General features: G+C 39.8%; 1 protein-coding gene across 1 annotated transcript; it reads right to left on the bottom strand.

Moving 5' to 3' along the window:
- Nucleotides 1-21,712: 21,712 nt before the first annotated feature.
- On the bottom strand, nucleotides 21,713-47,627 carry AADAC (arylacetamide deacetylase). Its single transcript, XM_060767705.2, has 5 exons — nucleotides 47,280-47,627; nucleotides 30,256-30,478; nucleotides 26,771-26,840; nucleotides 24,345-24,516; nucleotides 21,713-22,657 (listed from the first exon to the last, which is right to left on the bottom strand). The coding sequence occupies exons 1-5, from the start codon at nucleotides 47,415-47,417 to the stop codon at nucleotides 22,049-22,051; spliced, it is 1,212 nt and encodes a 403-aa protein (XP_060623688.2). The 5' UTR covers nucleotides 47,418-47,627; the 3' UTR covers nucleotides 21,713-22,048.
- Nucleotides 47,628-72,089: the final 24,462 nt, after the last annotated feature.

Below are 72,089 nucleotides of genomic sequence, written 5' to 3'. Positions count from 1 at the left end.
TCAACAAAAGCAGCAAGGATTGTTGGAGAAATACATACACACAGATTGTGCAAGCAATGTTTATTGGCTTAAAGATATACAAAGTGGAGATACAGACAGCCTCAACAGGTAATATGAAACTAGTGCACAAACCTGAAAGTTTTATTCTTATGTATTTTGCTGAGAAGGATGACTAATTATCACTTCACTGGTGGTGATGATATACTACTGTACTGTAGCCAGGCTGTGAAAAGGGGTTTTTTTATTCACCATACTGGCTGAGAAAGTTTTGGGGCTATGGTCCAAAAGAATAACTTTTTAAGCTGGATAACACTATCTGAAGCAATTTGATTACTCATCTTAAGGTGAATACCTTAAGACAATCAATTCTACAAAGGTATCAAGTACCCTAAGCTAATTTATTATAGTTAAGACAAGGCACCCATTTCTCTCATTAATATTCAGATAGATTCACTGACTCTCTTTTAGACATTCTGGTTCATAATAAAAATGTCTGATCCACTAACGTACAGATAAAAATATATTGTGGTAAAGATCATTTTTAGAATACTAAGTGCTCTTGAAATAAAATGTTATTTTTTAGTAGGAACAGTATGAATAGAACGTATTTACTTCCTTTAAAATCTTGGCTGTTACATGTACTAAGTGATGTGCTAGACCAAGGTCAGCAGCTACTGAGATGTTCCTAATATTCATTGTTTGATAAATAGAGATCATCCCCATTAAATATTAATTGCTATTTCTTCTCACCCCTTCCATCTACAATAAAATAACCTTGGCATACAGTGATTTCAATGCTTCAAGATGACTTTGTCGATTTTATTTTGTCTCCTGAACGAAGCACAGCCAGGTAGTCCAAGCCATATTAAAGTCATGCCATCTTTATATCTATTCCTATCACCAAAATCTGATTCAGAATATGTCCCAGTTTTCAAGAGCACATGTTTAAGATATGTAGAAGACTGACTAGAAATTAGTCTCCTACTAATTCTGTTGACAAAAGCAGAGCTATCATCAAACAATGGAATTAAATGCACCAAATACAAGCATCCACAAGAGACTGAAGACAGTGTATGGAGATGACACTGCTGATTACAATATTGTTAGTCAATGAGTATGAAGATTAGCTGGTGGAAAAGGGATGCCAATATTCATGATGTTCTCAGAAGCAGCAGAGCACACACCACCCAAATACTGCTAATGTGGAGCATGTGAATGACATGGTTAAGACTTATAGACATGAGAAATGCACACAAGGGAACCTGAAAATCTGTTGCTACACCCTCCCTAGAGCCCTGATCTGGAACTGCCGGCCTACCATCTATTCGGCAAACTGAAGGACTCCCTGTGTGGGGCAAAATTTGAAGATGATGATTCTCTTGTGGCAGCTGCTAAGCAGTATCTTAAATTAGCTGAACCAGGGTTTTACTATACAAGCACACAGGCCCTAGCTCCAAGGTGGCATAAGGCTGTTGAAAGTGATGGTGATTATGTGGAAAAGTGACATTTTGTTCTTAAAACATGTCTCAATGTAGTATATATATATATATATATATATATATATATATATATATATATATATATAGCAAAGATGTAGAATAAAATTTGGATTTTAAAAATGTGTGCATTTATTTTGGAATGATCCTCATATATTCAAAGATTCAGTTTGAGTTGGCTTTTGATAAAGATTAATATGACTTTTTGATAAAGTCAGACTTCTTTTCAATTACTCATAGCTTTTAACCATATGAAAAGATCAGACTGCAAAATCTCTTGTGTGTTCATGGGACGGAAAAGGTTGGTACTCTTTCAATATTTCAATTTCAACTTCTTTATTTTGGGGCTGGCTTCGCATCAGTATTTTCCTTTTTTTTATTCTTCTTCCTCCAGCTTGAATAGTGCCCTGCAGAAGTTATTACACTGAGTTCTCTTAGGGATCCTGTGGATAAACAAGAATCTTCCAAGCCTACTTCCAATTTTGTCTTTCCTAATTAGGGAAGATCTGATTCCCAATGGTCCAGGATAAAACTGGACATGGATTAATTTTCAAGAAATCATTTTAAAAGTTGGTGAACCCTACAGAAAAGCAATCAGCCCCTTGAAATGTTGCTCATTTACAGAGTCTGAATTCCTTTCTCTATTGGATTTTCTCAATGTTACTTAAACTGATGTATGTCCCTTTTGTTCTCATCAGATAGGTGCAACAGTTAGTTTATAACACTCTAATTGGGCAGATCCCTTCCTTCAATTCAAATGTGTAAGCAGAGATGCACAACTGGATGGATTAAAGAACAAACATGGGTCATGAGATTGCTGGATTATATCATGCAATCCATGATATAATCCACCAAAACAAAAACACTAGAATAAACCAACCTTCTCATTCAGAAACTAGTTGCAGGCGTTCACCAGATTTCAGATATTTCTCATTTTAAGGAGATTTTTACTATGGGCTATAGGCAGATTTACCCCAAGTTCCTAGTGAACACGTTATACAGTTTTGGAAATGGATGTGCCTTCTTCCTGTTATTGTAAGACAGAGTAAGTACCTGGCTTTACTTACTTTACTTACTTACTTACTTAGGTGATCCCTCGTCCGAGTAAGATTGTCCTCCAAGGTCGGTGTACTGGAGGTGGGTATGTAGGTGACTGTGAAGCCCTATTCTTGACCTGCATGTTTTCCCACAGTGAGGGCATCAGTTTCCAGGTGGAAGGCGGTCCCGGTCAGGGTTAGATTGATGTGCCTTCCTCTTGGCATGTTTCTCTCTTTCACCCTCCATTCATACCTCTTCAACTTCTATAGCACTGCTGGTCACAGCTGACCTCCAGCTAGAGCACTCAAGGGCCAGGGCTTCCCAGTTCTCTCTGTCTATGCCAGAGTTTTTAAGGTTGGCTTTGAGCCCATCTTTAAATCTCTATTCCTGTCCTCCAACATTCCATTTTCCGTTCTTGAGTTTGGAGTAGAGCAACTGCTTTGGGAGACTGTGGTCGGGCAATCGGGCAACGTGGTTGGTCCAGCTGAATTGATGGCGGAAGACCATCACTTCAATGCTAGTGGTCTTTGCTTCTTCTAGCACGCTGACATTTGTCCACCTGTCTTCCAAAGAGATTTGCAGGATTTTTCAGAGGCAACGCCGATGGAATCGTACCTGGAGTTGCATGTGATGTCTGCAGATAGTCCACATTTCACAGGCATATACCAGAGTTGGGAGGACAATAGCTTTATAAACAAGCACGTTGGTATCTGTGCTTCATTTGGAAAAGTGCTGCACTCACAGAGCTCAGGTGGTGTTGTATATCAGTGTCAATGTTGACTTTTGTGGAGAAGTGGCTGCCAAGGTAGTGGAAATGGTCAACATTTTCTAATGTTACACCATTAAGCTGTATTTCTGGCATTGGAGAGGAATTGGCTGGTGACAGCTCAAAGAGCACTTTGGTTTTCTTGATGTTCAGTGACAGGCCGAGCTTCTTGTATGCTTCTGTGAAGGTGTTTACCTGGATATTAAATCAGTTTTCTGTACCCCTTTCTTGGAGAAAAAAGTTTTCTTTGTTTATCTTCAGCTTTACAAGCAGCCCAGGAGCTAACAGAACAGCTTTATCTCATCATAGGATTTGGTTTTTCTGGCTCCCTACAGCACCACCCCCACTGTGCCCATGGGTATTTAATTCCTGCAGCTTCAATACTGCCACCTATGCCAGTGTAGTAGTCATACCATCCAACAGTATCTTGACCATTGCCTGTTTCCCCTGTAGTTATTTTTAGATTTATGTTGGTTCTTTCTCTTGACAAAATCAGAAACTTCTTCCAGAGTTGCTATGTTACTGGAAATGACAACCGGAATGGATTACGACTACGAGATTGGTTATGATTCAACGATAAGACGGAGCGGATTTTTTAGTGTAATTAGATGTTGTGTATTAGTGATGTGTTAGTTTTGTTGTCTTGGTTTCATTGTAAATTGTCTTTTATGTGCTGTACACCGCCACGAGTCGCCCTAGGGCTGAGAGCGGCGGTTAATAAATGCAATAAATAAATAAATAAATAAATAAATAATATATATATATTGAGGAAGTTTAATGCACATTGGGAAGTTTAATGCACAATGTATAGGAACAATGTGATTTCACATATTATTTTATTGAGTTCTGCATTGTGCTTATTTTACCATCAATTGAATACAACTATGGTGCATCATCCAAAAAGTTCCTCCACGTGATTAGTTAAACTTATACCTGCATACATTGCTAAGAAAATGTCAGCCAATATATGTTAAAGCATATAAAATTAAAGCATATAAAATTACAAGACGTCTACCATAGGTTTACAATCTTTCAGCTAAAAGGTCCACACACATATATAGCCCACATGTACACATGTTTACCCATGCACATGCATACAGGAGATTGGCGGATGGTGAATTAAAGCTTGTTTTGGCTGAGACTTCTGGTTTTTTGCCATGACAATGAGAGAAAGAATTTTATTTTTTTAAAATAGAAAACTGAATACAGGGAAGAGTGTGTGAGATCCAGCTTTGGTGACTGCACAAGAATTAGCTCATAGCTACAGGATGGGAACTCTGACTTTCTCTATTCAAAATGTAGATAAATATCTTTGTTGAACCTTTCAACATTGTTTGCTTAGTTAATTCAGGAAACAGTTATGGTTTTGGCAATGGTGAAAATACATTTGAAAGTGGTTTAGTATTCTGAGTTTTTAAATACTATTTATAAAAAAATAATATAGAGAAAAACAAAGAAAACCTGCAACATATACAATAAAAATAAAAGTACAGAAACAAAGGGAAGATTAAGTTCTTGTGGGTTTTTTCGGGCTATATGGCCATGTTCTAGAGGCATTTCTCCTGACGTTTTGCCTGCATCTATGGCAAGCATCCTCAGAGGTGAGGTCTGTTGGAACTGGGGAAAAGGGTTTATATAACTGTGGAATGACCAGGGTGAGACAAAGGACTTTTGTCAGTTGGGCTAGTTGTGGATATTTCAACTGACCACCTTGATTAGGATACAATGGGCTGATACATATATGTTAGGGCTGGGCGGTTTCATTTCATTAATTCGTAATTCGTTAAAAATTCATTATTTTTTTTGTTAACGAAGCGATAACGAACCATTCTGGAGCAACTTAAAAACGAAACGAATTTTTCAATTCGTTTCGTAAATGCTTCATATTTCGTTATGTATTCGTTTCGTTATTAGTTTGAGGTCGTTTCGTTATTATTTCCACATGTCTGGGGCAAGTTTTATAGTTGTTTTTTGTTTAATTAGTGAAAAAAAATATCACACCAACAGTCAACAACAGAGGGAGAGGGAAGCTTCAGAAGTTTTTTTAGCGTATTGCGCGATCGCGGACGCCATTAACGAATCGATTCGTTATTGTTTCGTTATTGTTTTGTAATTTTTTTTACCATTTACAAAATTTTGCAAATATCGAACTTTTTTTAAGGAAAATTTTGGAATTCTTTTAAATATTGAAACGCAAAAAACCCCAAAAAACGAATCGATTTTAGAAACAAATTTTTCCGTTGTTACCCAGGCCTAATATATGTCAATAAAAAGCAGTAAAATATCCAAATAAATATCCATACCAAGCTTGGATCTATATGCATATATTCAAGTTTGCAACTCTGTAAACTTCAGAATTGCCATCATCTTACAACAATTTGACACTTTTAAAACTGCACAGATAAAAGAAATGAGATTTTTGAAGAGTACCTTAAGAGTCAAAGTAATGTCTCTCTGCCAACAATGTAATGTTCCTAAAGACTGACATACAGAGTTACAGTATTATAGAAATGGATTGGTAGAAACTACTGCACATGTCCTGAAGATAAATGGGCAATATATTGTAAGGCAGATGCTGTGCATCTGCGACAAAACTCTGAGCATTACAGATGATGTGTAATATTAAAACCTTGCTCTGTCAGCAATGGTGAGGCAACAGTAAACTATAGAAATAAGAAAAATGAGGCAAATACAATATTTCAAATATGATGTGGATGTTCGTGCTAATAAATGACATGTACAGTCAACCAAAGTTATTTTCACGTGTGATTTCAACAGTGAACTTTTACTCTGAAAGTGCCCCCATGTGGTCAAATTCAACATTTACCACCTTCTCAAAAGCCCAAAGCTTTAAAAATGTTGGAAAATAAGCCAGTCTTATATGAAACTATGAACAAGACTATTTATAATACATCTTAAATCTCACCCGATGGTCTAGTGGGATAGATCAAAAAAATATTCATTGCACAATAAACAAGTAATGACAAAACACCATTTTGTGTGATTATCATGCTAATAAGAGGGTGAAGGAAGTAAAAAAAAACTGATATTAGGTTGCAATCTCATGCAGATCTACTTGAGAGTAGGTCACATAGTGCAGTAAGTGCCCTTCAATTTAGACAAACCATGAATAGGATGGATCAATAGGTACATCGAGCAAACTTGACAAGACCAGTTTACAATGGAGGCAATCCTGCACACAGTTAAGCTGCTTAAATTCCCTTGACCTCAATGGGATTTGAAGAGCCAAAACATATTAGCATGTAAATACAGCTTCCTTCAGCAGAACAGACCAGTAATCTTTATCCATAAAAGGAGGAGAACCTTTCCAGATGAAATACAGTGCTTATTTTTCAAAGTCTCTGCCTCTGCTATAAATACGTCTTTGAGAACTGTCTGTGAAAATACCAGCCAGCATCTTACCTAAGCAGCAGTAAACTATTCACTTTCTTGGATTGTATTCTTGGTATACTGATGTCAGTGGAAAGAAATTGCTTTTATCATAGTATTTTCCTTAAGCTTGCATGCCCCCTGGCAATGCCTTAGACCCTGTCTCTGAAGGGTGCTGTGTTCAGTAAGGCAGATTTTGCTGTGAAATACACAAAGAGTACACAACAAAAATTCATTCAATTGAATTTTTATAGCAATAGGACCACTGTGGAATCCGAAAGAGTGCCTTTCATTTTGGACTTCTCACTGTGTAAAAGAGAGTATTAAAAAAAGAGAGAGAAAATGAGTGCAAAAAAGGAGAAAGAAAAGAAATACATTATCTATAGTTTAAATGGTTATCATTTTCTATTTGATCACAAGGGCCTCTATAATTATTGGTGATCATCTAAACTATTTTGACCAAATTTATTTTCCATTTTTCATCTGTGATATTTTCTTGCAAGTGCCTGAAAAAAATGTTAGGCTCAATTATTCTGAAGAGATGCCACATGAAAGATGAAGTGAGATGTGTCTTGCTACTCCAGAGGGGAGGATACGAACTAATTTTAAAGGGTTTTCTGAACTAAACGTAGGAGGAATTTGCAAAGATAAGAGCTTGTTCAATATACATGGATAATCCAGAAAGTAAGGTTAAAAGGTTTTTTTAAATATATATATATATATAAAGAATGAATATATTCTAATAAAACTTACATGGATTGTAGCATAGGTATTACATTATTTTTCCACATAATCACCATTCAGTTCAATATATTTTGTCATCCATGGGACAAGTTTTGATGCCTGTGTCATAGAAGTTTCCCGCCTCTTTCAGCCAGTTCATCATTTCAATTTTAACCTCATCATCATTGGAAAAGTGTTTTTCACCAAGATGTTCCTTCAATTTAGTGAACAGGTGATAGCCCCTGGGTGCAAAATCGGGGCTGTGAGAGGGGTGGCTGAAAACATCTCAACCAAAACAAGTCACCAACTCTTGTGTTGCATGAACGATGTGTGGATGCACATTGACATGAAGGAAACAGGCTTTCGCCATCAGCATTCCATGACGTTTGTTTTGGATTCCGTACCATTTTGTCAAATGATGACTTGACATTACGTCCTCTCTAAAAACAGAAATGATTTTGCAATGAATCATAGTGGTGTTCATGTCCTTAGCATTTAGGTAGCGTATTATAGCACAAACTTTGTACTTGGAGGGAAATGGAATGAGGACACTCGTCTCTAACTTTCACCACAATGCCAGTCGATGAGCTACTGACAACTGGCAATGCTCATTTGCTTCCACTGGCTTCCCACTACACAGCATTGGTACCAACTTCCCCTGAGAAAATTCCCCATGAGAGCTATGTGTCATGTAACATTACTTTCCGGATAACCCTCGTACTTCTTTGGAAGGTGGTAGTCTCTGTTCAATGCTTTTAAGCAGAAGTTTGGATGGCCACCTCTTAGGACCTCATCTCATGGATATTGAGAAGTGTGGGGGTCTGTATATCTAGAGAAAGTAATCATCCCTTTCAATCACCAATCATCCCATTTCAAGTTCTGTCTTCCCATCACAAGTGTTTTCTTCTTCATTTTGTCCCCTGCAGTTACTTGGGTCCTGAATCATCACACAGAAAGTCTTTTTTTAAGCAGTGGGGGAGCGGGGGAGGGAAATCTTCTCTTTAAGAAATACAGAGAATTTACTTGCCCCCATCACACAGGATTGCCTCCTCACATCTCTAGCTCAACCATCTGCTTAGAGGAGACACAAGGAATCATTCTTAAAACACCATTTCAATGGACTGTTTTCTTTCCCAAGCCCCATTCTTAAGACACTTCTATGGGCTGCTTTCCTTCCCAAGATCCATTTTAAAGACATCCCCCCCCCCCCTCAAAAAAAGACTACCCATTGGAATGCCTCTCAAAACACCACTGCATGATGATGAAACAGGTTGGGCAAATCAAACACTTTTCATTTCACATGTTTTCCAGCTGGAACTATGGATATGATGCATGCTAGACACTCAGAACATGATTGCTCACCTGTGTTCAGCGCGCCCTCCTTGTAGGACATTTCAGATGCATTTCAACAATGGGGGGGGGGGGGGTTGTTGCTACAAATGACAGCCAGAAGTGCTTAAACACCGTGCCTCTTCAGTCTTGAAAAGAAGCTGAAGTGTCCTACAACATGTCCATGTGATGAGGTCCTATGTGCTACATTAGTGGTAGTTTCCTGCACTGGCAGAAATTTGGACTAAATGACAATTGCAGTACTTTCCAACTTTTATGATTTCATGACTCTATGATCTGAAGGGAAGATTGCAAAACAGATAAACCATCCTTTTCCATCATCCCAGCCAATAAACTCTATGTGAAGCTACAATCGGAAAGGTATCTTTTAAGTTCCACTGCTTTGCCTCTTCTACTTGATTGCTGGTATGCAGAATGCTAAAGGATGGTATTGCAATTGCAAGGGATCCTGGTAACTTGCCAAGGCTCCCCCAAATCCATACTATGTATGTGCACCTACATAAGGAGTAACATGAAATGAAATTTGAAACGGGCGAGTCACAATTTCTATTGAGGTATGTCATTCCAAACTGGAAAGCTCATATTCCTAACTCTTTCAGGATGAACATCTTGTTTATCTTGCTAGTGTGGCAAGTTTCTTTCCTATTACAATAGTGTGGGCTAGGTGTTGATATCATTTCTCTCATATGTTCAGTGATGGATTTAATACTAGATTACAAATGATGAAATGAACATGGCAGTTTAGTTGAGCAACTTCCTTTCCATTCATTTTTACAGTTTCTGAAATTACCCATAAACATAGAGAGAAAACATGCAAATGTGAGTAGATCAATAGGTACCGCTCCGGCGGGAAGGTAACGGCGCTCCATGCAGTCATGCCGGCCACATGACCTTGGAGGTGTCTACGGACAACACTGGCTCTTCGGCTTAGAAATTGAGATGAGCACCACACCCCAGAGTCAGACATGACTGGACTTAATGTCAGGGGACTACCTTTACCTTTTTATAGAGAGAAAACCCTATACTTCCTATTAACTTCCAGAAATAATTTTGCTAAAGAAGGAATAAAATGTTTGCACACTCTTCGCAAGGACTTGGGAATGGAGTATACATCAGATAATACACATACACTTTCTCCTTAAAGTAATAAATCTTGAAAACAGAAGCCTTGATCCTTAAAATTCATCATACTGGTGTCATGAAAGTGCCATGAAAATGGAAATGGAAGTGGGTTAAATTGTCATCAGTGTAGCATCCTTTAAGCTTTATCATAGGTAAACATATTTTTCTTTCTCTTGTAAAAAAGAAGCAATTAGTCAAGATTTAAGAATGCCCTGTTATGCTTGTTCTACTCCTTCAAGCTGTAAGAATATCCACAGAGGTACTGTGCTTGTTTACATTAGGACAATGTCCAGAAATATTCATTGCAATGCATGATAACTTGGCTACATGGGGGTAGAAGCAGGAGGAGAACATGCCTATGTACACAAACTAGAGTTTTATCAGGGTATTTCATAGTTTGGAAACGTTAGTTTTATGGATTATAACTTGCAGCCTGTTCTCGTCATTAAAGACCATTGCATATTCTGGCTACGAGTTTTAGTTCAAATAACTTTTTTTGAGTGATGGATTAGGGTCTCTTTGGAGACACATCATAGGAGCTTACTGATCATTTGTCATATTGTGTTCTCTGAACATTTTTATTTCACCTGCATGCTAAATGGTTAGTCTCAAGATTTGGTAAATGTGCTGTAATGGATTCCGCCTGGCAAAATTGAACATGATAATGTCTGGAATCCTCTATGTACTATGGTACAGTGTAACCACAGTAGTTATGTAATCATGGCATGAATCCAAACCCAACCTCTCAAGTCTTCATTTGTTGGTCAGCAGCTGTTTCCAGATTGTTTGGGAAGCAGGTGATTAATGTTCCCACCCTCTTGTGTGACTGCTCTCCATTGCAACAGGCAGAACAGGGGCCCTGCCACAATTCCTCTTTACAGCAGAGATTACTCATAGGAGGAGCATGAGAATATCAGTCAACCACTTCCTGACCAACAAAAGAGTAGATCCCCCTGATCATGATTCTGTTGAATAGTATGGGGGTTGGGGACTTTTGTGGTCCCTAGGGGTGCATCAACACTATAGAATGAATACAGTTTGGCACCACCTTGATTGCCATTGCTCAATGCTATGAAATCCTGAAATGTGTAATTTAGAGCCTCGTCATACGAGAGCAGTGATTCTCGACCTGTGGGTCCCCGGGTGTTTTGGCCTACAACTCCCATTAATCCCAGTGGGTTCACCTGCTGTTAGGATTTCTGGGAGTTGAAGGCCAAAATATCTGGAGATCCACAGGTTTAGAACCACTGTACTAGAGCATGAATCCACTTAAAATCCAGTTTCTGCCTCCTGAAGAATTTGTAGTTTGGGGAGGCCCAGGACCTGTCTGGCTGAGCAGTTTAAAGATCCCCTCCCTAAACTACAAGCACCAGAATTCTGCAGGGCAAAAACTGAATTTAAAGTGGACCCATGCTCTAGTGAAGTGGTTCTCAAAGTGTGCTCTGCTGAGCTCTTGAGATGCCACAAAGCATACTGAGGAGCTCTACAGTTCCCTCCTCCTTCGTCTACTCCCCCTCCATACTTTCCCTCCTCTTTCCTACTTCTCCCCCCCCCCCTCCAACTTCTGTCACCACCAAAAGCCTTTTCCCCTCTGCCCCCTTCCCACTAAAATCCTCACCACTCAGATCTTTGCCACCTTGCCTTGCTTGCTTCCAAAATCCTACTTCCCTCTCACCACTCAAGAGGTGCTGTGATTGTCAGCTCTTGGGCTGACAGTCCCTGGGCTTTCTATCATTATTTATTATTATTATTATTATTATTATTATGACAAACTTTGGGTGACCATCTGTTGGGAGTGCTTTTATTGTGCTCTCCAGAAGAGGGTTGAACTGGAAGGTCCCTCAGGTTTTTGCTTTTATTTATTATTATTATTATTATTATTATTATTATTATTATTATTATTATTACAAAGCCTGGATGACCATCTGTTGGGGGTTCTTTGATTGGGTCTTTCCTGAATTGCAGAAGGGAGTTGGATTGGATAGTCCCTGGGTCTTCCACTGAAATACTGTTAAGTTTATGTTAGTTAAAGTTGTTTTCATTTTAAATATTGCATTATTCTTTATTTCATTTTTTTTCCTTTTGACACTACAACCAGGATATGTGCAGTGTATATAGGAATTTGTTCATTTTTTAAAAAAAAAAAAATATTTCATGCATTCTACATCCATCTGCCACTGGCCTGGCCTGTCTATCAGATTTACCCATGCTTGATATCTATATCTCTATATATCATATAATATATAAGATAATACAATATATTTATTTATCATGTCATCCGCAACCAGAACATTGTATTACATTTCTAACAGAACAAAACAAACAAACAGATAAAAAAAACACAGATTTTGTAAACTTGGTAGTGGATTAAATGTCCTTTGACCAGTATCTGGTCACTTGGAGTGCCTCTGGTGTTGCTGCAAGAAGGTCCTCCATCGTGCATGTGGCAGGGCTCAGGTTGCATTGCAGCAGGTAGTCAGTGGTTTGCTCTTCTCCGCACTCGCATGCCGTGGATTCCACCCTGTAGCCCCATTTCTTAAGATTCGCTCTGCATCTCGTGGTGCCAGAGTGCAGTCTGTTCAGCGCCTTCCAAGTCGCCCAGTCTTCTGTGTGCCCAGATATAATACAATATAATACACGTTCACTTCAGTCATCTGGAGAGGCCCTGCTCGTGATCCCACCGGCGTCACAAGCGCGCTTGGTGGGGACGCGGGACAGGGCCTTTTCCGTGGTGGCCCCCCGACTCTGGAACACCCTCCCCAAAGACCTTAGACAGGTCCCTACATTGGCTGTCTTCAGAAAGAACCTGGCTTTTCCGATGCGCCTTCCCAGATTAGGAAATCTCCACTACCAAGTCCCATAAGCACTTTATCACAACCAATGATTGCTGCACATCGCACTTGCCCTGGAAGCCCTATATACACCTCCTGTCACATCAGCACTTTTAATCTTGTACCCATTGCTCTGGCCCAGCCCAGTTTTATTGTGTTTAGTGTATTGTGCCTGTTGTTTATTTTGCTTTATTCTGTTCTTAATTGTTTGATTTGCTTAGATTGTATTGTTGTGTTGTGTGTTGAGGCCTCGGCCTGTGTAAGCCGCATCGAATCCTTCGGGAGATGCTAGCAGGATATAAATAAAGTTTAATAATAATAATAATAATATATAATACAATATATAATACAATATATAAATATTTATTGCTGCTCTACGAGAAACCTTTGCTTCAAAGAGGGCTCAGCAGCTGAAAAGGTTTGAGAACCCCTTCTCTAAGGTGATAAGGTCCTTAATGAGGCATTAGGACTCTTGGGCAGTGAAGTTAAAGACCTTGAAAAACTACTGCCCCCCTGATTCTATGGCACTGAGCCATGGCAGTTAAAGTGGTGTCGAGCTGCATTAATTCTAAACTGTACATACACCCTATGTATCCCCTAAACAAAGGGATATGTAGGAATCATAAATACGAAGCAGTCATAAATGATTAATCATCAGTGGCACAATTGTAATCACCCACTAGGATTTCAGCCAAGGTGTTTATGGAATCCTAAACTCATCTTGCTTCTTTTCAACTTCTGCCTGTCCTCAGCTGCAATTTGACTTTCATTTTTCTTACAAAGAGATACATTGCCTTTTCCATTAGATCGGCTGAGGAATGCAGATGAGTCATCATCTGTCCTTCTCAATGCCCACAGAGACATCTTGCTAGAATATCAGAGCCAACAAAACTCTTTGATCAAGTCTTAGAGGCTGAGGAGATATTGCCTCAGGGCAGCCCTCACAAAAATCTGACAGGAAATCTTTAACAACATGTAATGCATAGAGAAATATAAAACTAGAAGTTGTATCACTGCAGAAGAGGGGAGAAAATTGGTCACCAACTTGGGGCTTATTCATTCCAGAAGGAAAGAAAATGATAAAGGAATATTTGAGAAAAATGTATACTGCCAGTCACAAAACAGGTTTTTTGAAGTGAATTGTTAAAGGTGAGATCTGAATCCAGGAAAGCCTTGCTTCACCATCTCTGCTTTTGGATTTGCTGAATCATACTTCCTTTTCATAACAGCCTCACTCACCACATGCTGTCTCTTATATCAATGGCTTTTTTTCATGTCAGGAGCGACTTGAGAAACTGCAAGTCACTTCTGGTGTGAGAGAATTGGCCATCTGTAAGGATTTTGCCCAGGGGACACCCGGATGTTTTGATGTTTTACCATCCTTGTGGGAGGCTTCTCTCATGTCCCCGCATGGGGAGCTGGAGCTGGCAGAGGGAGCTCATCTGTGCTCTCCCCAGATTTGAACCTCCAACCTGTCAGTCTTCATTCCTGCCAGCACAAGGGTTTAACCCATTGCGCCACTGTGGGCTCCTATCAATGGCTCATAAATTGGGATACATTACATGGGCTAACTTCACAGACTAGGTATAGGAAGAATATTCTTTCTGAGCATGATTCTCGTGAATCAGAAAGCCCTGATGAGGAAAAGCCTGGACAGTTTCATGCAAAATTTGCATGAGGGATGTTGTTTGCACAGAAAGCAACATTTTCTGTGCAGGAAATATTTATATACAGACTTTTCAAACACTGTCTTTCTGCAGGTGGAAATTGCTAAAGCTACTCATGGTTTCTGTCAAGAACTGAATTTAGTAGATAATTATTACATCACTATTATTCTGCATATGATATAAGCACTTTACTCACAAACTCTATCCTCTATTGTTGTTTACACCAGTCCACCCACCCATGACGTGACATGGAATTTTGCTATTGGTTGTTGGTTCTGATGTTTGTTTTATATATTGCTTCATGTTGTTTTTATCTTGTTATATTGCTTTTTATTATTATTTTATGGCATTTTAATGCATTATGTTTTAACTATAATGTTGGGCTTGGCCCCATGTAAGTCGCCCTGAATCCCTTCAGGGAGATGGAGGTGGAGTATAAAAATAAAGTTGTTGTTCTTGTTGTTGTTGCAGCTATATCTAGTTTGCCCTCTCTTCTTTTCCATTGGAAGTATTCATTGGAAAGGCATATGAAAGAGTAGGTAAAGGTTGTCCCCTGACATTAAGTCCAGTCATGTCTGACTTTGGGGTGTGGTGCTCATCTCCATTTCTAAGCCAAAGTGCCGGCGTTGTCAATAGAGACCTCCAAGGTCATGTGGCCAGCATGACCGCATGGAGCGCCGTTACCTTCCCGCCGGAGCGGTACCTATTGATCTACTCACATTTGCATGTTTTCGAACTGCTAGGTTGGCAGAATCTAGGGCTGACAGCGGAAGCTCACGCCGTTCCCTGGAATCGAACCTGTGACCTTTTGGTCAACAAGCTCAGTAGCTCAGTGCTTTAACCTACTGTGCCACCGGGGGCCCCATATGAAAGAGTAGGCATATATTAAAAAAACAGCTTTTCTATCAATTTTAACGGCGCTCCATGCAGTCATGCTGGCCACATGACCTTAGAGGTATATATGGGCAACGCTGGCTCTTTGGCTTAGAAATGGAGATGAGCACCAACCCCCAGAGTTGGGCATGACTGGACTTAATGTTAAGGGAAAACCTTTACCTTTACTTATCCATTTTAGTATGTAGGATCTTAAACATGGAGTAGAGAACTTGTGGACCTCCAGCTGTTGTTGATGCCCATCAACATTGGGATGTTGACTATGGCTAGGCCGACTAGTGTCTATGCTGAGAAGTGTCTTGAGGACCATAGTTGCCCTCCAAGGTTAATGGAGATTGTGTAAATATTTTGGCGTATGAATGCATGGTATTCCTAAGACCATCTTTCCATTAATGATGGTGTCTTGCTCTTAATGGATCAAAAGTTCAGCCACTGTTGATTGCCACATCCTGGAAAAAAATCACATAAAGGAACTTGTCATAATAAATTATGAAGGTTTTCATGACACTCATACAACATTTGAGTTCAACACTTTTTGTGTTTTTAAGACTTTCTGTCACATAAGCTCATGAATTATAATGTTGCCCTCTGGAGCAACATGCATAGCTCTTGTCTTTGTGAGAGTCTTAATGGTATTTGAAGAATGCTATCAGTTCCCACTCTGTCTTCTACTAGGTTAGAATCTCTTTAAACCTTATATATGAAGTCATACACTCCTAACATCAGCTTTGAAGTTTTTCAGAGCAGGACATTGTGCATTGGGGCCATTTAGAGTTTCTATTAAGATAGAAAAGCAGTGTATGTGTGTGAAAGGAGGAGGAGAGACAGCAGCAACTATGCTGAACACCCTTCTCATACTAATTTAATATAATTTAGCAAATTCTAGTTTTAGACAAATGTTAAAAATACAGTATGAACCCCCATACCATGTGACTGATTTTTTTCACTTACCTGCATCTGAGAAAATATATCATCTCTGGTAATTTTCTAGGTCCTCAAAATGATTCTATGGTATGCTTCTGTGAGAAGTTACCACAGCATCATGTTGAAAGAGCTAGCAATTTCCTAGAAAGGATACCTCTCTGGGGTTTTTCTAGGTCCTCCAGGTGATTGTGTGGAAGTCATTCATTTCAATAGAATTTGCTGTTATGAGGAACACATGCCTTATGGATATGGGGTTTGTACTGTACACCTATATTTGCACCCCTTCCCTGTTTAGTCTTTTCCAAACTGCATGAAAAAATGTATTAAAATTTTGTTTTGTAAACAATGTTTTTTATCATACAAATATTGCTGTGTGCTGCTTTAAAATATTTTAATCTAAGTGGTTTATACATATATTTACAAATAAATAAATATGTGAATACATGCAGCATCCACAACTGTTGACAACATTCTAGATGATATCTGACTATGCAGAATAAAGTGGAATCTTGAAAAGCACCATTCCATTAGGCTAAAACTCTAAAGATATTTTAGTACTGAACTGATATTTGCTGCCAATGGTGGACTAAACTGCATGGCTTTGGAGTTTTTTTGGAACAGGAAGAAAATTGATGAAATTACTCATTGTTTTCTTCAAAAATTACATCCCTAACCATTTTCCGTGGTTGATATTTTTCAGCTGGATTCACTGTTTGAAACTTCAACTGCAGAAGCCTCGTAACTTGTCTCTTGGTGAGCTTGTGTTGTTGTTGCATCTTCAAGTAATTTCAGTTATGGTAATTGCAGTCTCTCAAGTCACTCCTGACATGACAAGAAAAAAAGTTATGGTAATTCTTAAAACAACTTACTGTGTGGTTTTCTAATCAAGATATGTTCAGAGAGGGTTTGCTTTGAATTTTTCTGAAGCTCAGAGAATATGACTTGCTCAAGGTCACATGGCCAAATGGATATTCAAAACCTGAGTCATAATTCAACACTCAAATCACTGTATCATGGTGTGTTCTGATGATATATACATATGACATACAATAGCATCCAGGATTTGCACTTTTTAAAATCCAGTTCAGTAAAATCTAGTTTGAATTTGACCTTACAAGCTTGGACCACTTTGAATTAGGCATATTCTTGATTTCATTTCTGTCCTTATTTGCCTGTCCTTGCCTTGTAGTCAATAGCTAAACGATCTTCCTCATCTACAGAAGGTCATAAGAAAAGGATGATGGTTTCATGGCATCAGCATCCAGATGTTCTGCCATTTACTAACACTCTATTGTCCACTAGATGGCAGAAAGTCAACACTGAATTCTGCAACACCAATAGCTTTACAAATTGATGTGGTTTATATAACAACACAGTCTGACAGCTAAAGCTAGCAACACAGTGGTCCATTCACAATAGATTCATGTCATTGCATGGCTGAGACAGATTTATCTGATCAGTTGTGTTCAGGTAAACCAAACAGACTGAGCCACTGTACAAACAGGAGTTCTTTTCTGTTAGACAAAGGCTATGTCATTCTTTTTTTTCTTCTCTTTGTTCCTGGCCTGTTTAATCTGTATTCAGCTGACAGCATGGTGTTTCATTAGCAGTAGGCACAAGGCTTCTGATTGAAGAAGTATCCCTACAGAAGTACATCTTTGTGACCCTTATGTAAAGGTTAATCTCCAATGTACTGTTTCCATTTTTGAAAAAGTGGTTTCTGACACTATCTAGCTTAGCCATTGTGATGACAAGCAATGATTTTAAACATCCTGGCTCATCTGGAGCAAAGGTGTCCAAAGGAGGTTAGTTTTCCAATAGAAATCAATCTGTCCATGAGCCCCATTACTGAAATAGTATCCCAGAAAAGATTATGGTGCTTGTTAAGGTAGGAGGCAGTCGGAAAATAGAAAGACCACATTTCAGATGGATAGATTCTATCAAGGAAGCCGTGGTCCTGAGTCCGCAACACCTGGAAAGGGTGACTTGGAAGTCTCCCATCAATAAATCAAAGTTGATGAGATAGAAGTTCAGAATAACAGCAACTCTATGTGCACATGGCATTTCTTTATGAAAAGCTAATTAAACAGATTATTCTAGTGCTATGCTACATTTTCTTCCTTTCAGATGTCTCTAATGTCTGACTATAGTTCTTTTTTGCTCTGTCCTTATGTATTCACAGATTTTTTTAAAAGGTATCATCTTGCTAATGTGCTAGGACAGGCTAAGTTGAATCTTAATGTGGAATTATGTGCAATTGACCATGGAATGCCCTCAGACTTTGAACTCTGGATGACATTTTTTTAACCTGAATGTATTTTAATGTTTATTATGTTGTAATTTTAATACAAACCATTTTAGGTGAATTTTGTTTGTTTTGAGGCACTGTGTTGGTGCCATTTGTAAGCTACCTTGAATCCCACTGGGGTAGAGAAAGGCGGGATATATATAAGGTAAATAAATAAATAAGCTTCTCACTGTTTGTGGGAATGATTTTGCAATGCCAAAAAGTGCATCTTCATTTTCTGTATCTCTATTTGTTTTGGACTGCAGTGGTTTTGAAATGCTGTGTAACCTGACATATCGCAAAGCATCTGTTCATATTACAGATTCAGTATACAATGTCAGGATAAGGAAGAGCTTTCCAATGGGACAGAGATGTAGAACATGTGGCCCCTTAAAGTCATTGCTGGGCCACAAATGGCCACCACACCCTTTCCTTTGGGGAAAAAACTTTGATTGTTTTCATTTAAAATACCCATGCCATCTAGAGTTGTGGAGACATTATCACCATGTCACCCTAAGACTGTTCGAATTTATTTCTTGGTCTTAAGAAAGGCCTAACATAAACATACAACAATGCTGGGGTGGAGTCAAGAAACATAGTGAAATTGTCCCTACATGGCTGAGTAGAAAATTGAACCCTGGTCTCCAGAGTCATTCAAACCACTATGTCATGCTTGCTCTTCAAGTTACATATAGCCAGTGACAAAGTGAGAAGGGCTTGCTAATTTAATTGATGTCTGCAAGAAACCAGGATTAAATCTGCATATGGCTGACAGAGTGGAGACCCCTCCTTCACTATTCTTAATGTATCTTCTGGATTATGAACCCAAGTGGAACATTTCTGAATATACATATTTGGAATCATTATTTTGCACACAACATTGCTGACAAAGGTCGGTCTCAGGCTCTGTCACAAACCTTGACCTTTATGAATTCATTCCACAGGCATGCCTACTATCATTTTTATTACTTGTACTTAATGGGCAAAGCCCTCACCTTATGTTTCCAAATACTAGGGTTTTCAAAAAGCTCTTTGGGAAATAATGAAGAGTAGACACTCGGTGATTATCAAGGCTCCCTATGTCATGGGCAACAACAAAGACATTCCACTGAAATGGGAAAAATGGAGGACAGTAGACACACAGAAGCAATTGGACTAGTAAATGTAGACCCTCAGGAAATAAAACTGCTTACAGTGAAAGTGAGCTCACTGATTATCAAAAAGGTACTTACTAGACATTTCGATAGCATGGTGTTCGTGATATACATAAACATAATCCCATTGGGTTCTTGTGGGTTTTTTCGGGCTATAGAGCCATGTTCTAGAGGCATTTCTCCTGACGTTTCGCCTGCATCTATGGCAAGCATCCTCGGAGGTAGTGAGGTCTGTTGGAATTAGGACAATGGGTTTATATATCTGTGGAATGGCTGGGGTGGGGCAAGGAGCTCTTCCCTGCTGCAATTAGGTGTGAATGTTTCAGCTGATCACCTTCATTAGCATTTGAAGGCCTGCCTGAGCCTGGGAAAATCTCTTGCTGGGAGGTGTTAATCTGTGCCTGGTTTTTTCCTCTCTGTTGTTTTGCTGTTGTAATTTTAGAGTTTTTTAATACCGGTAGCCAGATTTTGTTCATTTTCATGGTCTCTTCCTTTCTGTTGAAATTGTCCACATGCTTGTGGATTTCAATGGCTTCTCTGTGTAGTCTGACATGGTGGTTGTTGGTGTGGTCCAGCATTTCTGTGTTCTCAAATAATATGCTGTGTCCAGGCTGGTTCATCAGGTGCTCTGCTATGGCTGACTTCTCTGGTTGAAGTAGTCTGCAGTGCCTTTCATGTTCCTTGATGCGTGTCTGGGCGCTGCGTTTGGTGGTCCCTATGTAGACTTGTCCACAGCTGCATAGTATACAGTAGACTCCTGCAGAGGTGAGAGGATCCCTCTTGTCCTTTGCTGAACATAGTATTTGTTGGATTTTCTTGGTGGGTTTGTAGATTGTTTGTATGTTGTGTTTCCTCATCAGCTTCCCTATGCAGTCAGTGGTTCCCTTGATGTATGGCAAGAACACTTTTCCTCTGGGTGGATCTTCATCTTTATTCTCGTGGTTTGTTCTTGGTCTTGCAGCTCTTCTGATGTCTGAGGTGGAGTATCAATTGGCCTGGAGAGCCCAGTTGAGGTGGTTCAGTTCATCTTGGAGGAGGTGGGGTTCACAGATTCTTTTTGCACGATCTGCCAAGGCTTTAATGGTGCTTCTTTTTTTACTTGGGTGATGGTTGGAGTTTTTATGTAGATATCTATCTGTGTGTGTGGGTTTTCTGTAGACAGTGTGACCCAATTGTTGATCTGGTTTGCGGATGACTAGGACATCTAGAAAAGGCAGTCTTCCTTCATTTTCTTTTTCCATGGTGAACTGGATGTTTGGGTGGATGCTGTTAAGATGGTCCAGGAACCTGTTGAGTTCTTCTTCTCCATGGCTCCAAATGGTGAAGGTGTCATCCACATATCTGAACCATATCGTGGGCTTTTTGGTTGCTGTCTCCAGGGCTTGTTTTTCAAAGTGTTCCATGTAGAAGTTAGCTATGACCGGGCTGAGAGGGCTCCCCATAGCTACTCCATCTTTCTGTTCGTAGAATAATCCCATTCTTTTGTCTTGTCATTGTGAATGTTTGTAAGCCCTTCCTACCTCTGCAACAACCAAAACACCACCACCCCCATATTCACTATGTTGCTGTGATAGCAACCCAAGCAGACATTCTATTGCTGGTGGAGAGCAGAAGGTAATGGAAGAACATGTCTATGTTCCTGTCACCAGAGGTAAACTAACATCGTCATTTGTGGAGGGTCATGGGGATTTGAGTGAAATATATCCTTGGGTTGTGTCTGGCATCTACTTTACTGATCCCCTTCACTCTCCCATAGAAATGGGGGTGGGAGAGGTAGTTATCACAGGAACTTGATGAATCCTGGGTCTAGTGACAAGAAAGTCATAGAAAATTTTTTACACTTATGATGCTTGTGTATGATCAGTTAATACAGTTTGGGAATGAAACTCTCTGTAGCTATCATCATTAATTATGCTAGCTACAGTTGACAGAAGTTGAAGACCAATACCTCTAGTGCCAACATTTGGTCACAATTGTAGCAGACACAATATATCATGATCTCCTAGCCAAGCCAGAACAACACAGAAGCCCAGTGCAGCTAGAGATATAAAATTTCCAGAATTCTTGAAGTCACTGATGGAAAAGAGTTTTATTCCCATTTACCCAATTTTTCTCCCCAAGCTTTCACATCTCTAAAGACAGCAAGTTCACACTAAAAGGTTTGATAGATTTTTTTTTAAATTAAGAACAATTTGACAAAGGAGCAAAAAAACCAAAATTATCTCTGTCTTGTCAAAAGAGAGGGTGGAAATGATTCTATATCAATTACAATATCCAAAGAACTATCATATCAAAATAATTCACTGAAAAGAGAAATTTCTTCCTTCAAGAAGAAAAAACCAGTATAAAACAAAGCCTGAGTGAATCAGAGCACAAAGAGCCATTCTATCCACAGACATGTTTCCTTCATAAGTTCTTATTTAACCTCTCAATGTAGTTATTGGCTGCTTTCTGTCCCCCATTTAAGAATAATAGACCTGAATTCATCAATAGCATTCCATGAAAAGCACCTTCGAGGTGTTCATGTATTACTGGAACTCCTGCTTTTCTAAGACGTGAGACATACATGAGTCCGTCATCTCTCAAGACATCATATTGACACGTGATAACATATGTCAGGGGTAATCCACGCAACTTGATGTCATCAACCAACAGAGGGGCTGCTCTTGGATCAAAGAACTCTGGATATTTCCATCCAACCTTTGAATTTCCTGGTACTGGGCTGGTATAAACATGGCCTCCTTTAAACCTTTCAGGTAGCCATTCACTCCAGTTTACAAACTTAAATAAATGACTAAATTCTGGAGGAACATACTGGTTGGTTTCTATAGCTTCCAATAGAGAGAGGTCGGTGGTAAAGTATTCACTCCAGAATCTGAGCATTAAAGATTTAGGCAGTATTGGCATGTTTCTATTGTCTTGATAGGATGGCAAATTCATGTCAATGGTCTGAAGAGCAGGGTAGATTAAAACTTGGATCTTCAGTTTAACTTTGACATCAGGATCATCGAGAAGCTATAAAAATTTAGAAAGATAAAGAGTTGTAATTCTCATATTCTTTTCCCAAAACAATGGATTTATCTAAGCAGAAAATATTTCATATTCTACAGTGTACGTAGAAAGGAGAATTAGGAATTTCAGGGTAAGAAGTTTCTTGATTTTATTATTCAAACCTGGAGAAATAGGTCCAATGTATATGTTTAAGGAGTTCATTTTAAAAAACACACACATTCATTCCCATCCATTTGTGGGGATTTCTAGATAAGGGTACTAACAGTTGTAAGGCACAGTTACTTGTCACGAGGCATTCTATTTTTCCTCTTATTTCCTAATGGACTTTCTCTGGTAAAAAAAGAAGAGATGGAGGAAGTAGTGGGGACATGGCATCATCTGGACATGAGCATACATTCTCCATGAATGAAACAGATTGATTGCATTATAAAGTATTACCTGAAAACACTTTTTCCATAGGAAGCGTGGCCCGAGATACTTAATATTCTTATTTCCATAATGCGTCTTATACTAAGATAGTTCTCAAATTCAGAAGTCTCAAAATTTGAGCTTTTACTCATCATAAATAATAAAGTAACAAAATCTATACAGTAGCATTTATTCACCAGTAAGTTTACTTAGGTAAATAAACTCATACTTCTCCTAGAGCACATCTAGCCTTACCCTATCTAGCATTGCTTCCCTTATGGGGATGGGGCAACCTGGAAAGAAGTTCTTGTTCATGTGGAAACTTTCCATGCAAGTACTGATGCCTAGTGTGTAGATTTCGCAAATGAATAGGAATGTCTCTTTTATCATTTTGCATTCCACATAGGGAAAGCCACAATGGATGGGGCAAGTTTAGGCACTCACTGTTTCCATGGGAATCAAAGGAGAATAATCTATAATGCTTTTCCTACTGTTCTTTGTTCTGATGTCTTAAAAGTATTTTGGAGGCTCATATAAGACAGGTCCTAATTTGTTCTACCTTTTCTAAGCATAAGACAAGAGTCAACAAGCTAAACATTGTAAATATAATGGAAATTAGAGCATTTCAAATTTCTAAATCCACACAAACATCTGCTATACAGTTACACAGACCACCAAAACAATTGTTATTACCAAGAGTTCTGGATAATTGTCACTTTGAAATTCTTAGCAACAATTCTGTTTCTGCTACTACAACACCTTTTATTTAAATTCTTTATTATTTGATGCCCCAGTGTGTAAGGCTTTTTTACCCCAAACATTTTTGGATTTTGTCTCCCAAGCCCCATCGACACTGCTATATAACCTAGTTTCTGAATCCATATTACCTGCTTTGAACTGAATTATATGAGTCTACACTGTCATATAATCCAGTTCAAAGCAGATAATCTGGATTCAGAAACTGGATTATATGGCAGAGTAGATCCACCTCAAAATCTTTCAGACTGTCCTATGAGAACAGATTATGGGAATTGCAGTCTTAAAAAATGGATGCTAATCCAAGTTTGCAAATTACTAGATCATGATATAGAACAATGCATGGAAGAAAGGCAGTTCTTCCTTTATTTCAACAACTCACTTTATATCAGATATTCTTCCAACAGCATTGTCTACCAACATCTCCAAAAGACTATTGCAGAGGATTCTTTAGTTATATAGAAAGGAAACACAACTTTAATTTCATCCATTTTGGAACCATTACTATCACATATCTTTTATTCACCTGCTGTGTTACGGCTGCAGCCAAGTTCCCTCCTGCGCTGTCTCCTGAAATGCATACTCTTTCTGGATCTACTTTGTACTGTTCAAGAACACTCCTTTGCAGGAAGTACTTTGATACTGCATATACATCTTCAAACTGAACCGGAAAATGATATTTTGGTGCCAATCTGTACCTTTGTGGGAGAAGACCAAAAGGAAGTGTATATATATATATATATATATATATATATATATATATATGCCATTTATGAAAAACAGGGAGAGAAAGAGAGAGAGATTTTAGACATGTCTTCCTGCAATTAATCAGCTTTATTTACATGCTCTTCACATCCTCAGGACAGTTTCATCCTTTACTACTACAAATGGGGATAATTACAGTGCATGTCTGGAACGTCTGTGAAGGAAATCAGGCTGTTGCTTAGAGTGAGCCAAAATCGCAAAGTCACATCATCCATGTAGGAAAAATTAGTAAACTACCTTTTCTCTTTTCTCTTTTACTTTAAAACTCCAGTACAAAAGAAAGAAGCACTCCAGTGCAAAATGCAACATTTTCTCTTTTCACTTTAACACTGGTATCAAACACAAGGCAAGTGTGCTGAATCACCATGTCACTGTCTTTGGCCTTCCAAATACTGAACTCTAACTCCTGTATTCTTCATAGCATCATTACTAGACATCATGACTAGAGCTGATGGGAATTATAATACAGTAACACCTGAAAGGGTGCAGTTTGTACTGTTACTCAGGATGTGGGGTTTGAATTTGGATAGAAGGCTTCTGGATATCATGGCTGACCTTAAAATGTCTTTAGCCTTTCCCCAACTGCAAAATCACAAGTACTTCTTGGGTTGCAATTCCCATTATCCCCACTCCACATGACAAATAATGAAAAGTGATGGAAGCTCCTGTTCAATAACATATGTGGAAATTGGGTAAAAACTAAAGAGCACCAATCAATATGTTTAAAAAATCATAGTTGGTCTTTTGTATCCTCTGATTCTCCATCAATGGATTCTACGGCCCTTTGAAGGCAAACATAAGGCTGATGTGTGCTTTCATGAAAATGTGTTTGATACCTCTGCTTTAGCATATTGGTGAAATTACAATAGACAGCTACACAAGATGTGCAGATTTTTAGTGGCACACATGTTTGTAGCTAAGATGTCCTTAGTTCATTCCCATTTATAGTTCAAAATTCATCACAAAGTTTTTCAGGTTTGTGCTGACTTGTAACAGCTGCTTTCATGCAGAAGTGGGAGTTTTAATTCATATATTTTCTACACGACCAGACCACCTTATTATATTGGGTCTAGTTGGAATCATGCTTCTAATAAGCCCACTAAAACCAATCGGACTCACATTAGCAGCCCATCTACCATTTGTGTCAATGTATTTAGCTGTATCGCTTAATCTAGTTCTAACTCACTGTATTTCTTCTTTTCTTAACTTGTTATTAACTGCCAGTTCTTGTAAAAGAAAAGACAGAATTATGGGGAATAAAAGAGAGCTATCAAATAGCACAAAGTTGGATTGTCTCAGCTAATATGGCATAAAATCTTAATATTGCTTTTGAAAGGGATCGCTTTGTGTGAGCTGGTCAAATAAAAAAATGGGATACAAAAGAAAGTAATGTTTGTAGAGGAACTGATTTCTCCCTCCAGTGTTACTGAAAAATTATTAAAATGACATCATTTGCTTTTTTTCAACTATTATATGTATTCTCATGTGACATTTTCTCAACAGCATCAGATCATGCATTAGATTATTATGACTAGTGTGTCTGTATGGATACTGCCCTTCAATCATGTTTTTCAGGGTACTTTATATTTAAAAAATACAATTGGCCCTCTATAATTGCAGACTTGATTTTTGTGGATTTGTTTATTCACTGATTTGATTAAAATTTTCTCTAGGAATCCTCTAGGTCTTCCAGTGTGATCCTGTGGTCAACTTCTGGCAGAACCAAGAGCTTCCTAGGGAGGTGTCCTCGTGGATTTTTAATTCCCCCTTTCCCCACTTTCTAATATCCTTTTTCACTCCCATGCCTCTAACCCCAGCAAACATGGAGGGTTAACTGAATGTATAAATCTTGATCTGTTTCTGGACACCATTAAAAATTATGGACATGAATAAATAAATAAGTAAGTAAATACATATTTTCATGGATTAACAAATGTAGAGAAGTCTATTATTGCAATTGAAACTGGTCCGTTAAAAAGAAGTCATCATTTATCTCAAAGATAGGGTTAAATATGACAAAACTCATGAAAATCATTGGGTTTCTACATCCCCATCCATAATCCATACTGGATTATTATGTGTACTCGTCAGTTCTGGATTGTCATAATTTTTAATCAGATGCACAAAGAGAAAAAAAAGAATGAATATGAATTCTCCAAAATTTCACTTTGGAGCAGTCTTTCTTACTCAATTGATATGACGACTGCATTTAATCTTTCAGATGTCCATCTTGACATGAGGTCGTAGGAACCCATGGCTGCAACAAAATTAATGACAAAACATATTTTACTACACTTACAAAACAAATGGAGGCAGTTCCCTATTTTTCTTGGCAGTGGCTTTTTAAGCCTTTTCCTTGAATCTCTACAGTTCAGTGATTCCTTGGCAACAGAAAACAACCACTGCACAAATTGCTTTATCTAAAAGGTGGAACTATATCAACCATGACTAAGTGCCTTGACTGGAATCCAAGGAAATATCTTAGACAGGCATGTAGCCAGGGAGGGAGGGGGGTTGAGGGGCTTCATTCCCCCCCCCCCCCCTGAAATTCTCATAGTGGTTCGTGAAAAGGCCTTACTGGTGCATTATTTAAACTGTTATGTTTATTCATGTCATGATCTGATCACCGTACTCAATATATCCCATATGCATGGGGTTATTGGGGTAATGATACAAAAGGTTTGCTAGGGTAGACCCTCTTTCACTCAGACTCAGCCCCCCCCCCCGAAACGCACCCCTCCCCGAAACCCCCCCTGAAAAAAACTCAGCCCCCCCCCCCCCCGAATCGAAATCCTGGCTACGGGCCTGATCTTAGATGAGATCCCCCCCCCATTCCTTCATTTTACACTTTGGATATGTGATATATATTATATACCCTGTGTTACATCTTTTCATCTCTGAGTATCACAAAAAATTCCAGTTTCACACATGTACATTAATGTAATTATGGATTTGTGTCTGATTAGAAAACTATGCTTATTTAATTATTAATTTTACCTTCTATGAGTTTATAATGATGTTACCTTGTACTGTTTCTGCTTTATCACCAAGGCATTTAATGTTTGCCTTTTTGCCTGGAAGCCACCCTGATTCCCCTTGGGGAGATAAGGTGGCCTATAAATAAAGTATTATTATTAAAAGAAAACCCTTAATATGCATTATGCTTTGTGGTTTATGCAATCATCATCCGGATATGATGTTTTTAATGATTGTAAAACTGATGTTGGAAACCGGCCTGAGTCCTTCAATAGAGGTGAGAAGACCGGTATACAAAACTGCTAAATAAATAAATAATAAATCTTAAACTGGTTTGAGGTTTTCCCTTTTCCTCATCTGCACAGCAAAACCATTTTCTTTGATATCTGTTTGAAGCTGCAAAAAATGGCCAATGAGAGGGTAATAAATTGCTTAGAAGATCCAAAGTTGTAAGGATTAATGCTGCAGCTCTACATTACTTTAGGAAAGTAATTCTTCACTTGAAGGAAACAATTGGTAATTTTAATAATTTTCTTTCTATTGTGAAAAAGTCTTCAACAACAACAGAGTTTTTGAAATCTATTTGCAATTCAGAACTTATAATGGAGAAGATTTGCCTGTGTTGTTTTGCCCAGAAAACAACATTTTCTGCATGGAACTGTTATTTTCCTTTTGCAAAAAAAGTGGTTTTTGATTCAAAGCAAACAGATGCAGTTTATTCTTCTTAGAAAATGTTTTGCTATCTGAGAAGAAGAAACAAATGGTTCCTATCTACAAAAACTGACCAGTGTGCCAGGTGAATTCACAAATGGGGCAGATTTCTTCACCACATCTTAGAATTGCAAGCTAAATTAGAGCGTATGGCTCAGGGTTCACATCCCACTCCTAACTCCCAAGGCTTCACCATTGATACCTTCAGCCTTGAATCTTCTACATAATAGTATAGGTAATAATGCATGTATCTGCAGATCTTTTAAGACAGAGTTTATCTGCTTTCAGAACATTTTCACTAAAATTACAGCTATTAATTGAAGAAATTTGACCGTTAAACTGATTTGCTAATCTAGGATGGTGTCATGTTCTCAATTGGATATTCTGCTGTAGTAGATCTCGCATTACTTTCTCCTTAACATAGAGCACTATTCCGCTGAATGTCAGTTGCCAGGATCCACAAGGGGGCAGGAAAGAGTTATGGCTTTTTCATCCCACTTGTAGACAATCCAGAAGCATCTGATTATGTGAATGAGATGATAGACTAAATTTACTTTGATATGGAGCCATTAAAGCTTTTCTTGTGCTCTTTAAGATTTTCAATTCCATATTCCATTTACTGAACTGTCACCAAGGATCTCTCTTGGATCATCTGAATTAATAATTGGGCAGAGTCTTAACTAGGATGCATGCAACACAAACATCACCATTCAAGAAACATCAGAATTTGGTGTCATTATGTCCATCCTTTTATCCAAAGCCACAGTATATTAAGCTCTCGTGCTAGAACATGGTTGAACAACTATTGGATTACCTCCTCCTCCTCCGTGACCCTCAGTGGTTCATATGTTATTTCCATATCAATTTTCAACTTTTCAATTTTCCTGATACACCTAGGGTCCATAAAAATGACCATGGGTACCTCCTACAGCCCATGGGCAGAACTATGACCTCCCTTGGATGAAAGCCGCTTTGAGTCCCCCCAGAAGTGAGAAAGGCACCACCTTCTCGGTGGTGGTCCCTCGGCTGTGGAACACCCTTCCCGTGGACATCAGACAGGCTCCTTCCCTGTTGATATTCCGCAGAAAATTAAAAATCTGGTTGTTCAAGAAGGCGTTCGAACAAGAAGTGCAATGATTGGTAATGACTATAGGAATGGAATAACGGAAATGATATTGGATCGTGGTTTGGACGATGAGACGACACTGAAAGGTTTCATAGTAATGACAATGTTTTGTATAATGCTTTTTGTATAATGTTTTTTGCATGATGGTTCAAGAATTGTTTTTATACTGTGTTTTGTATTTTGTTCTTCCCATGTTGTACACCGCTGTGAGTCGCCCTTGGGCTGAGAACAGCGGTATAGAAGCAAAGCAAATAAATAAATAAATAAATACTGTAAATAAATAAATAAACCGCTTTGAGTCCCCCAGGAGTGAGAAAGGCGATATATAAATAGTGTAAATAAATAAATAAATAAATAAAGCCAGTGTAAAAATTTAACCAATTCCTCATGTATGCAGGGAGTAAGTAATAATGTTTTACTAATGTATCCACAGCATGTAGTATTTCGGCCTATGATAACCAGGACCCGAAAGCCAAGCTGTGTTCACTGTGGGATTATGTGATTTCTTATTATTATTTGTAACTCCCCCTCCCCAAACAACTTTCCCACACTATTTTCAACAGATGTCCCCTAGAAAGACTTTATAAGGAACTTTTGGATTTAGAAGGCTACCAGCAGCCAACCTTATAGCATCTTGCACGACAAATTCCACCTCATGAAAAGCCTAAAGATAGAAACCTCTATCCTTCAAACTACATACAGGTCTCTCCATCCAACCTGCAGTTTACTTGACTGTTATCACCAGTCAATAAACAGCAATAACTGGGTAGTAGGAGATAATTAATTTTAAATAACTATGCCCTGAGTAAATTTTTTAATTCAAGGTCCATACTAGCAAGAGAAAACGCTTCCTGCTTACCTGCCCCTCCAAGACACCATCCACCTCCATGAATAAAAATTACTGCCCTTTTCAAAGAGTCAGGTTTTTCTTTAGGGACATATAGACGAACTGGAACATCATTCATTTTTGTGTCTGTTACAGTGACCTTATCATCTGATACTGGTGCTACATTTTCTAAATATGTGAGCAGCATCATTGTTTCCATGTAATGGGCAAGACCCAGTTTCTCAGCGATGTCAGCCTGGAAAACAAAGGGAATATTTATGTCAGAGGGGGTTTTTTTTTTAAAGCTTCAACTGCATAATAGTCCACATTCACCAGTACGCCTTTCCTTTATTTAAATTTTGATGCCAAAATTCAACAAACATGCAATCATCATCATCAACAATCTTTTAGGCTTTATAAATGCCCACAGCAAAACATCCTGGGCTTTTGCTACAGTTTTGTTTCATATGAAAGAGCACTGGAGATTTATCATTCTGTGAAATATATTGGGTGTAATATTGGAGGTTTGAACTCTGGGTTTATATAAGATCTACATGAAGAATCAAATCTTAGCCTAAATCCAATTGTTAGGCCCAACTAGAATTGACCCATTGCATCAGTGGGAAATTAGCCCCACAACACTTATGTAATTTCCACTAATTCACTGGATCTTTTGGAGTAGATTAAAAGCACTGAATTTACAACCATGTAATTAAATATAAGAGTTCACATGTAGATGTTACTGGGGAGATGCAACTTAGTGGCAGCTGGGCATTCTCAAAGAGTTAGACAAGGCTCCAAACCTTATCCAGTTATAGCAGTGGTTCCCACCCTGTGGACCATGGACCACCAGTGGTCTACAAGAACTAAAATATGGTCCGTGGCCTCACAGTTACTACACCATTTCAATGATAGGAACTGTTCTCGCGAAACCTTCTTATAGTGCCGAGATTTAATAAATATCATTTTCTGTGGGTGTGCAGATGGTGACTACTGAATGGTATATGTTCTGTATCAGAAACTAGAGCTGATGTGGTCTATCCTAATGCAATTTTGTGAATCAGCACCCCAGATAACCAAACTAAATCTAAAGTTGACCAAAAACTGATTCGTAACCCTTTGGTACTAATGTTGTAGAGTAGTCCCTGGTCAAAGTATTCCCTGGTCAAGTGGTCCTTGGTCATAGTGGTCCCTGTTCAAAAAAAGGTTGGGAACCACTGAATTAGAGGTACTATCAATAACCTTTCACTGGTGAGGACATATGAAAATGCTCAGGTCACTAGCTTCAACCAGTGTTTGAGAAACGCAATGGCTGAATGTTGAGAAAACATTTTCCCACCATAAATCTCACAGCTTTTTCCTGCAGCTTAATCCTTTTCCCCCTTCCTAGTACAGAAAGGGGATAAAAGGTTGACCAAAACATAGTCATGAGACATCAGGTAGTTCATCCAAATTGCCATGCCTCTTGGAGAGAAGAAAATTAAATGTGCTTCTAGCCTTTCTTAAAGAGTTTCTTTTTAGTATCATATTTATGTTTTCAGCTACTTGGGAAAAATATAATCCAGTTGCCAAAAACAAGACCTCTCTTTCTAACTCCTAAAACATAATCTGAATGGTTTGGGGCATTAATTTAGAACCCGAAGATGCCTTTATATGTAGTGGGTAAACAACACACTTCTCCAAATTTCTGTTCTGGTAGTATTGTGTGTCTGTTGGGAAACCGAAGCTAGCTTAATGTATTGTTACATAATTTATATTTCTTACATGCATGTGTGCTGTGTTGCTTCTGTGGGGGTTGAAGTCAAGTCACCACCAATATTTTCTGTAAGGATTTGATTCCTCTGTGAATGGTATGTACTTGTTCTTTCTGTGAATATCTGTCATTTTGTTGTCTATTTTATGCTCAAAGATAACTGTTACATAACTTGCCGCATAACATGAGACACTGTGCCATGGAATGTCAGCTGCCAGGGTCAACAAGGAGGCAGAAGTAAATTGTTGTGTTTTCATCCCAGTTGCGGATAGCCCAGGAACATCTGATTAGTCATTTGTGGGAAAAGGGCACCAGACTAAATTGACCTTGGGATAGACCCATTCGAGTACTTGTAATATTCTCTTAGCCATTCTGACCTTTATTTATTTATGTATTTATTATTTATTTACTATTTAAAACTTTTATATACCATTCTTCTCTAACCTCTAGAGATTTAGCATCATTCCACTAGCCTTGCAATTGTTTTTTTTTAAAAAAAAAAACAACCCTATTTTTACAAGCACAAAAAGTGCTACTGTTTTGGAAGGTGGGGAAACCTACAAACTGCCACCAGGGTGCTTACTATTACCCTGCACTGACATTTTTCTGGATTTAGTCTTCCATTAAGTTTAATATTTAACCCTCTAGAGATCTGGCTGACATTTTTTAAAAGAAGTGATTAATTTTAAAATACAGGCAACCCCCAAGTTACAAACATCCCATTTACAAATGGCTCATAGTTAAGGATGAGAGTGAGACAACAGGATGTGAGAGAAATCTACCTCTAGAGATAAAAAAAATTACTCCTGAAAGAGAAATCTTGAGAAAAAAGTATCTCCACCAATCCATGCTTCCCCAACCAGCCAAATTTTTCAAAATCCAATTATCATATTGATGGAAAGGTTAAATCTTCTGAATAGGGGCATAGACTTGCCTTGGAGGTCCTAGCAAATTCCTAGAGAGGGTATACATCTAGGAATTTCTAGATCCTCCAGGGTGACTCTGTGATTTTCTGGGGCTGGAAGTCTGGTAATTTAATGAAGTTTGGTAATATTTGCAGTTCGGTGGTGGTATCTGCAGTTTCAGCTAATTATGGTCAGCCCAGGAACATATTCTCCAGGGATATGGAGATCTTATTGTTTATTAAGAATTATTGTTTATTAATAAACAACTATGTAGTACACTAATGCTAAACAAGAACTTTAAAACTCTCAGCACACATTAGAACACTGAGTAGGAGGGTGAATTGCTTAAGGAGCGAGAAAAATCCTTTTGGAGCAACAATCTCAATTGTTTTCATTGTACACCTATGACTAAAGTATTTCTTCATGCACATATTGTAAACCTGTAATAACTGACAGTGTTCACAGATTTTCTTTAAAAAAATGCATTCTTTAGTGAGTCATGTCATTCCATGCTGTCAGGATACATAAGTCAACCAATTGTACAAGTAAATGATTATCTGAAAAAACAACCAAAGTGTTTATTTGCTACAAATGAGGTATATATCTGGTATGTCACCTCATAGCTGTATCTCCAACACATCCCAAAATCATCTTTTAGCTAAATCTTTGGAGAGGATGAGGAGAATGCTGCAGACACATCCAGCTATTTTCCTGTATCTGGATGCCCTTCAAAAAGCATCCACATGGATCTCCTAGGGGATCCTTTAAGTTGATTCAGCAGATGGCATCTTCACATCAAGTTCAGCTATAGAAAAATAGTTAGATGTGTCTCTACTGCTGCTTCTGCTCTGAAACAAGATGGAAATGCCATTATTAAAGGACGAGGGGGTGCTGCCTCACTTAGAATGGGAGTTTGGAGGAGTCTGTGGTTGGTATGTGGTTGCTAAGTAATTCTGACTGCCTCCACAACCCCCCAAAATGAGTTTTGATTGGATTTATCATTACTAACATGATGCTACATAAACCTACGTGCACCTATAGACATGATAATTTATTTTATTTATTTATTTATTTATTTATTTATTTATTTATTTATTTATCACCTGCCTCTCCTCATGGCTCAAGGCAGGATACAAATTGATTGTATGTACCACAAGTATAAGCAGGCTATTTGCAAAATTTGGTAGAATGAACAGTTTCCTGATCTTCTGTCTGTCGTCTTCCCCTCCCCTCCCCAACACTATAGGCTGGCAGTTTATCTACTCTAATCATTAGAATGAAAACTAAATGAGCTATCCAGGGTACTCAATCTATTATAAGGATAGGGTTTAATACATTGGATATTTCCTTAAAATCCTGGGTTAAAATGAGCAGCCAATTCACCACTCCACTGACTTGGAAGCTGGCATAATTGAGCCCCACAGTCCTGAAGCATGCATGAATTGGCTTGTGCAAATGTCTTTACTATATGTAAATATCAAAGCCTAGCAGTAATTCTGGATTCTTTTAGTGAACTGAATTGGATACCAGTACACACAAGCACTGAGCTGCTGAGCTTGTTGATCGAAAGGTCGCAGGTTCGATTCCGGGGAGCGGCATGAGCTTCCGCTGTCAGCCCTAGCTTCTGCCAACCTAGCAGTTCGAAAACATGCAAATGTGAGTAGATCAATAGGTACCGGCGCTCCATGCAGTCATGCCGGCCACATGACCTTGGAGGTGTCTATGGACAATGCTGGCTCTTCGGCTTAGAAATGGAGATGAGCACCACACCCCAGAGTCAGACATGACTGGACTTAATATCAGGGGACTACCTTTACCTTTACCTACACACAATTTAGGCTCAATTAACATGTTTTAGTCTTTGATAGAAGAAACAGAATTTGGCTAATTTATTGAAGGGTGGTTTCTTATGAATGATTCCTCAGTATAGAATTTTTCACGTCACAGAGATATTTTTAATGATTTGATTATCCTATTCCATTATTATTATTATTATTATTATTATTATTATTATTATTATTAAAGAAAGCACTATGGGAGAGAATACACTTGCCCATGTGATAGCTCAGAAAGTGGAGAATTTCTGTAGAAATTGACAGTGTATATCACATGTGATGGTGGCAAATAAATTATCAACTTTTCTTTAAACAAAACAGAAAGGCATTAACAATTTCCCTCACTTTATGCTCCTATTGGGATGGAGTCATTAAGCAAATTCAGAAATATTTATTGCCTCCCCTCCCCTGTCCTTTTGAGACCTACAAGCAAACAGGAACTTCTGCAATCCAAGCAGGCAATTAATGCACAGCCTGAAGGAAAGCCCTGAACTATGAAGAAATGCTTAACAGCATGAAACAGCAACAACAACAACAAATGAAATGGTGCCAGCAAGCAGTAAGGGTGTGTAGATCAGTAGGAGACCATGACTGTCAGGAGGTTTAAAGATGAGCCAAGGAGCAATTAGGGAAGCTAGCAGAAAGAAGAATTTACTATAAATATCCAAAAACAGTGTTTCTTAGTCCTTAACCCATGCATCCATTTTATAAGTACAAATATAAATATCTCATTCTTCTTTCAACCTATCTTGCCCAGTAATTTTTTCTGGCATGTAAAATAGCATGATTAAATGCAGATTAAACCATTTGTAAATTTAGAATCTATTTGAGGATGTAAATATTTGGTGCTGGGAAACAAATTTTATTATTATTATTTTCCACATTTCTAACCCACCCTTATCAACCCCCAAGGGGGGACTCAGGGCAGCTTACACCAGCAACAATTTAATGCCACAAAGTGTCAGATTTGTTGGGGGAACATTAAGTGAGCTGCATAAGGGGTGCACAGTGCCAGTATCCAGAGATAAGAAACTCCACACTATAGATTTTAAAAAGATAAAGGATGATAGGTACACTATTATGCAGCATAGGCTGATGGAACAAGCCATGTACAAAATTCCCATTTTCTAAAGAAAATAAAATTATAAAATATAATGGGTTTTTTTCAAACTATAAAAACCTACCCTGGAATACTGATCGTACACTCAAGGGAGCATAGTCCATTGCCTAAGAATCACAATTCTAAAACAATGGAATGGGGAGAAATGACTGAGAGAGAGAAGTGAAGAGCATCATCACACTATTATCACTGAGTAGTTTTTAAAGTCCTTAACAGATAATAAATATTATTAATAAATGCATTGAGATTCTTGTAAAGCACATGTGTTCATGTTCCATCCCAGATGTTTAATATTTAAAATGTGGATTATGGAGAAAAGCATGGTGTGAGCCCTTCGTTAATGATTTGCATCTGGTAGAAGTAATTCCATTTCCTATGGAATGTGTTTGTTTGACCCCACCTAAGCATAATAAAGGGTTTGTGTGATTTTAAAATATAGCTTTATGTGTATTTTATTTAATTTTAATTGGATTTTATTTAATATGTTTAATAACACAAAATATTTAATTGTTTTTAATCTTATTTTAATATTGACATGCATTTGCTATGTTTTAATTTGTATTGTGTCATGTTTGCTGTTAGCCACCTTGAGTCCCTATATCAGAAGAAAGACAGGTTCAAAATAAAATAATAAATAATAACTAGCTAAGCTATTCACCAGATTTAGTAAGCAGACTCAGGTCTGACTCAGGTAAAGGCCTTTTCCCCAGCTGTTCCTTCTGACCTGAACTCTCTCCTTAGCAGTTGTCTTTACACTTGTGCACGTTTTCTGTGGATGTGAGAATAGCAGTTGTGGAAAGAAAACATAAGTAAAAGATGATGAAGGGTTGATCCCCATGTATGATCTCACATTTGTGTATAGAAAGAAGCACTCCTAGGTACTGAGATCCCTAATGTCACTTGTTATTGTTCAGAACTAACACATCCTATTCTAGTAGCCTATGAGTTGTCTTTTAGGGAAGAACCACATTCCATTCATTATAATAAGCTACATGGTAAGTCACTAGCACATGTGGTTGCACAGTGCCCCTGTCCAACCAAAGCCATGGCCATGCACTCTAAGGTACAGAGTCGCCAGTAACAGAGGAGGATCAAGGGTTATTTCCAAACTATATACCTGCACTTACACAGAGATTGCATCCTCATACAGTTTCCTGAATTGAACTTCAGAATCATCAATCCATATAATCTCTTGTTAGCATTCAGTTTCAGTTTATTGGCCACGTTTGTTACAGCACTAAAGTATTAACAAAGCTGGCATACCCAACTCCAAAACTGATATAGGTTAGAAAGGAATTTAGTAACTCTATTTGCACCCCACCTTTTTGTAAGCCCGGGACTCAATACTGGCGTTTTGTTCAATAGATCTTACAACTTTGGGGGTTCATATATATTGTTAAAAGCTGAACATAACCTAAATTTTCAGCAGTGCTACATCAGAAGGGTTTTTGAGGCAGTATATCAGAGCAATGGGAAATGACATTTGTAGTGCCCTTTCAGTTGTGGGGCACATTGTCTGAAAAGGGTTTTTTGAGAGATGTGCATAAATTGTCTGAAACAGAAATCTTTGAAAAAATTATTCATTTCATTGATGTTTTAGAACAAAGAACAGTTTAACTGCATCTTGCAGTGTTATGTCATGGAACCATAAGTTGCCAATATCTCATGGGTATGTAGGAAATGACACATGATTAGAAATTGGCAGTAACATAATACATGTAACAACATGTTGCTTTGTGTGTTTTGAAAAGTAATGTAACTGATAGTATCACTATTTTTCTCCATGCAACAAGTTGCATTTACTCAATACTTCTCAATACTATTTTGAGGAATATTTCAGATTTCAAATCATTTTCTTACTTCTTCAGATGCATTCCACCCCACAAAAGAATTAAAAATTAAGTAGAGGGTAACCAGCTGTGAAGAAAGCATGTAAAAAAACTAAGTCAAAAGTAATGCCAATGCATAACAGAGAAACAGGTAACAGGTAAAGGTAATGGTAACAATTTGTTTTTAAAAAGTAATTTTCCAAGATAATGCATTTTGGTTGAGAGAGGAAGCATGTGGGGTGTCCATTTATGACATTCTCAATCCATATTGCATGTCATTCAAAATAGCAATTCAATGCAGATTGTTATTAAATGCCATTAAACAGGAGTGAAGAACATGTTGCCAACCCACACTGTAACATCCATTATCAATCACCACTTGCTATATCACCTAGGGATGACTGTAGTTGCAGTCCAACAATATCTAAATTATATAACAAAGGCAGCACTGATTGAATCTTTCCAGAAAATGAGAGTGATGTTTGTAGACAGTCCATGTTTTGCAGGCGTACAACAGTTGGACTGACAATAGCTTTATAAATAATCATCTTCATATCCCTACCAATATCCTGATTCTCAAACACTCTCTGCTTAATTAAAAAAATGCATTTGCAGAGCTCAGATGATCAAATCTCTTTGGAAGACAGGAACCAGCATCAGCATTCTGGAAAGAGCAAAGACCACCGGCATTGAAGCGATGATCCTCCACCATCAACTTCATTGAACTGGCCATGTTGTCCAAATGCCCAAACACTGTCTCCCAAAGCAGTTACTTTAATCTCAGCTCAAGAATGGAAAACCTTAAAAATGTGACATAAGCGCTGAGAGCTGATGATTCCTAGCCCTTGAATGTTCTAACAGGAGGTTAGCTGTTACAAACAGTGCTGTGGATTTTGAAGAGTCATAAATAGAGGGAGAGGGAGGAATAGAGAGAGGAGGAAGAAATGTGCCAAGAGGAAGTCATACTGAGCAAAGCTTTGTTGGGACTGCCTTCCATCTGAAAATGAATGTCCTCATTGTGAAAGACCAGGCATGGGCAAACTTCGGCCCTCCAGGTGTTTTGGACTTCTACTCCCAGAAATCCCAGCCAGATTACTGGCTGTTAGAAATTGGTGGGACTGAAGTCTAAAACACCTGGAGAGCTGAAGTTTGCCCATGCCTGTGATAGACCATGCAGATCCAGACTGGGACTCTACAGTCACTTATGGATCTACCACCAAGACTTCACTTCTGGAAGACAATCATACTAAGCCACAAGGAAACACCAGTGATAATGATGAAATAATATATGTTACCTGCCTACCTCTGCAGTAATACTGTTGCGATGTGAGAAGATGGAATCTGTACTTACTCCATAGTCTTCTGATTGGTCCTTGCCCCAAAGTTTGAAGCACTGCTGGAAAATATGCAACTTTCCAGATGTTGCTGAATTGCAAGTCCTGGTATCTCAATGACTGTTGGAGTATAACTCCCAGGCTAAGGCAGCTGAGAGTTATGACCCAACAACACCTGAATGCCCAGAGAATTCTGATATGAAAAGGTCAGAAAGTAAAGATCAAAGTAAGATGGAGCTATATGGAAGGAAAAGGTATTCTCAACTACAAAAAAAGTTTTAAAACTACAGTTACTCAGTTCTTATCTCTGGGGAAACGCAGATTAAACATCTCCAGAACACTCCAGCAATATCATTAACTGTCACTTTCTATGAATAACAATCTGAAAAGGAAAAGGCTTTCACCATGTGCTTGTTCAAAAATATACCGTTATGGCTTAATGACCACTGTTTCACAAAGACTATCCAGTATAGTGGTGTGTTATACATCAATATATGCTGTTGCTGTGCAGATTTTCCATGACTGCTATAAATTGTAAGACATAGATATATGCTTGCTTTGATGATAGACTGTACAGGTAGAAGTGATATCTGTACTGGCATGCTGTTAAATGAGCTGCTATCTTCATTTCACTCATACCTCCATCTCTGAATAATAAAATGGCATGTTTTGTCATTCCTGTTCCTAGTTTTAAAAACCCTTTATAGTAGGAATGGAAAAGTAAGACCAAGCTTCTGCAGGCATCTTCTCCCATACACCAAAAAGAATAAAATTCTTCTATTGGACTTTAGAATCAATGCAGCTTGACTACCACTTCAACTCCCACAGTCCAATGCTATAGAATAATGGGCATTGTTTCTTTATAGGGTATATCTTACCAAAACTGCTAGTGCATAGCCAAACTAAAAATCCCAGGATTCTATAGCTCTGAGCCATGGCAGTTAAAGTGCTATCAAACTGATATCGAGAAATTGGACATCAAATTATGAAACAACAACAAACAACAAAACTTTGTTTATATACTGCTCTATCTCCCCAAGGGGACTCAGAGTGGTTTCCAAGTAACATAATCAATACATACAAATAAAACAGCATAAACATAACATTAACAAGAGATAGCATAAAATAATATACATAAAAGCTGCAAGCCAGCCAGAACCAATTGAGTATGCACACCTTTCGTCTTACATAACCTTTTGTATGAATTGTCTCTGCAATGCTGCCTGTTCACACCCCAAATCCCTACCTTTAATTTCTATAATCCCCTCACACAAGGCCGTAGCCAGAAAAAAATTTCAGGAGGGGTTGAAAATTTCAGGGGCGGGGGGTTGAAAATTTTGTGGGTTGGTTGAAACCTGCATTAGAGTTCCTGGGTCCGTTTCTTGCTCCCATAGGTAAGATCAGAGCTATCTGTGGGGAAAGATCCAGCATCCATGCGTCAAGCCAGCCTCATCTATTGAAATGGTCATCATCCCCAAGTATCTATTGTGTACATTGGACTAACCCTATTGCATTAACCAGAGTCAACCCATTAAGCCCATCATGGACTCATTTCTCAAGGCCACTCTACATTATTTTCTGATCACACCCCTCTCATAGATAGATCAATAGACTGACACTTCAAATGCTCCAATGAAAATTTATTCAATTTCCCACCATATAAATAACTAACCCGTGATGATAACAGACCTACTCAGATACAGATCGTAGCCAAACAATTTTTCAACTAATCAGAAGCTGGTGCTGATTTCTTTAATAGCTGACAGATGTAAAAATATGCTCTGTATTATCAGTTGTGTTGTGTCAGTAATTTGGAATGCTTTCTCTGCCGACATCCTCTCTGACTATTAAGAATAAATCTCTGCTTTTGCCTTCTATCCATCGGTCTGATTTGGACTTCTGGAAAACTAGGAACACCAGGGTAAAATCACTCAACAAAAGTGCAACTTTGGCTCAAGGCTAGTGAGGCTGGGTTTTCAAAACAGCAAGAAGGAACAGTAAATATTAATGGCATGCAGATGTGACAATCAGTTTTGTTTTCCATCCAAATATTAAATGAAATTATTGATTTAAGTTAATTTAACCACTAGGGCTGGGTGGTTTCATTCGTTAATTTCGTAATTCGTTATTAATTCGTTATTTTTTTTATAATGAAGTGATATTGAACTATTCAGGAGCAACTAAAAATCGAAACGAATTTTTCAATCCGTTTCGTAATTGTTTCGTAATTGTTTCGAAATTGTTTCGAAATCGTTTCGTTATTATTTCCGCATGTCTGGTGCAAGTTTTATAGTTGTTGTTTGTTTTATCAGTGAAAAAAAAAATATATAATTATCACACCAACAGTCAACAACAGAGGGAGAGGGAAGCTTCAGAAGTTCCCCCTGTCCTATTTGGAGGTTTTTTTTAGCATATTGTGCGGTCGCGTCCGCCATTAACGAATCGATTCGTAATTGTTTCGTAATTGTTCCGTAATTGTTTCGTAATTTCCGAAATTTCGTAAATTTCGAACTTTTTTAAAGAAAAATTTCGGAATTCTTTTAAAAATCGAAACGCAAAAAAACCCTAAAAACGAATCGAGTTTAGAAACAAATTTTTCTGTGGTTGCCCAGTCCTATTAACCACGTTTCTTTACAAATTTAGCATGCCCGCATTCATAAATGACACAATGCATGGATTTCTGTCGTTATGAAGTGCTCACACTCAAAAATATGTGATTTCTTGGCATTTTGTTCCATTTACATAAAAAGAAAAGCTTTCTGATCCTCAAATAAGGGACATCCCCAATAATAACTGGTTGTTAACACCTTTCATTAGCACCTACCTGACCACATCTCCTTTCATAAGTCTGCCCGGCCACTGAGATCTTCAGGAGAGGCCCTTCTCAGTTCCACCTACATCTCAAGCTTAGTTGGTGGGAACAAGATGGATAGAAGGCCTTTCCTGAAGATCTCAGGGCCTGGGCCGACATATGCAAGGAGATGTGGGCAGCCAGGCACTAATGAAAGGTGTTAATGTCTCTGGAACCTCTGCCCAGGGAAGCCAAAACGGTCCCCTCCCTGCTGTTCTTTCAACAGCAGGCTAAAACCTTTTTATTTAGGCAGGTTTTAAAGAAGGGGTTTTTTAAAGATCAAGTTGGTGGCGCTGTAGTTTTAGCTTTAAATATGTTTTAGGGATTTTAACTGTTAATTTTTAAAACACCATTGATGTTTAATTCTGATTTAATGTTTGTATGTTTGTAGATTTTAAATTGTATGGAAATTGTTTAATGTAATTTGCTTTGAGTCTCCTTGTGGAGCAAAAAGCGGGGTATAAATAAACATTACTATTTTTCTTCTTCTTCTTCTTCTTCTTCTTATTATTATTATTATTATTATTATTATTATCCAGGTCAGTGTGCTTCTCTCCAGCATAATTTCATGCTCAACAATTTGAGGACTTGCCCTTCACACTGTTTTTTCCATCATGTTTCTTTGGCACAGTAAGAGAGTGTATACGTGCAGACTTTGGACCTCTTAAAAGGTTTGCCTAACTAAACATGGCAAGTATTCTTAAAAATGGGTGGATTGATTTTCTCCTTTTGTTCCATTTATCATTTCTCTCAGCACTTTGTTTGCCTCATCTATAAAATGCTTGAGAAAGAGATTGTTTGTCTTTTGTGCATATCTTATGATATATTCAAAGGTTTGAGATTTATAACTGGGACAAAAAGCAAGGGCTTGGCATTTGCTTACACATGTTGGCCAGAATTCTGTATCAGCAATTCAATTAATTATACTGAACTGTAACCTCTCCTGGTCCAACCCCCTCCTAAACCAGGCTCCAATTGTTGGTAGGATGGATCTTCTCCCCATGAAGCTGATACTTATTCAAATTGTTTGGGGAGAGGAGTTTCAATCCTGGCAATAGTGTCACAATCATGCCTAAATAACAATCATGACTAGAAAGTGGCTGCCTAGATTTGTATGTATGCCTTCAAGTTGCCTATCAATTTATGGCTACTTCATGAATTTCATAGTATTTTCTTAAGCAAGGAATACTCAGTAGTTTTGCCAGTTGCTCTAAAACATAACGTATAGCTTCCGATGATCAGTGATGGTTGCCCATACAAGTACTAACCAGGACTAACCTCAATTGGTTTCCAAAATCAGACAGGATCTGAAACCTTTAGAGTGTCATTAGGAATGTGAAAAAAGTCATTTCTGCCTCATCTGTCGCATTATTTCATAAGATTCATAATACAAAGAAATATTAAGAAACGCAAGGGGCACTCATGCAAAAAAACTTAGGAATCAAAACACTTACCTATGACTTTTCATTACAGTTCAGTAAACCTTATAAGTCTCCCCTAATCAGTTTCATGTTCAAACTGTACCAGTGGTGCAAAGCCAAAGAGGCCATTCCTCTTTAAATTAAGGAAAGCCAGGTTGCCTGTCACAATTGGCAGGGAGACTGAGAATTCTGGAAAATGTGGTTTGGGAAGGTGAGGAATCAGTAGCAGAGAATCAAAAGGCCATGCCCTAAACTACATTTCCCAGAATTCTGTTCACATCAGAAAGCCCCAATGAGGTAGAGGAGGACTATTGTCCATCCATAGTAGCAGCAAGAATTCCAATAAATTATTGAACCTGCAAAGAGGACTGATAGTAAATCTGTGCTGGATTGGGAGGAAAATCCCTAAGTGGTAATTCTATATAATGTGTTGTGTGTCATATAGAGAGACATTCAAGGGGATAGCTGTTGTGGCTTTTTCTAAAAGAAAAGTTTTTGTCAAAACTTCTTAAATTCCCCAAAAATCATTAGATGTGTAGATTTTTCTGAAACTTGGGGGAATGATTCCCTGACTATCTTGTTTAAACAAAATCAAGCAGCTAGCTCTTGTAGTTTTAAAAAAAGTTTTAAAAAACATTAAAAATTCCCCAAAAATCAGTGAATGCATTGTACTAGAGTCCTGCAACACCTTTTCACCACAAACCACATTCTGTCCAGATAATGCAGTCAGTAAAAGTTTATTTAGAGAAAAGTATATAAAAATAAGCAAATCCAAAAAAGAGAATCAAAGTCCCGAAAGTCCTAGATAGCAAAGAGCCCAAAATCCTTTCAAATACAGTTTCAAGCACCAATCAACAGATATATCCATAAACAAGATAGCATGAATCCAAGGCAGGCAATCTATGCTACGCATGAACTATAAACAAGAACAAACTTAGAAACTTGAATACACAAGTTCCAAAAACATAGGACCAAGAACCAAGAGCTGTTCATCTGAATACAATGTTGCTCTCACAATGCATTGTACAACTTTTAAAGTTTAGACTGCACTTCTGGCAGATTTTCATGAGAATTGATATCAGTTTCTCCAGTCTCATAGGAACTGCCAGGAAATTCCAAAACAACTCTCTCCAGGCCACAGCTATCCTCCTCTGGGCCCTCTGAATTGTATCTCAGCATCCCCTTCCTCAATTTCTTCCTTCCTCAGAATCTGACCAGGCTACAACAGGATGACTGAAGCATTGTGAACCTTGGGGGGGAGGGGAGGGGGGAGAGTAACAGTGGTAAAAATATGTTCTACAGTTGTAGCAAGTTTCATGCCAATAGCTGTAACAATGAGGGAAATGGGAGCCCCTGGAGTTTCCCCATTGGCACAATTACGTTATGAAAAACTAACAAAAAAATTGTTATATCTTTATAGTTACAATATGGACCCCTTACAATATTTTAGAAACACTTTTGAAATGGTTGTCTGCTCCCTCCCCCCAATTAAAACATTTTGTTTTCATTGATCACATAGGCCTAGTATTTATTCTTCTGCAGCACTTTTGCGTTCAAGATTTCTACTTAGAAACTAAGTAGTTAGTAAAGATTTCCTGCCATTGCCATCATCCTGTAGCTTCACACAGGCAGAAAAATGAAAAATAATATAACAACTTATATTGTTTGGCTGCTGCCAAAATATAGGGAGAAGGCCTGTATATTTGAATACAAGATATCTGGAAGACCACTTCATCCCATATGAACCTATCAGACATTTGCGATCTTCAAAGGAATCTTCTTGCTTGTCTCAACACTTCATGAAGTCAATTTGGTTGGTACACATAGCATCCGCTATGCAAGGTTGGTGTCCCCTCTTTTAGAAGTGAGCAGCCAACATAGAGCTGGTATATATAGCATTTAATGATTGAAGTTACTTCTTTAAATGCTTTGAAATTGGATCTTAGGATGGATTTTGATTATTTTAGGACATTTTAAAGTTTTAAAATACTTTGTATAGTTTTAATCATTTCTGTTTGTTCATTGCCTCAGAAACCCTTGTGGTGTATACGATTGACAGACAAATAGTAAACAGATATAGAGATACATCAAGGGAAAGGGAAATGAGGGCAACCTGAATGGCTTTCAATGTAAAAAAAAATCTGTATAACCCTTAGGAAAATTCATCTTCATTAAATGAGGCCAGTGGTAAATTCTTGCAATGAAAAGTGGTCCGGTTCAGGATTCTAGTTCACCAATCATACCTTGTCCTGGAATATGCCATGCCACACCCCTCTACAGTTTCCTGGCATTCTGTATTTACTGCACATGGACACATAATGCTAATGGCTTTCTGAAAACAGTGTTTTTACTTGAAAACCATGATTCTTCAGGCAAACAAAAACCCCAAACAGCACAGATAATTTTCTGAAACACTAAGATATTAATTTTATCTGCACTGGAGATAAGTGAGAAGGTTATTCATTCTACTTTCAAGAATGAAACAATCAAATATTCACATCCCCAAATTTCTATCTCCCTCCATCACTGCTAATTATACTGCTTCTCTTTTGTTTCTTCTGCTATGCACCTCCCTATGCAAACAAAGTCTCCATGATTCTGAATTTCTACCCACAGCCTAGCCTCACTTTGAATTGTCCTTTGCTCCCTTGGTCTGCCAACTCGTTTCTGATTTCTTTGTTTTCCTTATTTTCTAAGGCTGTATTTTTATGACCTCCTGAGATATCACTAACTCGCCCTGCAGTCACATGAAAGCTGACACCCTGCTACCGCCACACATGAGACTTTAGAGTGGCTTTTCTGCACACCTCAGCAAATATTCAGAAAAGCTGCTCTCACTAGAGCAGCAGGCAAAACAGCTTATCTGTGTTCATTGCAGTAGCTGTATTTAGCAAGCAAAATACAAGAAATCACGTATTAAGGAAGAAAACTGCACTTCATGTTCCCCTCCCTCTCTTATCATCTTTGGATGGTGCAGGCATTGTGTCTATTAGCATATGTGAAAAAGATAAAATTCAGTGTCAACAAGTTGAGTAACTGCTACATTGTTGTTGTGCACCTTGATGTTGCTTTTGACCTATGGTGATTATATAGTGAATCTATCACACTGTTTTCTTAGCAAGATTTATTAAGAAGAGGCTTGTCATTGTTCTTCTCTGAGGCTGAGAGAGTGTGACTTTCACACTCTTAGTGGGCTAAACAGGAATTCAAACCCTGCTCTCCAACACTTAAATTACTATATGACCAGTTAAAAACTACCCAGTGCCAAGCCTGAAACCACAGGTTAGTGTGAACAAATAAAAAGACAAATTCATTAAAGTATTGAAAGTGATGTGTGATTCCTATCATGGGCATGACTCTACTTACAGATCATTAGCTACACCCCACTTGTTTCATATTAAGAGGGTTAGTTTTCTCCCTCCCACATAGAATTTCAATTAGAAATTACATTACTAACAAGAAACATTCTAACCACTTTATATTTGATTGATTACTTCCAGAATTAGCCCTGGTTATTTATAGAAACATCCATGCAGCAGACTAAAAAGTATCTGGGCTATGTGAGTCATGGTAAGTAAAACCATTATCAAAGGATGTTGTGGATTTTTTCTGCCTCAGTAGTGAGCATCCCGCTCATATCTCTCAGGGAGCGCAATAAATTAAAGAGAAAACAGAATGCAGAACCTCTGAAAGCAACACATTTTAACAAGTAGGTAGCTTTTCCTCCATTGGCATTCCTTTGAATAGATTGAATATTTATACCCAAAGAGAGGCTATTTATACACAGAGAGAATGCGCCAGGTCTATACTATTCTACTCCCCCCCCCCTCATTCCACCACTCCCAATCATTCATTCAGTTACATATACTATTAGCTCGCATTTTGCACAAACCTGATCTGCTGCATTCCCTGCCCTTGTCATTTTCTTTCATTGCCTAATGCACATTTTTTTAATCTGAGCAATCTCTAATGCAGAGCCCGAGAATAAATGAACATTTAAAACACTTACCATGTGTCCTAAGGTTCTAAAGCCAGCATCGATCAGCATCAGTTTCCAGCCTCCCTCGCTATTCTCTGGAAGCGGGATGTAAACATAATAGGCAATCAGAACAGAAGCAACCAGGAGGCATAGTGATTTCTTTCCCATCTTTTACTATATCCTCTTTCTTCAAGACTGATTCCCATTGACTAGCCTCACACAGATACTTAACTGAGCAAGTCAGCTGACAGCCACAAAGTTAGTCTGCTGTTACACACAGATCACGCCCAAAGGGGTCAGGTCTCCTTTGATCACAGTAAAAAGGTTAGGCTTCTATACAGAGGCAAGATACAACAAAACAACCTGCAGTACTACGCCTTTTGCAAGCAATCTGGTTATGTATACTGAGATTAGTGAAGTTGGCTTTACTGCCAGGGAGATTAGGCGTCAATATCAAAGCAAAAAGGGAAAGGGAAAAAAAAGATTTTGCCCTGAAGATTCAGGCAGAACCTTCAGGGCATAGTTTGGAAGGAACATTTACACAAGAGCATGCAGTGTTGTGGGTTACCAGCAGCAAAAGTTATACCATACTACATTGACCACATGAGGCTTCAGGGGACATGGGAAAAGATCAAAACTCCTTCCCCTTTCATACTTGTTTAAAGGGGGGGAATTGGGTAGATGAAGCTTGTGATGCAAACTTCACTGCTGCAATCCCACTTACACAGAACTATTAAAGATACAATGCCTCTATCCACTTTGTCATGTGGTCATCCTGATAAGAAGCCTAAGTTATTTGTTCAAGACAAAACAGTGCTCCTGCACTTTGCATGACTTCCCAAAAGAGTAGATTTCAGCCTGTATGGCTTGACATGCAATTAGCATGACTAGCTTACAATAAATTAGCAATAAACTAGCTTACAATACATTAGCATCTCCCAGACTAAAATAGGTGCAATATATTTGGGGATTCCTTAATTCACTGGAATGAATTATAGATCTGTATTGTCGAAGGCTTTCATGGCTGGAATCACTGGGTTGTTGTAGGCTTTTTGGCCATGGTCTAGAGGCATTCTCTCCTGACGTTTCGCCTGCATCTAAGGCAAGCATCCTCAGTGGTAGTGAGGTCTGTTGGAACTAGGAAAAAGGGTTCATATATCTGTGGAATGACCAGGGTGGAACAAAGGACTCTTGCCTGCTGGAGCTATGTGTGAATGTTTCAACTGACCACCTTGATTAGCATATAATGGCCTGACAGTGCCTGGAGCAATCTTTTGTTGAGAGGTGATTAGATGTCCTTGTTTGTTTCCTCTCTGTTGTTGTGCTGTTGTAATTTTAGAGTTTTTTAATACTGGTAGCCAGATTTTGTTCATTTTCATGGTTTCCTCCTTTCTGTTGAAATTGTCCACATGCTTGTGTATTTCAATGGCTTCTCTGTGTAGTCTGACATGGTGGTTGTTGGAGTGGTCCAACATTTCTGTGTTCTCAAATAAAATGCTGTGTCTAGGTTGGTTCATCAGGTGCTCTGCTATGGCTGATTTCTCTGGTTGAAGTAGTCTGCAGTGCCTTTCATGTTCCTTGATTCGTGTTTGGGCGCTGCGTTTAGTGGTTCCTATGTGGACTTGTCCACAGCTGCATGGTACATGGTAGACTCCTGCAGAAGTGAGAGGATCCCTCTTGTCCTTTGCTGAACGTAGCATTTGTTGGATTTTCTTGGTGGGTCTGTAGCTCCAGCAGACAAGAGTCCTTTGTTCCACCCTGGTCATTCCACAAATATATAAACCCTTTTTCCTAGTTCCAACAGACCTCACTACCTCTGAGGATGCTTGCTATAGATGCAGGTGAAATGTCAGGAGAGAATGCCTCTAGACCATGGCCATATAGCCCGAAAAAACCTACAACAACCCAGAATTATAGATCCTTTAAAGAACAGCCACTTGCTTTAAAAAATAAATTTAATGTAGTAAAAGAGTCACAGAGGCATAAATTATCATCACAACCTCTGACCTCACAACCTCTGAGGATGCCTGCCATAGATGCAGGCAAAATGTCAGGAGAGAATGCTTCTAGAACATGGTCATACAGCCCGAAAAACCTACAACCCCCCAGTGATTCCGGCTATGAAAGCCTTCGATAATACAATGCCTGACTTTTTATAGAATCATGGTAAGAGACCCAAAGGACCATCCAACCGCATTCTGCCATGAAGGAACACATAATCAAAGCACTCTTGAAAGATAACCAGGAGTGCTTTGATTGTATGCCTGCACTTTCTGGAGGTTTAAAAACCTCCAGGAAAGGAGACTTCACGATACTCCAATGCAGCATATTTTACTGTCAAAAAGCAATAAGTTTTTTCCTAATGTTACAGCGGAATCCCTTTTTCTGCAGTTTGGATCAATTGTTTTATCTCTAAGGCCTTATCTACACTTACTAGTTAATTCAGCTTGGAGTCAACTTCAAAGTGAGGCAGATATAAACACCCACAGTGAAAGAGTTCTGCAGCGGGCTTTTAGCATTTTAAAGAAAGCACTTAATCTGCAGCAGGATGCTCTATTACAAATCAAACTGAAGGGCGAAATTGCTTCTGCAGAATGCACATAACTGCATGGACACACAAAGTGCTCTACTATAATGTGATGTGTACATGTACATTCCAGGCAGAAAGAGTTTTAAAAATCCTGTTTTGTCTGTGGTTATCAAGCTGTAGATACTGTGAATCCATGTCATTCAAGTGATTCAGCACAGGCAAATTTGACAGCTCCCATCCCACATGTTATTTTGGTGTTTTCTCCAGTTGTATCCTGGTTTCCTGATTTCTGGCCATCTTCTCCCCCACTCCCTTTTGATGGGCGCTGACAGGAAGTCTCCCTGCATCATGAGAAGGGCTCTGTCATACATCCTAACCTCAATGGATTCTATGATTTTGAAATTATTTTGCCATCCATTGATGTGCACTGCTTTGAGTCCTCCCAGGGGCGAGAAAAGTGGTATATAAGTACAATAAATAAATGAATTCTAAATGTTTAGAGGTAGGGGAGGGACAGTATGGGGTAATGATTTTATTCTGCACATGTGACCTGCCCATTGTCACTGTGATTGTAATTTTATATTGCTAATGTACTATTTATATGGGGTTTTTAATTATGTAATTATGATGCTGTTGCTTGTTGCTTGTGTTTTTGGTTTTACTTTGTTGTAATTTGTTGTTTGGGCCTGGCCTCATGTAAGCCGCCCTGAGTCCCCATTGGGGGAGAAAGTGGTGGGGTATAAATAAAGATGATGATGATGATGATGATAACACTGTTCTACAAATTTTCAGTTTTTCTCCGTTGCGGAAACAAAATGGGCCGTTTCTTAATAAATTTAACATGCTGAATTCAAATATAATAATTAAATGTGTTAATTGGCTCTGGTTTTTATGCAACAGCTATTTCAATTTTCTCCACAATAGGTAATTCGTTAATATTATGATAATGCGCCTAACCTTACTGCATGTATATAAACCGTGAATATTTACTAAATTTTAGTCAAATTATATTGCCAATAGTTTATACATGAGAAATATTTATTTAATTAGTTTATTGTTTATGTTTGTGCAGCAAGAAACTATATTCGTAGGCCTAATGCAGTTGAAAAGTCTGAAAGTTTAAATGTCGCTTTAATCATGACTTTAGTTTGTATCCTGTTTGCTTCTCTTGACTTTTCTTTTGTATTCAAGGAAAGGATTGTCTCTTGCAATGCTCCAGCAGGAGTCTGACAGCACTGACGGAGTCCATTGGCCTTGATCTCTTTTTTCCATAGTGCTTTATTGACACATGTGCGAGGAGGCATAACTACTAGGGCTGTCCAACCACAGAAAAATTTGTTTCTAAATTCGATTCGTTTTTAGGGGGGTTTTGCGTTTCGTTATTTAAAAGAATTCTGAAATTTTTCTTTTAAAAAGTTCAATATTTACGAAATTTCGGAAATTACGAAACAATTTTGAAACAATAACGAATCGATTCGTTAATGGCGGACGCGACTGCGCAATACGCTAAAAAACCCTCCAAATGGGACAGGGGGGACTTCTGAAGCTTCCCTCTCCCTCTGTTGTTGACTGTTGGTGTGATAATTTTTTTTATCACTGATAAAACAAACAACGACTATAAAACTTGCACCAGACATATGGAAATAATAACGAAATAATAACGAAACAATTTCGAAACAATTACGAAACAATTTCGAAACAATTACGAAACGAATTGGAAAAATTCGTTTCGTTTTTTAGTTGCTCCTGAATGGTTCAATATCGCTTCGTTATCAAAAAAATAACGAATTAATAACGAATTACGAAATTAACGAACGAAACCGCCCAGCCCTAATAACTACAGTCAAAAGAACAATGTAAAATGATGTTTAACGGTACTGTCTCAGTCTTCAACTGACTGACCCTCACCGTTCAAAAGTCTGGCCTTATATAGGGCTTTCTGGCTTTTGCACACGGCACTAATACTGCGTCATCAAACTTTCTAGAATATTCTAGAATCTTGCATAGTGTAAGTCGCAACATGCATTTTTTCAACCATACGTGATGACGTGATTGCTTATATCATAAAAACTAGAGCCAATATACATTTTTAAATGTCATTTTCGTTTTCAGCACCCCAAAATCATAAAAGAAACACTATTTTCAAGCCCGCAATTTTTTCTCCGTTGAACAGTGTTATTATTATTAAAGTCCTATGCCTTTGGAGCAGCAGAAATCAAGCTTGCTCCCTGCCTTGATCCCCAATGGCATTTCAGATATTTAAAGAAGGTTCTATGTCTCCTCTTAACTTTTCCTTCTTCAAGCTATATTCAGATCCATAGGCTGCTCCTCATAGGGCTTGATTCCCTCACATAATTTTTAGCCATGTGAGTTTGGGATAACTTTTAAAATTGGGGATCCCTAATCTATGATTATGATACACCCTGCTATTCCAAAAATATTATTTTATATCCAAATGGTTAACTATTTGGATTAAAGATAGGTTTAAATTTAACTGGAAGCTTTGTTCAGCTAGCAAGAATGGGCATGCAGATTAATTGCAAGATGTGGGGGAGGGATGTGCAAGAAAAGAACTGGTGGTACAAGATTTACCAAGCAGGAATGGGTGGGAAGGCTTTATTGCTCCACAAAGCACCATAAACGTTTTTTTGAAATTGAAGTTAGGACTGTTAGGTGGCAGCTATTCTGCCTTGGTTCATTTATATAGATGTGGTTGCCGGTGGCACAGTGGGTTAAACCACTGAGCTGCTGAACTTGCTGACCGAAAGGTCAGTGGTTGGAATCCAGGGAGTGGAGTGAGCTCCTATTGTTAGCCCTAGCTTCTGCCAACCTAGCAGTTTGAAGATACGCTAGATTGTCAAATAGGTACAGCTTCAGCGGGAAGGTAATGGTGTTCCATGCAGTCATGCCGGCCACACGACCTTAGAAGTGTCTATGGACAACGCTGGCTCTTTGGCTTAGAAATGGAGATGAGCACCAAGCCCCAGGGTCAGATACAACTAGACTTAATGTCAGAGGAAAACCTTTATCTTTTAACATAGTTTGTGCTAATGACAGGTACAGTTTCCTTCATCAGATCAAGTGCTTTCACCTCTATAGGACAAACCTATTGAATAATTTCTATATACAGCACAACAGGTGCCAGGTTTAATCCTTAAGCCTAAGTACACTAAAGGCACTAGATCCTGTCTGATTTTGGGAGTTAAGCAAGGTGACTCCTCATTAGTACTTACGTAGCACACCATCAATGAAGAACAGCTGCTTTTGGTTATGTGGCAAAAAATACTTCTGAGTATTCTTTGCCTCGGGAAACCCTATTAAAAATCATGAGGTTGCCATATGTCTAGAGACAACTTGAAGGCACTCATACAAAAGCATAGATTATTTTATATTTAGAAAAACAAAGAGTCGGGCAATCCATCTTCATCTTCCCCGTGAACATTTTATTCTCTATAATCTTGTCATATCACATAACTTGAATTTGGCCAGAGCTTAGGAAAATTCCTCTGTTGGATTACAACTCCCAGAATTCACAGCCAGCACAGAACTTGGCACTGAACCCTTGACTTTGCTTCACACAGATCCTCTACTCATTGATCATGCCAGCAGCAGAAATGTAAAAAGCATTGGAGGAGTGGCTCCTGTACAAGTAAACCGCCCCTCCCTGAATGTTCCTTAGCACAATTAGGGCAAAGGATGAAAACAGAGGAAGCCATGGCAATTTACAAGCAGAATCCTGCAGAACTTGGCAATCAATCAAAGAAATATGCCTTTGTCCTAGAGTGTTTCACAACTTTTCAGGTCTTCCAGAGATAAGGCCACAGATGTGCACAGCGGGCAGACTGCAGCCAGTAGATGCATGTAAGTATGTCAGATTGTTTCTCTTTATGGAAAATCAACCTGTGGGAAAATTAACCTTTTGCCTTGGGGTTGCATTGCGGGCCCAACAGGCAGGGCTGGGCCACAGGTGGGGGGGCACTTGCTGGGTGGGAGCAGGCCGGAAGTGAATGGGGCAAAATAATAATAATAATAATAATAACAATAATAATAATAATAATAATAATAATAAAAACTTTGTGTATATACCGATCTATCTCCCCGGGGGGACTCAGGGTGGTTTCCAAGCAACAACATCAAAACATACAGAGTCACAACATGAACAAAAAATAACAGTAACAGCAACATAAACATGGTGTTATCCAACAACACATAAATATTAAAAGGAAAAATCCTGCCTGCTCTTCGTGTCTATTTTTTAGGGCATGGAAAAGGAATAGGTCAGGACAATTAAAAAGGCTGGGTCAAGACTGATACAAATTGAAAGAAGATGGGACCGGCATTTAAGTACAGTACTATAATAGGTAAGTGGGGACGGGCTATTTCCAGGAGTCTGTTAGGAAAATGACGAGGGTAATATATAGGGGCAAGGTCGTGTCTAGACAGTGTCTGGGCTGAGCTAGCACTGCTCACTCTCAAAGATTTGTTGAAACCACCAAGTCTTCAAACTCTTACGAAAGGGGTGAGGGATGGGGCCTATTTTATTTCCCTTGGAAGGGCGTTCCAGAGGCGGGGGCCACCACCGAGAAGGCCCTTTCTCTCATCCCCACCAACCATGCTTGTGACGGAGGTGGGAGCGAGAGGAGAGCCTTCCCAGAGTATCTTAGAGTTTGCGCCGGTTCATAGATGGAGATGTGATCGCGAAGATAGGTGGGGCCCGAACTATTTAGGGCTTTATAGGTCATTAACTGCACCTTGAATTTGGCTCGGCAACTTATCGGCAGCCAATGAAGCTGTTTTAATAAGGGCGTTGTATGCTCCCCATAGTTTGCTTTAGTAAGGCGCCTGGTTGCCGCCCATTGTACCAGTTTTAATTTCCGGGCCATCTTCAAAGGCAGCCCCACATAGAGCGCATTGCAATATTCCAATCTAGATGTAACCAAGGTGTGGACCAAATCAGATTTCATGAGGTATGATTGCAGCTGGCACACATATTTGAGTTGTGCAAAGGCCCTCCCAGCCACTGCCAACACCTGAGCATCAAGTGACTGGGTTGAATCCAGAAGGACTCCCAAGCTACGGACCTGCGCCTTCAGGGGGAATGTAACCCCATCAAGCACAGGTTGCCACCCAATACCCTAATCGGCCCCACGACTATCCAGGAAGACCTCTGTCTTGTTTGGATTAGGTTTCAACCTGTTAGCCCTCATTCAGTCCATCACAGCTGTCAGACACCGGTTCAGGGTCTGGGAGGCTTCCTTTGAATTAGGTGGAAATGAGTAGTAGAGTTGGGTGTCATCTGCACACAGATGGCACCTAACTCCAAAACTCCGGATGACTTCACCCAGTAGTTTCATGTAGATACTGAAAAGTATGGGGGATAGAATGGAGCCTTGCAGGACCACATAGGTCAAAGAACTGGGCATGAATTGGGGGGGGGGGGGGCAGGGACAGGTTGTCCTCCCAGCATAAGGAGTGGGCTCCAGAGGGCTCTCAGCTGCCACATGTGAGGCCTTCACTGCTCCATCAGGGCCTCTTCTTTGTAGGGAGTCCTGGATCAGAGTCACACCTCTTCATTCTCCATCACTGACACCCTATTTTCTCCCTCCTCCTGAGCACAAGTGGCATCACCAAGTGGAGGCATCTCCATGATGGCAGCAGCAGAGAACAATGAACAATCTTCTTCCTCTTCCTCCTCTTGGTGCTATAGCTGACCTAACAAGAAAGAAAGGGGGAAAAAACCAAATTGAGAGACATAGGTTTTTCTTGCTCTTTGTTTCTTTGTTTTGCATGGGCAGGATGACTGGCTGAGGTGACAGCGGCACATGGTGACTGCACCTCCTTCTCAATGCCATCAGTAGGAAGAGCATAATTGAGGCTGGTCCTGCTGGAGTGGCTGTGGAATCAAACGTCTTGACTTTCTGCTGCCACCTTCATGGAGATGTCTCTTCTCAATGTCACTGTTTGCATGCAGGAGGAGAGAGAAGATTGGGCAGTGGGAGATGGATGCATTGCTTTGGGCTCCTCCCTACAAATAAAATGATGCCCTGGTGGAGTGGTGGCCTCTGCAGCCTTGTTAGCAGATGGCAGTGAGTGAGGAGAGGCAATTGAGGGAGGGGGGTCTAACTCTGCTGCTGCCATACATCATTTTTTAATTGAGATGTATAAATCTTTCTTTGTTATTTATTTATTCAAATACACATACATTTGCAAGTGTTTGTTGTGTACAGTGCAATACTTTCCGTCTATTAGTGTGCTCCATAATCATTTCTCAGATAATATATTTCATTTAAGGGATCATGGTCTACTATTTAAATACTACATATAAAAGTATCATAGACTCTTGTTTCACATCCGCTTCCTCCTTTTCTACAGTCTTATAGGATCTTCTATATACATTTTAGTTTAATTTTACATTGAATCATTGGTTGCCATTCATTAACAAAGTTCTTTAATAGTTCTCATCTTAATAATACAATAATACCGGGATTGTGGCGCAGCTGGCTGAGTGTCAGCTGCATTAAGATCACTCTGACCAAAAGGTCATGAGTTCGAAGCCAGCCCGGGCTGGAGTGGGTGTCCAGCCATTGTGTAGCCCGTTGTCAACCTTTGCAACCCGAAAGACAGTTGCATCTGTCAAGTAGGAAAATAAGGCACCACCTTGTGTGGTAGGCTAAATTTAACTAATTTATGAGGCCATAAAGAAAGAAGACTCTGGGGAATGTGGAATGCGGAAGAACTTCATCGGTGTCGTTGATGGACGATGAAAAGCAGCAGCTCCCCTGGCGACCAGAAAAAAAAAAGTTAAATAGCCTTTGTCTGTTAAATGTTGTTTGTCAAACTGGCATTGAATGTTTGCCATATATGTGTTTACTGTAATCCGCCCTGAGTCCCCTGTGGGGTGAGAAGGGCGGAATATAAGAACTGTAAATAAATAAATAAATAAATAAAATTTTGCCCCTCAACCCCAGAAATAACGAGACAGACAACAATGATATGGATTCAAATTGGGCAACTTTTATTGAATGTTACCTATTTAAGTTCAACTGAACTAAACTATGTGTCTAGGAACTTGGTGGCTAGCCGAGGCAGCGTCCTCGGCTATTTAGTGTGTAATATCTGTGTGCCCTGGATCCCCAACCAGGCAACCTGAAGGTAAAAGTCTGGAGAAGCCTGTCTCATATTATTGTAATCGGCTTCTCCAATTTCTGTGCCAAGTGATGTCCCCTCACCCATTTTGTGACTTCTAGGTGAGTGATTGTTGTACACTGCCCCCCACCCTTAAGGGGTGCCTCGCGTATACCTCCATGTCTGTGTTTTCCTGATCTATTTATGCCACGGATTGGGGGCAAATGTCTATTTCGCCCCCATCCCCCACCAAGCCCCTCAAAACTTCCTGAATGCCTAACTGCAAATCAGCCAAAAATTGTGCGTTACCCAAATCTGTGAGGTGTACACCATCATAACGGTAAAACTGTGTTTTGTCCTGTATAATGTCTCCATGGTGTATGTAAAAATCCCCTGCCCCGTGCCAAAGCCGTGCGCATGGCCCGGTTCACACGCCGTCTGGGCTTCTCGAGCTTCCTGACGTCACCGCCTCCTGGCCACCGAAGGCGTGGAATGATGGCCGACCAAGCGATGTGAACCCGGGGCCATGCCTGCCAGATCTTAAAATGTCAGCACGGGCTTGTAGATACAGGGCCCTGCCGCTAAGCAAGCCCGGATCGTTACCTCCGATATGGAGCACCGGCCCAAAGAAGGCCCCAAACACCCTTCCACTCGACCAATGCAGTGGAAGCGCAACCCAGATGCTGGCCAAAGGATGAGTTCCCGGCGTATCTCTCCGCCCAGTGGACATAATTATGCCCACAACAAGGATTCTCCCTCTATGCACCAGCCTGGCAGTCCCTGCAAAATAAACAACAAACAAACAAGCGCCGAGCGAACCTATCACCTGTAAGCGTCCTATTTCCCCCCTGCCCATTGATTTAATGGCCACGTCATTATAACCCAAGTGAGCTGCCAAAGGTGCCGCCCCTATACAAAAAGAATGAGTGCCAAATTTATGGGCACCCTAACCCCAGCATCTTCGGTGGCCAGGAGGCGGTGACGTCAGGAAGCTCGAGAAGCCCAGACGGGCTTTATATTTAGGGCTTTATAGGTCATTAACAGGCAGGGCTGGGCCACAGGTGGGGGGGCACTTGCTGGGTGGGAGCAGGCCGGAAGTGAATGGGGCAAAATAATAATAATAATAATAATAATAATAATAATAATAATAATAAAAACTTTGTGTATATACCGATCTATCTCCCCGGGGGGACTCAGGGTGGTTTCCAAGCAACAACATCAAAACATACAGAGTCACAACATGAACAAAAAATAACAGTAACAGCAACATAAACATGGTGTTATCCAACAACACATAAATATTAAAAGGAAAAATTCTGCCTGCTCTTCGTGTCTATTTTTTAGGGCATGGAAAAGGAATAGGTCAGGACAATTAAAAAGGCTGGGTCAAGACTGATACAAATTGAAAGAAGATGGGACCGGCATTTAAGTACAGTACTATAATAGGTAAGTGGGGACGGGCTATTTCCAGGAGTCTGTTAGGAAAATGATGAGGGTAATATATAGGGGCAAGGTCGTGTCTAGACAGTGTCTGGGCTGAGCTAGCACTGCTCACTCTCAAAGATTTGTTGAAACCACCAAGTCTTCAAACTCTTACGAAAGGGGTGAGGGATGGGGCCTATTTTAATTCCCTTGGAAGGGCATTCCAGAGGCGGGGGCCACCACCGAGAAGGCCCTTTCTCTCATCCCCACCAACCATGCTTGTGACGGAGGTGGGAGCGAGAGGAGAGCCTTCCCAGAGTATCTTAGAGTTTGCGCCGGTTCATAGATGGAGATGTGATCGCGAAGATAGGTGGGGCCCGAACTATTTAGGGCTTTATAGGTCATTAACTGCACCTTGAATTTGGCTCGGCAACTTATCGGCAGCCAATGAAGCTGTTTTAATAAGGGCGTTGTATGCTCCCCATAGTTTGCTTTAGTAAGGCGCCTGGTTGCCGCCCATTGTACCAGTTTTAATTTCCGGGCCATCTTCAAAGGCAGCCCCACATAGAGCGCATTGCAATATTCCAATCTAGATGTAACCAAGGTGTGGACCAAATCAGATTTCATGAGGTATGATTGCAGCTGGCACACATATTTGAGTTGTGCAAAGGCCCTCCCAGCCACTGCCAACACCTGAGCATCAAGTGACTGGGTTGAATCCAGAAGGACTCCCAAGCTACGGACCTGCGCCTTCAGGGGGAATGTAACCCCATCAAGCACAGGTTGCCACCCAATACCCTAATCGGCCCCACGACTATCCAGGAAGACCTCTGTCTTGTTTGGATTAGGTTTCAACCTGTTAGCCCTCATTCAGTCCATCACAGCTGTCAGACACCGGTTCAGGGTCTGGGAGGCTTCCTTTGAATTAGGTGGAAATGAGTAGTAGAGTTGGGTGTCATCTGCACACAGATGGCACCTAACTCCAAAACTCCGGATGACTTCACCCAGTAGTTTCATGTAGATACTGAAAAGCATGGGGGATAGAATGGAGCCTTGCAGGACCACATAGGTCAAAGAACTGGGCATGAATTGGGGGGGCAGGGGGCAGGGACAGGCTGTCCTCCCAGCATAAGGAGTGGGCTCCAGAGGGCTCTCAGCTGCCACATGTGAGGCCTTCACTGCTCCATCAGGGCCTCTTCTTTGTAGGGAGTCCTGGATCAGAGTCACACCTCTTCATTCTCCATCACTGACACCCTATTTTCTCCCTCCTCCTGAGCACAAGTGGCATCACCAAGTGGAGGCATCTCCATGATGGCAGCAGCAGAGAACAATGAACAATCTTCTTCCTCTTCCTCCTCTTGGTGCTATAGCTGACCTAACAAGAAAGAAAGGGGGAAAAAACCAAATTGAGAGACATAGGTTTTTCTTGCTCTTTGTTTCTTTGTTTTGCATGGGCAGGATGACTGACTGAGGTGACAGCGGCACATGGTGACTGCACCTCCTTCTCAATGCCATCAGTAGGAAGAGCATAATTGAGGCTGGTCCTGCTGGAGTGGCTGTGGAATCAAACGTCTTGACTTTCTGCTGCCACCTTCATGGAGATGTCTCTTCTCAATGTCACTGTTTGCATGCAGGAGGAGAGAGAAGATTGGGCAGTGGGAGATGGATGCATTGCTTTGGGCTCCTCCCTACAAATAAAATGATGCCCTGGTGGAGTGGTGGCCTCTGCAGCCTTGTTAGCAGATGGCAGTGAGTGAGGAGAGGCAATTGAGGGAGGGGGGTCTAACTCTGCTGCTGCCATACATCATTTTTTAATTGAGATGTATAAATCTTTCTTTGTTATTTATTTATTCAAATACACATACATTTGCAAGTGTTTGTTGTGTACAGTGCAATACTTTCCGTCTATTAGTGTGCTCCATAATCATTTCTCAGATAATATATTTCATTTAAGGGATCATGGTCTACTATTTAAATACTACATATAAAAGTATCATAGACTCTTGTTTCACATCCGCTTCCTCCTTTTCTACAGTCTTATAGGATCTTCTATATACATTTTAGTTTAACTTTACATTGAATCATTGGTTGCCATTCATTAACAAAGTTCTTTAATAGTTCTCATCTTAATAATACAGTTATTTTGCCCCTCAACCCCAGAAATAACGAGACAGACAACAATGATATGGATTCAAATTGGGCAACTTTTATTGAATGTTACCTATTTAAGTTCAACTGAACTAAACTATGTGTCTAGGAACTTGGTGGCTAGCCGAGGCAGCGTCCTCGGCTATTTAGTGTGTAATATCTGTGTGCCCTGGATCCCCAACCAGGCAACCTGAAGGTAAAAGTCTGGAGAAGCCTGTCTCATATTATTGTAATCGGCTTCTCCAATTTCTGTGCCAAGTGATGTCCCCTCACCCATTTTGTGACTTCTAGGTGAGTGATTGTTGTACACTGCCCCCCACCCTTAAGGGGTGCCTCGCGTATACCTCCATGTCTGTGTTTTCCTGATCTATTTATGCCACGGATTGGGGGCAAATGTCTATTTCGCCCCCATCCCCCACCAAGCCCCTCAAAACTTCCTGAATGCCTAACTGTAAATCAGCCAAAAATTGTGCGCCCCTATACAAAAAGAATGAGTGCCAAATTTATGGGCACCCTAACCCCAGCATCTTCGGCGCCCTATCTGCGATGGCCCAAACTGATATTTTGCGAGGGGGTGGAATCCCGAAGGCAAAACAAATATCCCCTCGACTCAACCCTAGTTCGGGGTCCCTGTATCTAGCTAATGCAGCCAGCACGCGCAGGGGATCACATCAGATTACATGGATCTCCAATTAGAGGATAATGTGGGAAACTGGGGACCCAACACATGAATATAAAAACCCTCTGAAAAAACCTTCCCATAGGTACTTAACTGCCCCCCTATCTGGGTACTGATCCAGCCAAACCTTCAACTGATGTAACTTAATTGGGCTGGGGCCCTTGTGAAACTGCGGCCTGTCCTGAAGGTTTCTTAACGAATTGGGTGTCCCTAGTATTACCTCTCGCGGCCCTCCCCTTGGGGCAATTTCAGGATGGATGGGACCCATAACAAATAGAGCACGAGTGCGAGTATCGACAGTCCTTCCGTGAACAGGCTCCCTGAGCCACAAATTCCCAGCATAAAGGCTTTTGGCGCTGGGACTGCAGCTGGGGAGCCCCCTGCCGAGAGGGCTGTCCCGCTGTGTTCTGAATAGTGTGCCCACTGTCCGCCTTCAAGGCAGAGGAAGCCCTAGATGGATTCATCACTTCAATCCAAATTTGATCATCGATCAAGTCCCAACGTTTGTCTGGGTGGCAAGCCGCTTCAGTTCTAAAACGCCTATCATACTCTAGCCAAGCGTTAGGAGGGCCGCTAACATAAGCCTTGTTAATAATATTCTGATACTGCCACAAAGCTGTAGCCCTTTCCGGGGCAGCATCAGAAAGCAGATTTGCGTACATCGTGAAACAAGGGAGCCAGTTCTCCCAATTCTGCTCAACCTTGCGTTTCTTAATTTTCTCCTTACTGTCCTCATCTAACTCATCCTTCTCCTTCTTATTCAGATCCCGAAAGTATAAAAAAAAGATATTGATATACTCATTTCTCAATATCTTCTCCATAGTTTTGGCTGCCAAATGGGAACCTAAACCTGAAAGACTGACAGTAGGAGTCGCCTGCGGTGGCCATTTTGCTGTGCCCCAAAATTTGCTAGCTTCCCCAGTTCGGGCCGACTCCAAGGTGACAGTAGCTGGTTTGGCCGATTGAGTGGTGGAATCATCCCTATTATCCCCTATACTGGGTTCCGACCCACCAGCAGACTGAATCCCAACTGCAACAGGTGACTGAACCCCCACCACAGGTTGAGGCCGCCCCTGGTCCCAGGGCCATGCGAGTGAGGTGGAAGCACTTGCTGATGTGAGTGTGGTGGAAGTACCTGCTGGGACCGCCGTCACCAACTGCTCGCGCCCTGCTGCCTCAGCGGAAGCCGCAATCGACCCCACCGCCTGAGTGGACCCGGCCACGGCACTGGACGTGGAGGCCAATGCCGCGGGCTGACCGGGTCCGGCCACAGCAGCCGGACCCGGTCAGCTGTAATACCTATGAATATATTGACTTCATTAACTGAGGCATATTGTTAACTGCTGTCAAGTTGATTTTTGCTTATGGAACTCTGTGAATAAGAGAGCACTAAGACAGCCTGACACAAGCAGCCCCGCTGTGTCCCCAATTATGATGATGGCTAGCGAACCCCGCTGCCCCCAAATATTATTTATTATTATCATTACTATTTGTTAAATTCACAGGCAAAGGCCCCTTTCCCGGCCTGGCCCTATATTAACCGCGTCATTTTTTATCAAAAGATGGCGTCCATTGCCGCCAATCGACGCTGACTGCGTCATCGTGAATCTAAAATGGCGGCCGTTGCTGCCAAACGGCTCAAAAATGGCAACCCTCGCGGCCGCGTCCAAAATGGCGGCGGCCCGCGAAGCAGCCGACCAACATGTCGCCAGCCGCGAACACAAAAATTGCGACCCTCGCGGCCGCGTCCAAAATGGCGGCGGCCAGGTACACAGCCGCCGAAAACTTCGCCAGCCGCAGGTGCGAAATTGGCGGCTCAGGAAAACGAGCCAAATCTCACGCCGACCCTCGCGGCCGCGTCCAAAATGGCGGCGGCCAGGGACACCCTCCAGAAAGTCGCGCCGCCCCTTCTGCTGCCGAGGCCTGCGCAAACAAACCGCGCCGCTCGGCAACGGAGGAGGAAGGGGGTGCAAAAGCCCCCTCTCCCCAAACGTCCTCGATCCGGCGGCCTCGATCCGGAGCCGCTCGAAAGCAGCCTCCCGCCGACGCAGAGCGCGCGCCACCCGATCCTCCAAACAGGCAGGCTCCTCCGTCGCCCAGGCCGCTCTGCCCTCGACCACGCTGCCACGCTGCCCAGTATCAGCAGGGAAGGAGGGAAGGAACCCCCTTCTTCCCCGCCAGCTCCCAAGACCGACCTGAGCAGCAGGCAAAAGGTGCATCCGTCTCCTTTGAAAGTCTTAGCAAGACTGAAGGAAGGAGGCTGGCTCACGTGATCAGCCAGCCCCCTCCCTTCTTCTAGGAGGTTCGAAGGAACCTCCATTCTCTGCCTTCTGGGGGGAGGGGCAAATCGCTCTCCCAACCAACTGCGTTGGCTGGGAGAGTCCCTTATCCATTATGAGCATATTGGTAATATATTTTTCCCATTCTTCTAAAGGAGGTATTTCTAGGGTCTCGTTCTCCCTCAAGTGAGGCTTACAGTCCTTGTTAAAAATGCCATAGGGCAGCAGTAGAGGCAGCAACAAATAATCTGTGAATAACCAAATTCATGACAGCAAAACCCATGAAAGTGAAGGGCCTACTGTAAATGTTTGTTGGAATGTAGTCAATTTAATACTCAAGAACCCAGACTCAAAAGGAAAAAGAAACTAGATTGCCCCATACCAATCGAACCTTGTTTCAACCTTTAAACTTACTTTTCCATCAGGCTTAAAGTGGAGAATGCGTTGAATCAGCACAAATGTGTCTACAAATGTTCAAAAGCAATTAAAAGTGGATAACTGAAAAGCATACATGAAACTTGGTATCTTTGTTTCAACATTAAGAAATAGTTTCTCTCAACCACCAAGAGGCAGCACAATACCAGAAATAATCTCGGTCTTTCATAGGTTTGTAATAAGTAATAAGTATCCATACAATCATAGTACACTTTGCTCAATATCAAAGAGGAATAAATAATATAAAACGATACTATTATCATTTCTTCTCTGACTTCTTTTCCATAAGTGATAGACAAGATACAATTGATTCAAATTTCTAGTTTAAAGGGACCTATATTTGTATTCCCTTAAAGGAAGGCTGAGTGAAGGAAGATAGACGTTTTTGAACTGTGATGCTGGAGGGAAATTCTGAGAGTGCTTTGGACCACAACAAATCAAACCAGTCCATACTCCAGGAAATAATACCCGCTTGCTCACTGGAGAGATGGATATTAGAGGCCAAGATGAAGTACTTTGGCCACATAATGAGAAGACAGGAAAGCTTGTAGTAGGCAATGATGCTGAGGAAAAAGGAAGAGGGGTAGACCAAGGGCAAGATGGATGGATGGCCTCTTTGAAGTGACTGGCTTGACTTTGAAGGAGCTGGGGATGGCAACGACCCCTAGGGAGCTCTGGTGTGGGCTGGTCCATGAGGTCATGAAGAGTCAGAAACGACTGAATGAATAAATAACAAAAAGGAAGAAGATTTTTTTGCCATAAATATTATAAAATCCTGATATATGATCAATGTCTTTTAAAGTATTGTTTCTTTGAACTAATGTCCGTTCCAATCTTTATGCTTTTTAACCATTATAAAATGAGCATTGTACAATGTTCTGTTTGATTACATTTTTAAAAAGGAAAACAAGATTTTCTCTTCTCCAGCCCTTAACATGAGAAGACATATAAACTCAAATTGGTTATTATACTGGAAACCCTTAATTATGAGCGATAATGGTATTAAATGGCTTCTGTTGTGCTATGCAATTCCAAATGGGTTCCCTTTTAGGACATTTTTCAGGCTTCTGGACAAGGCTTTAATTATACAATGATCCCATCTCATTCATCAAAGTTTGCAAGGGTTCCAGACAATATTGTCTTTCTTTAGGAGTGCTCTCATGTTTTCTCACATGTTTCTTACTATTTTTCATATAAGAGAAAATTGGTGAAGGCAAATATGCAATAATTTCACATCCGCAATGCCTTTGGATTGGTAGTATGAGGTGCTGTTTACCTTGATTTATAATCCTTGATTAAACAGCAAAGTTATCTGATAATTTGTAGCAGGAGATCTGGGGATTTTTGGAGAGTGTCTCAGAATGCTATTTCTCCTTCCACTTGAGCCCCATTTACATCGCCATATAATCCAGTTTCTGAAACCAGATTATCTGCTTAGAACTGGTTTATATGGCAAAGTAGACTGTAGGCTCATATAACTCAGTTCAAATCTGATAATATGGATTCAGAAACTGGATTAAATTGAAGTATAGATCCTGCCTTAAGTTGGCGACTTTTAAAATGTCCCAGTTTTTCTCTCGTCTTTCTACTTTGTCTGCCCCATTGTTCTCATTTTTTTGTGCCCTGCCATGGTTCAGTGCTGATTCCTAATGGACATGTATGTGCATAAGGACATCTCAGTACTTGTTAAGAAAAAAATTCTGGTGACTGTCTAGCCATGTGGTTTGGTTCCAATTTGCAATCAGCTACTGTCTAGCTTCAAACCATTTCCAGGAGTATTTGTGCAAGTGCTGACCAATGAAACCAGTTCATTTTAATTCACTTACAAACTGGATTATAGTGTCTTTGTGGAACTGCCCAGAGGGAGGGGAGATGGAGCTGGATCTCACCCTTCCCTCTAGACTCATGCATCTCCTAGCCTGTGCAATCTTACTTATTAATAACCTTTTCTGTCTTGATCACTCTATCATTTTCCTTGGCCACACACATCCTGGTTTTCATTTATGCAATGTTAGATGGTATGCTCTTGACATCTCAAGGCAATGGGGAATGAGATGGGAATGGTCACCAGAAAGGCAACAATATCCCTACTATTACACCTTCTTGGATGACGTGTATATCAACCAAAACATGGACCTCATCTATATTTTTGCAGATCAGGCAAGTAGTAGAAAGAGATACCTGTTGCATTTATTAAAAGCTACTTTTCAGCTTTTCCAAATTGACATTTTGTGATGTGATATCAGTTCTAGGGCAAAACAAGAGGAATAGCAATCCACTTGGAATAAATTCTATTTACTTATTTAATTTCTCTCCAGCCTTTCTCACAACAGAGGAGCAAAAGTGCCTTGTAAAAGTTTAAACAAGATACAGTTAAAACCTTATTATAAATATATGAGCAACAACAAACATCAGTAGAATCAGCCCTCCATATTTGTGGGTTTAACCTTTGCAACCAGAAGCTGACTATAAAATCACACATGAGGACCTAGAGATTCGTAGAAAGAGGTTTTCCAGAGGGAAAAAAGCAATTATTTATTTATTTATCCCACTTTATCAGGAGTCCTGTGACCATAGCCCCTCATGAAAGCAGTTGACCCATTGATGAGTTGACTGCTAATAAAATTGTAATTAAATCCTATTTATTTGGTTACCATTAATTCATAGGGATGCATTTTATTTTAAAAAAATGAATATTCGGATTCATGCTAATTAGAATGAAGGAGTAGCAACAACCTTTGTCTTGCTATATTTTTAATGAAATGTGGAGATGCAGCTTTCACGATCATTTCTGCAACAAAGCCAGTTTGGATTTCATTCCCCCCATCTGTTTCTGATTACTGAATTATGAGCTGTGTAAATGGAAACAAATGTCCTACTCAATGCAGCATTCAGATTCTATCATCTGAACAAACAGCAATTCGCTGCAGTGCGAAAGAAAAATAAGCGTTCGTTTAGCATGTGACATTTCTGAATGTAAAGACTATGGTGTTATGTAAGCTGCTTGCAAAGGCCAAAGTATCAGTCCCAAAGCAACCTCTTTTTTTATATATAGAAAGCCATAGCACACAAAAACCTTCACAGCAAGAGGTTAAATAAACAGGATTCTAATATTGCCACTGAGGTCATTTACTTATTGTATAGAGTGGCTTTTCTTCTTCTGCCCTCTTCTAGATATTATTGAAAATGTACATATCTTTGAATCCACATCATTGAGAAAACTTGGAAACAAAATACAATCCAAATTGTAAAGGATGCATTTCTAAGTCAGAGTGCTTCCAAAGAGCACCCAAATTTGTGCCAAAGGGGCTTTTAAAAACCGCTTTGATGCAGAATTGGGTCCACAAGCCTCCTCCTCCCCCCCCCCCCAGAAAAAACTGGGCTTTCCCAGGTAACTACGGGAGGGCACTCAGACACTCAGAACCCCCCCCCCCCCCTAAAAAGCCCTTTCAGACTGTTGCACACTGTAATGAATCCCTTATCTTGGCAAGCTACCTTAGGCCTAGGAGAGTGGGCCTGGCGAAGCCATGGTATTCATTTTGGAGAAGGGAGACAGGGAGATGCCATCTTAGGTTAGGTTAGCCTTAAGGGGGCGTTTTCTAGTCTTGGGGGGAAAGCTAGAAGGCTAGGATTGGTTAAGAAGATGGGAGCAGAGCCTAAGTGATTTGAAGGGAAAAAGTGACTTTTAAACTGAGGTTTGAGGTTCGAGTTTGGCAGTTGGTGGGAGTTGGGAGTTTGGAAGAGTAGAGAGAAGAAGTTTGGGTGTTAGCTAGCGTAGTTTGGGTTTGTGAGGAAGAACTTTGGGACAGTCTCTGGAGTGGTATTCAGGAATAGCTATTGAAATAGATAGCTAGAATACTGAGTGGAACAGGACCCCGCTGTGGTCTGTTCTTTTCCCTAAGGAAAGCTGGTTCAGGGATTCGGCCAGTTTCCTATACGGAGGGATTTTTTGGGAGTTACTCTCAGAGATTCATTTCCTTAGGTAATCTTCTGTGTTGATCCTTTTTTAAGACTTGTACCCAGAAGTTTTAAGATCTTTTCTCTACATAACCACAAGCTTGTATGTGCCTGTATTTTAATGAAACCATCACACTTTTGTACCTGAATATTTCAAACCTGATAAATAAACATTCTGGTTATTTGTATTAACTTAAGCAAGCCTCTGTGTGACTATCTTTGTGGTAAAAGCATTATCCAAGATAACTTTACACAGCTTCTAAGAACACTATAGTAACAGAGTGCATTACTGAGCAACTTCTCACAAATACCACAGCCTGTTTCCTCTTAATTTGGTAGCAGCAAAAACCTACTAAAGAATCCTTTTAAACCTTTCAGTTCCAGTGGGTCATAGTTCCTAGTTTCTAAATATTTAGTTGATTCAACAACTAGTCTCCCTCTATATTTTAGTGAGCTCTAGATTTTGGTGAGCTAGTCTGTAGTGGAGGTGTGCCTAGTTATAATTTGGTTCAGCTGATTCGTTATTCACATCAAGGCTGCGGTTGGCACCTTTGAACCCACATCATTCCTTTGCTCTATGGATTTCCTTATTTCTTATTTGAATACTTTTTACCTTTTTGACTGTTGCTTCAAAAAACCGCTTTGCTTAATAAAGAAATGTTATTAAGCAAAGTGGTTTTTTGAAGATTAATATAGCAACAGTCAAAAAGGTAAAAAGCATTCAAATAAGAAATAAGGAAATCCACAGAGCAAAGGAATGATATCAAGGCAAAATCCAAGTCAGGAAACTGAATAGTCCCAAAATCCAATAAACAAGTCCAGAGGAAGAAAGTCTTTCAATTCCAGAAGGTTGCAAAAACCGAAGTCCCTTGAAGAAACAGGAGCAAACTTGAATCAAACAATCCAAATGCAGGAGCTTGATATCAGGACAAACAACTTCCAGAAATCTCAGCATGAACATGATTGCAAAGCAAGATTATACATGAGTCTCAGCATGAACAAGAAGGCATGGAGCACGCATGAAAACCAAATGTTGGACTCACTGAAGAGTATAGAGTCACATACCCTATATTTATTCAGAAAGCCATAGCAAAAGCATTCTGTTTCCCTTGGGAAATCTCTCCCTGACGCCCTTCTTTCTCAATCTTGCTTAGCGCCTCCTCCCTAAATCCAGGTGGTGATCCTGATAAATTTGGCCTTTGCAATCAAAGATTGCCTCCTCTGGTTTGCTCATTAGTAGATTCCTTTCGCTATCTCTATCTAACCTTGATTGTTCGGCCTCAGCCAAAAAGCAATTTAATTCAGGACCAAGTAGATTAACCCTGCTTGCTCCCAAATTAATTAGATACTCCATTAGATCCGGACCTTCCTGAAAGGCCCAGGTCTAATAGGGTATCGGGCCTGTAGGGACTTACCGATTTTGATTTCAACAGTTATACATGCATACACATACACTGGTTATATTTCCAGAATTTCTTAAAAGTGACATTCATTCTGACCTATGATTATGGTCATTACTGATTAACCTTGTTTTTCCCAGGCAAAAGAAAAAAGTAATTTCACATTTCCCACTACATAAATTACTCAATTAGACTTGGGGAAAATATTGCTGAAATAAACATAATTTATATGATGAGGCAGGCTGAGCTGGTTCATAGAGAGTTCACTGCAACAATGTATGGATGTGGGAAAAGATGTTAACTATTGTCTGTCTGCTTTATGTCTGATTCAGACAGGAGCTTTATTCCCTAGCAAAAACAAATACCATGTAATGTCACCAAAGCCAGAATCACTTAAACTTGTTTGTAATTTGAAATATTGTTCTGAAGAGGGGAAAATAAAAGAATTTAAAAACCAATATTTATATGGTCTTTCTCTCGTGTAAAGTGACTTCTAAACTAAGATAAATAATGAGGTGTTTTCTCTTGCTTAATTATCCTTTATGGAAAAAGTCAACTTGTCATTAATAGCTATGTTCCAAATTTCTCTGTATCATTCTTCTAATTTGATTTCCTTTCTTTCCTTCCAATCTTTTGCTATTAGCAATTTCACTGCTGTTAGTAAATTAGAGTCCAATTCCTTCTCCTTTTGTGAGGGAATTGTATTGTCATGTATAAGTAGTAATGCTGATATTAGTATATTCTCTAGCTCTGTTTTGATCATTACTCTTATTTATTTAAATATCCTTTCCCAATTTTTTTTAAAAATAATGCTTTTGTGTCAAAAGTACTATACAAAATCTGTTACGTATTTGAAGGAGGAGAGGTTTGCAGGCAATGAGAGAGACTACCCTTGTACATCTGGCCCTGAGCAGCTTTCAAAAATCTGACCTTGCCTGTTATTTTTGGCTTTCGTGCAAGCACATTTGCAGTGAAGTCATTAATTACTCATAAATGGATTTGCCAATCAGTTCCAAATCTCATCCCATTTGTAAGAAGACAAATTGAATCCTATGCTGATTCTTGAAATGGAAATGTGCCACAGGGGCATCTCATAAGACTTATTGCAATTCTCAAGGAAAAAATAATAATTAATCACTTCATCATTAAAGTAAATAATATTACAAGTCTATCCTTGAGGGAAAACAAAAATGTGAACAGGAAAGCTTTATAGTTATGGACACAATGTATTTTACCCTGAGTGTTCTGGTCCCTTTATTACAGCAAATGGTAGCCCTGACCACTGTTACTCAATGAAACCAATGAATCAAATTGCTAAACAGAATTCGGTATTGTTCTATTATCCAGGCGGAGGCCACAAGGAGGTGCTAGAGAGAGAAGGATAGTTCATTTTATAGAGGGTGGGGGAGTTGAAGGAGGAAAACCATTTCCCCAGTTTTCACTGTTTATTCCCCCTCCTCCCTTCCCATATCATAAACAAGGGTTGTTTCCATGACATGAAAATGGGTGGGGGGAATGACAGCAAAACAGGGGGAAATTGATTTCCTCCTTCAACCCACCCTCCACCCACATAAAATGGACTATTCTTCTTTCTCTAGCATCCCCTAGTGGCCTCTGCCCAGATAATGGAAAAGTACTCAGAATTCAATTACAGCTAAATTTAACTGGACTGAAAGCAATGCTTTCACTTCCTACATACTTTTATTAGGACCTTATCACACTCTCTCCTCTTCGGGGATGTGGCCTGCCGAGCACCAACAGATGATGCTGGTTTGGCCCCACGCTATTGATCCTCGTAGTAGCAAGGAAGTTGAATCAATTCTGGACAATGGAGGCAGAAATCCTAGGATCAACAGGTCTGTATGTGGACCTCTTCTAATGTCCTGGGATTTTTGCCCCTGTTTAAGACCCATGATTTAGTGCTGTCTGGAAGCACCTTCAGATGCAGGAAATCAGAGTCATTCCAATGCATTTTGCTGCCTGAGAGAAACAGAAACTTCTATTCCCCACAACATGTCAAGGGCTGTAGTAGTCATTCATGGTATTTTGGTATCTGTGGCCTAAACAAATAGCCAAATAAAGGCTCATAAGCCAATTTCCCCACTACTAGCTGTTAAAGCATAGTAACTGCAATATAACAACTAGCAATTTGCTTCCCTTTCATGAATCATAAATTTACTTCATTCAGCCTAATGGCAGAGTCATTGTGGTAAGAAGCTGAGTCTGAATAATGAGACTCAAATATTCACATGGCTACCATGACTCATGCAAAAAGAATTGAAAGATGCTATGATCTTATTTTAATTGCCGTGGCACTATTCTATGGAATACTGGGATTTGCAGTTTGGGGAAAGACTTCAAGCACATTCCTGTGAACAATGCCACCAGAAGAACTCTTTAACAGAGAACCTAAGTTCCTATCCACCAACCTTTAAATACCAAGGTCCCATTAGAGCAGTGGTTCTCAACCTTCCTAATGCCGTGACCCCTTAATACAGTCCCTCATGTTGTGGTGACCCCCAACCATAACATTGTTTTTGTTGCTACTTCATAACAGTCATTTTACTACTCTTATAAATCATAATATAAACATCAGATATGCAAGATGTATTTTCATTCACTGGACCAAACTGGGCACAAATACCCAATGCACCCACATGAAAATGCTAGTGGGGTTGGGGGAGGATTGATTTTGTAATTTGGGAGTTGTAGTTGCTGGGATTTATAGTTCACCTATAATCAAAGAGCATTCTGAACTCCACCAGCAATTATTTTGAACCTAATTTGCCACACAGAACTGCCATGACCAACGGAAAACACTGGAAGGGTTTGGTGGACATTGACCTTGAGTTTGGGAGTTATAGT

This window comes from Anolis sagrei, chromosome 3 (assembly GCF_037176765.1).
Source record: "Anolis sagrei isolate rAnoSag1 chromosome 3, rAnoSag1.mat, whole genome shotgun sequence".
Taxonomy (NCBI): domain Eukaryota; kingdom Metazoa; phylum Chordata; class Lepidosauria; order Squamata; family Dactyloidae; genus Anolis; species Anolis sagrei.
Note: the sequence above shows the minus strand (reverse complement) of the source record. Positions and strands in the feature narration are given on the sequence as shown.

Coding starts and splice junctions, on each gene's coding strand:
- AADAC (XM_060767705.2), bottom strand. CDS start 47,417: ATGGGAAAGAAATCACTATGCCTCCTGGTTGCTTCTGTTCTGATTGCC. Junction 30,479..47,279: donor TTAGAACCTTAGGACACATG/GTAAGTGTTTTA, acceptor TTTGTTTTCCAG/GCTGACATCGCTGAGAAACT. Junction 22,658..24,344: donor CTGCAGCCGTAACACAGCAG/GTGAATAAAAGA, acceptor AAATTTTTATAG/CTTCTCGATGATCCTGATGT.